At 37.9% G+C, this 72,089-nt stretch overlaps 2 protein-coding genes across 3 annotated transcripts; one reads left to right on the top strand and one right to left on the bottom strand.

Annotated features, from left to right (window-relative positions):
• Window positions 1-1,456: 1,456 nt before the first annotated feature.
• LOC107830321 (zinc protease PQQL-like) lies at window positions 1,457-15,383 on the bottom strand. Of its 2 annotated transcripts, none has more exons than XR_012704628.1 (21): window positions 15,103-15,383; window positions 11,556-11,802; window positions 11,355-11,480; window positions 10,432-10,569; window positions 9,853-9,987; window positions 9,496-9,753; window positions 9,293-9,430; window positions 9,072-9,141; window positions 8,704-8,917; window positions 7,404-7,509; window positions 6,627-6,860; window positions 5,395-5,559; window positions 5,155-5,304; window positions 4,983-5,074; window positions 4,303-4,384; window positions 4,139-4,212; window positions 3,934-4,050; window positions 3,750-3,860; window positions 3,467-3,547; window positions 2,416-2,610; window positions 1,457-1,920 (listed from the first exon to the last, which is right to left on the bottom strand). XR_012704628.1 is itself a non-coding variant. In XM_016657848.2 (21 exons), exons 1-21 carry the CDS (start codon window positions 15,312-15,314, stop codon window positions 1,843-1,845), a joined length of 3,033 nt encoding a protein of 1,010 aa, XP_016513334.1. In that variant the 5' UTR covers window positions 15,315-15,379; the 3' UTR covers window positions 1,457-1,842. The 2 variants fall into 2 exon arrangements, 1 of the variants encoding a protein (XP_016513334.1); XM_016657848.2 differs by having other exon boundaries at window positions 4,129-4,212; window positions 15,103-15,379.
• Window positions 15,384-18,102: 2,719 nt separating this feature from the next.
• LOC107830319 (uncharacterized) lies at window positions 18,103-18,690 on the top strand. The gene has a single exon (XM_016657846.1). The coding sequence runs from the start codon at window positions 18,103-18,105 to the stop codon at window positions 18,688-18,690; it is 588 nt and encodes a 195-aa protein (XP_016513332.1).
• The last annotated feature ends 53,399 nt before the right edge of the window (window positions 18,691-72,089 follow it).

Below are 72,089 nucleotides of genomic sequence, written 5' to 3' on the forward strand. Positions count from 1 at the left end.
AAGGTCGCAATTGCGACCAAAAACTTCGCACATGAGAAGATGGGCAACTCGCAAAAGCGGCAAAAATGTTCGCAAATGCGAACCCCTCGGTGTTTTTCCCAATCTCGCAAATATGAATCCCTCCTCGCAAATGTGAACAAAACCTCGCATTTGCGAGACATGCAGCACCAAACCAGATATCAGAAAACTAAAAGTTCCTCCAACCCTCCGAACGCATTCAAAACTCACCCGAGCCGACGGGGCTCCACACCAAACATCCACACAAGTCTAAAAACTTCATATGAACTCGCTCGCTCGATCAAAATACCGAAATAACATCTAGAGTCACGAATCGGACGCCAAAACGCATGACTTCAAGCATGAAGCTCAAGAACTTCTAGAAATACCTCCGCGCGTCCGATTCAATCCAAATCAACTCGGAATGACACTAAATTTTGCGTACAAGTCATAAATGACATAACAGACTTATTCCCGCTTCCGGGATCGAAATCCGACCCTGATAACACCAAAGTTTACTCCAAACCAAACTTAAAGAACTTGAAAAAACTTCAACGCGCCAACTTTCAATATTAAGCGTCGAAACGCTCCCGGGTCATCTAAAACTTGATCCGGACACACGCCCAAGTCCAAAGTCATCATACGAACCTACTGGGACCATCAAATCCCGGTTCAAAGGTCGTTTACTCAAAACATTGACTCAAGTCAAACTTGACCATTATAGGCCACTATTAAGGAACTAAGTGTTCCGATTTCAAACCGAACCCTTCCAAACCCGAACCAACCATTCCCGCAAGTCATAAAACAGTAAAGGCAAAAACATGAAGTCTTAATTAGGGGAACGGGGATCTAAAAAGCAAAACGACCGATCGGATCGTTACACAAAATTGCAAATTAATGTCTAACCAAACCCCATTTCCATTAACATCTGGCCTGTATGTCACTAACCCAGACCCTCATTTTCCTTAATATCATCCGTTTAGCCTTTGGATTATTCTTTAAGCAACAAAAATAACTATAACTCAATCTCAAATTAACTGAATATGTTAACTTGAAACATCAGTAACCATTCCAAAGAATTATGAATTTGTTATACATGCACAAACATTGTAAAGAACTTCTGTACTATTTGTATATTGTGACAAGGTTGTGCAAATTACTCCCTTTGTTTTTCTAGGTAACCAATTTTACTTATTATGAATGGTTTCATATATTTACCATTTAGTTGACGTGATAGTACAAAAATAATTTTTACCCTACTCTGTATAGTAGTTAAACTCTTGGATTATTCCCCATCAAAATTTAGCAAAAGCTTTGCTGCAGGTTGTCCTGTGGGATCCCACAAGTAAAAAATCCATTGCTACCAAAGCAACGATTGAAGGAAGAACGAAAATGGGGATCTCCAAACCAAAGAGCCGAAAAATAGCACGTAGCCCAAGGAGGAAAAATAAACTTATACTTTCTCAGTAATAAGGTAAGGATCAAACCCCAAGAAAATACTTTCTTTAGATACTTTAATTCATACATTAGTACAGGCACAATGAATCATTAATTTTCTAAGCTTATTAGTCTTGGCACAACCTAATGTTATTATACATTAGTACAAGCACAACCTTTCTAAGCTTATTAGTCTTGGCAAAACCTAATATTTGTAACACTCGCCGATAATAATGGCACATCGATCTACGGTACAAGAAGGCCAGAGCTGAGTACGATCAGATCTTTTGGCAAAGAATTCAATGACATCTCTCATGCAATCCATTTGACTGTACTATTGTTGGGTTGGATAAGTGGAGCCCTTGTTCAACAGTTCCCTCCAAGTTCTATTTTCAGCAAAGATCTCTACTACGATTTTAGTGTACTTCGGGAGTATTTCCATAAACTGAGGGACAAAACTGTTACACCAGCAATTCCAGCCAAAATCTGAAATAGTAGGAAAGACATAAAGTAGCAGTATATAAAAAGGAGAGTGAACAATGAAGTTACAAGGATGAACGCTCATGGATGTATAGAGCACACATTGAGAAGACTGTCAGGCTATACAAGGCAAGAAATCTAGGAGTCAATTTTATATTCATGCATGCTTAACAATCTCAGTGCTACTAGACATGGATTTAGATTGCACGTAACTTGAATATATTAGACAAAGACACTACAACAAGTTTATGTTTATTAATCCATACTACTGGAATATTGTGCAAGCATAGAGTACAATGCCCGGACACTGAAACAACGTACGTGGACTGTCAGTGTTACACGGGAATAGACACAAAAGATTAACGGCGCGGGGGGGAATTAGATTCTTGACTTCTTTCTTTTCGTGGCAAGGGTCATTTGAAGAGGGAAGCAAATATAAAGATCCACATCCATTAGATCATGATGCCGGAAGATGAAAGATGAGAACTACATGAGACTAACCTTTGCATCTCTTGAATAACTCTTGGATACTGACTGCATCAATGACTTCAATTTTTTTATACGTGATGCCTGAGGCATCAAAATTACTACAGTATACTGCTTTTTACAAGGAAATGGCAGAATTCTTTGCAAGGCTAGTTGGGCAGTTAATGGTGTCAAGATACTTCTCACTTTGGACCGTGCAGCATCTTGGACCTGCATAAGAGCGTTAAGCAAATTAGAAAGACGTCGTCCCATAGGATCTCTATACATAATTGAAATTACAGTTCCATGGAAGAACTATATAGCAAATGCAGTCTGACTTTGGCAGAGAAGTAAAGGGAGCTTCTACAGAAAGTATAACATTTACTTTGTTGGATGTAAAATTTCCAAACAGCTCCTTATCTTTGACTTTGACATATTCTTTTTTTTTTTTTTTTGGACAAGGTACTTTGGCATATTGCACACAAGGGTGTGGCCTAGTGATCAATGAAGTGGGTTGAGAACCATGGGGTCTCAAGTTCAAATCTCATCCCAGCGGAGGCAAAATACTAGGTGATTTCTTCTCATCTGTCCAAGTCTTGGTGGACAAAGTTACCCGGTACCTGTGCTGGTGGGAGGTATCAGGTACCCCATGGAATAAGTCGAGGTGCGCCACACGCAGGCCTGGACACCACGGTGATATAAAAAAGGTACTTTGGCATATTCGCTCTTCCCCTTTTATCACAGAAGAAGGAAAAACCAGGGAGCACAAAAATAAAACGGAGTCAAACTAGAGAATATTCATAAGCATGTTAGGTCAAACTCTTTAGATGCGTATAGCACATATACCACCAAGTGGAACCAAATTTTTTGAGGAAACCTCGATTTACAATTGTTTGTGCATATCCGGCGCACTAGTCTACAATCCCAAAAAGACTAGCGTTTTTTTTTATTTCAGATAGGCGTTAGATGACATATAATGGAATAAGTTCGACATGCATGAGGAACAAGGAACAGACTGCATTTGTTTTTAAATAAGAGGAGCAGACTGCTTTTAAAGAATTGTACAAGCACTGAACTAAAAACTAACCTCAAAGGAATTGCCAACGTCACCAGAATAGATCCGTGACTGGTAGCTACGCAATATTCTATCTAACCAATAGTAATTCTCCTGAAAGAGCAAACAGGAATCAGCAGCGGATCAAATGGATATTCAACTTATGGTTTAGGTAATAGAAGATATTCAATAAGCAGAAATTCAGAACTTTAGAACTATGAATTAGAATATGCAACATTTCATAGCTGTCTTCTCATAATGTTGGCAATCAAATGAAACTTTGAGCCTCTGAGAGGAAGATTCCAGTAAACATCACCTGTAACCCATTTTCATGTGCCCTTTGCTCGATTTCTAGTACGGCCATAACATCGTCATTTGAAGGTCCTTCCTCTTGAAGATGTAATATTTCGTCCAAAGCAAGATCAACCTTGTCAAAAATTTGTGATGTTAGGCTTTGTAACCTTTTCCTGTAACATGCGGTTCAAAATTTGCAAACATACCAGTGTCGATGAAATGTCTGGATCACAGGAGAAATTTATACTAATATCTCCACGGATATTGCCAAGTCTGGAAGGCTTATTGCCGCCAAGAAAGACGGAAACTCCAGCAGAATAAATCTAAGGCACAAAAAGTTCCAAGAATAACAACTTATCAAAATGCATTAAGAAAATCTGACAGACTACACAAGAACACACCTGTCCATACTTGAAGCGGAGAACCTGTACTATCTTTGTTTCCAGAAGCTTGCTCAAGAATCCAACAAAATGAACATCTTCCATCTGTAAATAAGGTGAGATAGTGTATAAGTCAATGTATGTGTAAAAGAAAAAGCTTAAGAAACAGTTTTCTTAAGTATCTAAAATACACACCATTTTTTCATTCTTTAACTCAACAGGGAAACATAACTGCACCGAACATTGTGCTTCCACCATTGGGCTCCGAACAACTTCTCTACAATCACATGCAACGCGTTAAATGGGGATGAGTCTTAGCACATAAAGGACATCATAGAACTTCAATAGTTTATCACATAGAAGAAAATGAACAGTAACACCAGGGGCCCTAGTCAAGTTGGAATCTTTCCTTCTTGTTTTTTTTTTGGGTGGTGGCTATGAGTTATGACAAAGTGCAACCAACTGTTTCCAGGCCAAACAGCAGTAACTTCACACGCTGCACAGGAATCGTATCCCCAGCAAGCATTCAAAGACTCCCCCATTCCCAAAAAAAAAGGAAAGAAAGGCGGTAAACAAAACAAATGAGTATAAACAATATACATGAGAGTGTGCATGTGCCTCTGTGTGTGTATAATTTGCTAGTTTCTGAAAACCAATATAATAGAAATCATATCATTAGGACTCCCTCACCAAGCCCCCAACTCAAAAATCCAAGGCATCAGGGGTAAAAAATGAACAATGAAAAAGGACAAGGTCTAACGGAAAAATCGTTGAAGCTAAGGTATCCTGCAATCAATCAGCTTCTTCAGCTTCATTAAGAGAAAGAGAATAGCTTAGTACATTATTAATTGGAGAGAAAATAACACTGAGATTACCTAGTTATTGTCGTAGGAAATTGGAAAGGCAAGCCTTTGAGGTCATCACGGCTGAAATGTAGAACTGGTTCAGGAGGTCTTGGAATTCCACCCTGCATAGTGAAGAAGAAACTAATGACAGAAATGCTAAATAGTGCTAGGGCCCAACACCATTAGAAAGTGTAGTACCTACCAAGTACTGTAACATCAACGGACATGCTATAGAAGGGTCAATATTCCCAACAATCACCACTGTAAAAGTTGAGGGGTCCTTGAAGCAACTATTGAAATATTCACAAGCTTTATATGGGTTGACTTTTCGAAGGTCACCAAATTTGATCGGCTGCAAGACAATACGCAACTATGTAACTCATGAATACACCCGGCAATCCGGCACTACAAAGTTTACTATGCAGATCGAAAGTCATCTTACCCTGAAAAAGTAGGAGTTCCCATAATTGAGCTCTCTCACTCGGTTCGCGAATGCAGTGTAAGGATCTCTCTCCTGAGCACGTATGGCTTCTTCAGCCATTTGCATCACTATTTTGACATCTTCTTCCCCTGGCTCAACGGTTGTTGTGAAAAGTTGATATACAAGCTGAGAAGTTGCAGAAGGCAAGAGGTGAACATCACATACAAGTAGCACAAACGAAATTAAGGTTAAGACCAAACAGCCACTTCACAATTTCCTAATTAAAGTAATGTTCTTTTTAAATACTATTATTTTTCACTATTTATATCTTTTATTATGTAAAAATAATATTTTGCACTAGATGGGAAAGAACTTTCCATGAAAAGTCACTAAAAGAAACTGGTTTTCAACTAAAATTTACAAAACAGTAAATGTTAGAAGTAGCTTCAATTTGAAATTCCGACTATTGCCGTTCACAGCTACTCAATAGCTGAGCGCACTTATTTTGAAAATCTGAGAGGACCACAATTCTGATAAGTAGTTCTCTAAAAATATTCTGACTTAGGAATAGCCGCTCTTACTGGAAGTAAACCACCATGGGCAGATGGCAGACGTGCTTGCTGTCTGCCATTGTTGCTTGTTTCTGCTTCAAAGTTGTTATATTCCATTAATAGCGCTCACTTGAAACAAAGTTAAAGAAACATATGGGTTCACTCCGGGATGATTTGGAGTGAGATTAACTGTCACATGATATTTATTTTATAGCTACATTTCATAAGCTCTATGTTTTAGGAGTTTTACGAAAAGTTTAGCTCTAGCAACACCCATACTCGTAATTCTATTAGTATATCCGAACTCCAATATTTAGGTGATGACAAGATCCATACTCTTATAGGACAACCCCACACAATACCATGTAATATTGGTACTTCATGGACGTAGAGAATACTAAATCAAGATACTTTTCTAACTACTCTTTGAATAGGAATCTTCATGAATCATTTGCAAAGGATTCTAAGAATCTTCATAATCTTAAAGCTCGCTCAATTCTTTATAGAATCCAACCAACTCGTCCCAATTTGGCAGTATCTATCCTTGAAACATAGCCCACATGGAGGATCTATCGTCTAGTCTTGCAATGTTTTTTGTTTTCTTATATGATATACATAACCATAGACAGACAGACATGTATGTAGAGAGAGATATAATAGATAACAAAATCAGATGCCCATGCACTTCTAGAAAAGTCTAACCTGCAATGCAGTTTCTAAGTCTGTAGGTGAACAATCACCAGAAAAAGTTCTCATATAAGCTCCAAGTTTTGTACCAACTTCAGCTCTTTTCCCAGCAAGCATATCCATGAGTATTGTTGGTCTGTAACCAAATATACCAATTTCTCCAGCGATGGTTGAGCCCATTGAACATGAAAAGTATTCACTTTCCGGTAGTTCAGACAAACCACCATATGAGAACCCTGTGAATAAAACCTATTTAAACAAGATGTTAATACGAATAACAAGTACCGCATCAACTTAGACCCAAAAAACAATGTGTTTTCTCAGAGTTACTATTCCAAGAGGTGTTTTTTTTTATAAAAAATGAATCTCTTTAAAATAAAAAGGGGAATCTCTTTAGTGAGCAATAAAAGCTAGTTTTCATAACTCATAGGAATCTTGGATAGAAAGTTTGGATTGGTAAAGAAAGCAGAAGATCATCCTAGTAACTAGAAAGAAAACAAAAACTTAATAGTCTGCTATGGCACGTTATTATTCCCTCTTTAAAGGCAGCAGCCAAAACAGTGTTTCTTATGTTTCATGAGTATCCACAAGGTATTTTATTACCAAAGTATCATCTTCAACAACAAGAATGATTATCTGCAAGCATTTATTCACTAGTCTATGACAGAAGCCCAAAGGAAAGATGATGAGGAACTGTATCTCCAAACAGAAATAAGACAGACAGACAGACCGCTGCATAGGAAATTCACAAAAAACTCTCCAGCTTAACCTCTATGCATAGGAAATTTTTACCTGGTCATCAAGGAAGTCAGTATATTTATAGCACACTCGCATTCCATTTGATAAAATCAACTCAGTAGCTCCAATAGTGGAATATTCAAGCTGCTGTACTATATGCCTGAAACAAGAAATTTGGGATCGGTTTCAGCATACATCATTACAAAAATGAGACTGAAACTGCCACATGATTGCTTTCAGAGAGCACATCCGTAAACCTGATGACCAAGTCTAAGGAAAATGTTGGAGTGACAGAAGGTGCCTATTCTAAGTCAGTGAGAGCAAATTGTCTGCTTAGAGAAAATCATCCGGGCTTCTGGTAATAGTATTATAGGTACAAAGCTAGTGCTGCTCTCTTTGCAGGTAACTATCATCATAGAGTATTTACTTTAGATGTAGGTGGAACAACAGATATTTCCTTCTTGGTATTTTACCTTTAAGAATACTTACAGTCTCAAAGACTAATTCAGGAAAGTGAATTAATCCCACTTAGTAAAAAATCTGAGAGTGAAAAGGATGCAGATAAATGAAGTAACAACCGATGATACGAACATAATCTTTTTTGCCTTGAACATACAATGGATCACTACAGTGGCTCATTGCACAATATTTCTTCTATTACTTTATTCTTCTTGTTCTTTTTTGGGGATAGGTCAGGCTCAATAGTTCTTTGACATCCTAGTCATAAATATTACTCAAAAAAATAGTTTGCAAGAAAGTCATAGCCAGTTAGAATAATTGCATGAAAAAGACACTTCTTTTACATAATTAAGACACAATTTTAACTTACTTATAAAAAAAAGCCAAAAATATTAGGGACAAAGTTCAGTTAAGATGTTTCTGTGAGCTAAACATAATTAATAGAAGTCAAATGTGTGCCTGGAAAACACAAGATTAAGACACAGGCATCACCATATGCCTCAGTAAAATATATAAGCATACAATGTGAACATTATGTCACAACTCATTGGTCATGCATTCATGCTTAACGGTCCAGCATTTGATCACTATTTGGGAAGAAGAAATGATAGGTTCTCCAAAATACACATGCTTATTTTATTTAAAGATCATAGTAGCAACTAGCGCCAGCGAAAAAGTTATCAACGGACATCTGCTAAGAATGACGTATTGCCTTGCAGATCACATTACAAGTATCAAAAGCAAAACAAAGGCATAAACACCAATGAACTGCATTTCAAATTTTTTTAACATAGTATCCACATGTTTAAACAATATATTGAGTTGCCACACGTTTTCCATCACACATGCAGTAGGTATGTAAGCGACTATGAACGTTAAATGTGATATATGTTACCCTGGATTTGATTTCGCACAGACAATTTCTTCAGGGATGCTTTCATCATCCCAAGGAGGAAGGCTTTTTTCTCTTTCAAGAGAATTGATCCTCACTACGACAGCTTTCAAATCATCCACTGCAGCAGTTGCTCGGGGCTCAATTGTTTTTATAACGCAACTACTTGAAGTCTGAAACTTCTCAGAGTATTTGGACACCTCAGATGCTGAAATATCTATTCAATCAAAAAAGATTTAGCAATATTAAGATTCCCTTCACCGGGTGAAATGACAACAAAAGTCTCTTTCGTTTCTTTTTCCCCTCCAGCATATAACAGTCTCAGAAATATAAAACTCATAAATGAAAAAGAAACACTAGCGGACACTCACGGGGTAGGAGAGTTTTCTGGAGCTGTGCCTCGTACTCAATCCCAACAACGGGTTCATTTCGAAGAAAATGCTACAAAGCAAAAACATCATTTGAGTCTCATTGTGTAACAGGTATATTCAGCTTTTACTAAATTTTATATACGCTTGAGTTTCACCCAACTGAACTTGAGCTTTGGTGTAAAGCAACTTGAGGGAAAGGGAGGAAAGTAATTTTTATGCACCTGCAAATATTCATCACGTAAGCTGGTTGATTGCATTTGATCTCGCTCCAAATATGCAGATTCAATCTCTGACATCAGCAAAGCCCGAACAACAGATATTTCACGTTCAGAAAAGCCATGAATTCTTACTCTAGCAACCTGGAACCAAGGTATCAGAAACAGCTAGAAAGCAGAATATAATTCATACGGATTTGGACACACACCTCAGTAAGCATGGATTCTAAGGCCTCGACGGTCCCCTTCTCTTTACAGGATGATGTCATAATGTAGGCCTTAACCGGACGAACTAGGATATCTGCTGCAGCCGAACAAGAATAATAAGGAGGATCTTTCTTACGAGATATTTTAAAAAATCTCTGGTTTAGAGCATGGAAAAACATGGATTCAGTGAGCAATTCTCGGTAATCTTTCACCGTCTTAAGCTCTTCCACAGGCATTTTGCAGCTAATCATCACCGCTGACTGTTACAACCCATTTCAAAAGAAATGTCTTAAAGGAAATCCAGAGCAAAAAGGCACAATGTATTGCTGAGATTGATGAAAGATCTGCAGAATACTAACCCCAGCTGCCTCGGATTCCACAAAGCATGAAAATCGCGGTTCATTGTGTGATGGAACCGAATAGTATGGTATAAGAGGAGGATCGACTGCTGAAATCTTATGTCCAAAGTGAGCTTTTATCAACTCAACAACACTCTGTCATAGATAAAGACAAGTGGCTAATATAGTTGATAGAGTCTTAACTCCAAAACTTTATGTAAAAATGAGATTTAGTTTGACTCCATCTCAATTGTGAGTCGATCCACTAAAGTCTTGGGCAGCAGTGTAAGATCAGATCACAAAGATAGCATGTATTGTTTATCCCCTTTGACTACGTCAGAAACTGAGAAATGATTTTGAATTGTTTACGATGCCGATTAACGATTAAAGAAATTCTATGATGTCGAGAAATTTAGAAATAGATCCAACACAATTTAGGTGTGTAATGATGTGATAATCCTTAAGTTATATATAAACATATATCGCGACAATTAGTTACATGATCGACATTGTCATTGATGGAAATATATCAGATTAATTGGGACAGACAGTTGGAAAGTATGCAGTATTTCAGGAAGAGGACAATAACCGTCTTTGAACCTGCGTATCAGGAAAGTCCCCAACAGCAATCACAGCCATATTCTGCAAATGGTACCACTTCCTGTAAAATTGCTTCACCGTCTGAGGAGAAACTGTTCGGATCACCCTCTCGAGTCCAATAGGCAGCCGCTCAGCATACTAATTAAGAAATCAGGAGGAAGGCATTCAGTTGAGGAAATAACTCCAACATGGTTTAAAATCAGCAACTAAAGCAATTGGCATTTAAGAAACTTCACACTGAAGCTCAGGATTCTATTATACTTTTGAACATAAAGGAAACCAATTACTACCGCTTAACAACAAATATTTCTTATTAAATCACAAAAAAGTTGTGACATTTTGTCTTTACTAGTCTAGCTTTAAATGTATAAATGGAGAGAACGAAGAAAACTTATCAAATATGCACAGTTTTATCACACAGGACCAAAAAGGGAGCTATATTGGAATGATTAAGTTTTAGGAAGTGTAAAGGTGAGTTTGGCAGTTTAAAAGTGGGTCTATTCAGCCTTGATGTTCGCTGGTTTTTATGAAATTCAACTTTTTCGTCAATGTGCAACCAAAACAACAGAGGGTAGGCTAACACAAATTAGCAGCTTCAATGTCAAGATATTAGCTCTTTCAAATATTTTATCATGTATTCATGAGTTCTTCAACTCAAGAACAATGCTTGACCCAAAACTAAATAAAAATAAAACAACTCATAGTACTATTTTCTTATTACAAATAATAATAAAATAAAATATAAAAAAATGAAAGCAGCACATACCTTTATATGAAGATCATTTCCATCTTGTTAAAAGCCAATGTAATATAAATAGCCATCTTATTGTGCCTTATGTTTCTCTTTAGTAAGTACAGTGCATTCACAGAAAAATCACTGTGGATGGGCGGACAAAAGGACAAAGAAGAACTAGGAAAGTTACCTTTGAACCTTCCATCATGAGAACCCAGTGCGCATCCTGCATCCTTCCATTGGCATTCCTGGTTCCTCTATACTCTTCCATTACAGCTCCTCTTTCCTTTTCCAAGTCATCGGGTGACACTCTGACCTATACGTGGCAAAGTAAATAAGAAAACTTGATATGATCTAAATGATAGTACAACTAGAAAGGCACTAGAAGCACCTCTGAACTGAACTCAGCCAACACCGAGATCGCTTGAGACAATAGTTCAGGTTTGTCTACAGGGACAAATAGCTCATAAACAGTTTCATCAGCAGAAGTCATTGCATTCTGGCAAGCACCAAACTCTGCCCCAATACTCTCTAGAAACTTGACAATATCATGATTTGTGTATTTCTCTGTGGCACTAAAAGCAAGATGCTCAACTATGTGAGCAACTCCACGTTCCTCCTCTTCTTCTAAAACTGAGCTGCCATGAATTAAGACCTTGAACTTAATTAGCACGTCAACTATCCCTTAAAGAGTTAGCACGTCAGCTATCGTAAAGGAAGAAGGCACTGCTTAAATAGGCAACAATGAAGCAAAGTCAATGTCAAACCACTGCCGAAAAGAAAATCAAACAAGCTAAGGAAATACTCAAGGGCAGGGAGGTGTCTTACAGAGGCAAGTGTTACTTATCAAAAATAAGAGTAAACACTTAAAGGCAAGTTTTTTGATAGCTCAGTTGAGAATGTCAGTAACTTCCATTTCATTCCTAATTTTCCTCTCACACTTTTTCTCTCAACACATACATAATCATGCTTGTAGAGTTCCCTCGCATCGTGTCCCCAGAAAATTATTTCCCTTCAAAATCTTATAGGATACCGTTCATGCTTACGCAATTCATTTTGAATATCCTGGTCTCTTTATAAGTTAAGTGAAGAAGTATTTGCAACACCAACCAATAACAGGTCTTCCTCCTTTTGAGAAAATCACAAGTGCTCCTCTTTATTTACTAGCAAACAAATGTGATTCTAGAATATTGCCGTCTCGAAATTGTTCTAGAGTCGAGCAATTTTCTTCCCAATAGAAGTTCTGTTGCTTTTCTTTTAATAAATTATGGGACCTAATTTTGATGTCCTTTTTTTTTATAAGGTAAATTGTATTAATCAAAAGGGAGAAAACTCCCGTATACAAGAAGTATACCAAAAAGTAGAGAATTTACATCAGAACATGATTCTCTACAAATGACGCCCAATCTTCTATACAAGTAGGGGCTATATGAGTGCACCAAAAAGCGATCAAAGATAAGAGGCTATTCTTAAGAGGTGAAAAAGGAGACTCAATCCCCTCAAAAGCTCTCTTATTTCTCTCCCCCCAAACTATCCACATGAGAGCTAACGGGACGAACTTCCACGCCTTTAGCTTTCTTCTTCTACAGAAACCCACCCAGCTATATAACATTTCCTTTACAGTGCTTGGCATCACCCATTGAACACCAAAAAGATTTAGGATTGCCCTCCACAAACCCGAGGACACAGGGCAATGCAACAAAAGATGATCAACTTCTTCCCTGAGCTTTTACACATGTAGCACCAACTAACAAGTGTAATTCCTCCCTTTCGCAGATTTTCAGCAGTCAAGATCACTCCCCTCGCTGCTAGCCATGCAAAAAAAGCACACCTTCGTGGGCGCCTTAGGAATTATTTTTTTTATTTTTTTAATGATGTGCATTTCTTTCTCGGTTTTTTTCCGGGGTGTCGGGATATCTAGTGCTCTGTAAGGCTTGAATCAGCAGAAACGGACAAACTTGTTAAAGTAGTATCCCTCCATTTCAATTTATAAGACACACTTTCTTTATTAGTCCATTTCAAAAAGAATGACACATTTCTATATTTGGAAACAATTTAGCTTTAAACTTTTTATTTTACCAATTTTACCCTTAATGAGAAGCTCTTATAACCATACAAATGTTATGGTCCCACCCCCACAAAGCTTTTACCTTTTAAGCATTTAAGACCACAAATTTCAAAAGTCTAATTATTTTTTTTAAACTCCATGCCGAGTCAAACTACATAAGATAAATTGAAACGGAGGGAGTAGTTACCATAGAAAGGGAAAAAAGGACCTGTGCAAGTAGTTAAGGAAAAAGTAAGTGACAAGAATGAAAAGATATGCAGTTCAACTGCCTTATTATATATTTTTTTTAATTTATATGATTTCTTTCTCATCAGTGACGAACACGATACCTCAAAGACATTATTAAAGGATAGAGATTATTCATTAAACAAGCCAATGCATCTAGGTGTATCCTAGTCATAGAGTATATCACAAATAGCACTTCAAAAATTTCACAGCACACAAATTTACTTTCAAATAATTGAACGTGATAACACAATTTTCTACCCTAATTTTCAGCCGAATCACTCTATGCTTGCACATTGCTGTCCGAAATTAGAAAAAAAAAACACAGCCTAGTGGTGGCAGCCAATACAGCATACAGAAACACCAGACTGGGTTTAACTTTTATATTTTGATAACCGAGAAATCCCCGAGGGTCAGATTGGTGTTAATATTTGCAAGACTGCACAAAGAATTGGAAGTTTGCAAATTGGAAAGGAATTTTTGGGTCAATTTTGACTATGCAACTTCTTGGTGATACTTGGTCGAGTTTTTCTTTATGTAGCATGATATGCAGGCGATTTGACAATCAGAGAGGTCTCCTGTGCAAGAGTGATACAAAATGGTTGAGTAAACAATCAAGCAAGCTGCAAAGTACTAGCATTCCTTTTTAACCATTATCTGTAGCTAATTTACCAAGAACTATAACTTCTCATATGCCATTATGGATTAGTTGCACTACCCCTTACTCGTGACATATATAGATCGAAAGCTCCTTCCGGTTTTATCTTGGTTGAAAGAGTCTCAAAGCAATAAAAGCAGTTAGCTTTATGCTCTCCTGAAATAGCAAGACTTAACAAGGTTTACTTTCTGTACACTGAATGTGCAAATGATTTTACCATTATTGTGTTACTAGATTTATAAAATGCAGTAATTAACATGCTATAACATGTTAATTACACTATACTGATACACGGATAGAAGTAGTTTGGTTGATGTATTGGAATAATCAATCCCACCATAAACTTCTGCATAAGATAACATAGTGTTTGGGTGGCTGCATACATAGTGTTTGGGTGGCCGCATAAAAAATAATAATCTCCATATAACTCTAATGCAGAGTTTGGTTGATGGTATTAAATAGTATCCATATTAAGTTATGTGGGAATCTAGGTATCATTTTATGCGGGAGCGAATGTTGAATAAGAATATGTATATTAGCAATGTAGGGGTCAAATTATTTAAAGACAAAAACGTCCTTCTAAAGTAAGTAATTCATATATAACCATCCCTTCATAATTAATTACCGCATAACAATCTCTGCATTATTAGTCACAGCATAGACAATGCCTGTGTTATAATCCCCGCGTATGTAAGTGAACCAAACGACTCCATAGTATATTATTTACAGTGTCAGTTTGCATAACTTAATCCAATCTAATATTGTTCATTGGGGTAGGGATTGCTAGCTCCGCTTAATTTCGTGTAGACAATTGTTCAATTTTCAAGTCGTACGCATCTCCCACATTCCACATTGAGTAAAACAACCAGTCAAATCATAAATCAGTTACAGCGCATCAACAGTATCCCTCTATTGTAAGAACAAGCTAAAAAAATATTAAGCAAATTAATTAACAACATAAAGGTATTTGAAAAATAGGGCACATACCCAGCTTTAACAGCGAGTGCAAGTGCAGCTCTCATTTTGGGCTTAGAATTGGATCGGACATAATAAGTTAGCCCATTTTCAAGCTTCCCGTACTCCACTCCTTGCGGCGTTTCCGATAAAGCTTCGTCCATATTCACATTTACAAGCTTCAACGAACGAAATCTGTGTTTCTTCGGTAGAATCTGTGACGATTCTGCCGGTAACAAATCCATTTTTCCTCTGCGGTCTCTTTCTGCAATTGAAGCTGTTTACTATTAACTGTTCTGGTTTTTTTCTCTTTTTCGGTGTTTATATTTTATTGTTTGGGGAAAAGTATCGTGGAGTGGATCTATGGTAATATGCTGTGGTTTGCATATATGCATTACACGTGTGCCGTAAAACTGAGCCCTGTGTTATGATTAACAGAATATTAATCTTATATCTAAGATATTATTTTGTTTTAATAAATATTAGTTATTATTTTATTTTTTAACATAGTGTAAAAAAATATAATAAAATTTATATAAAATCAAAGAATACACATTATATAGTAATTAAATTATTATATGTTACTTATTTATTTTTTATTAAATTAACAAGTATTTTGTACTATATAATAAATTATTTGTTCCTTATTTTAAAATTAAATTAGCAAGTACGTAATACTATATAATTTATTTATGTATATATTTTCCTTATTCTTATAATATTTTCGTTAAAAATATATAAATATTTAATTATTTTAATTTAAATTCAAATAAAGTAACTAATTATTAGCTAGGCTAACTAATTTTGTCTTAAAACTACTACATGTCTTTCTACCAATATTTTTAATAATTATTATTTTGTGTATATATATATATATATATATATATATATATATATATATATATATATATCCTAATAATATCTTTATATTTTGTACTTTTCATTATGAATTATTTTGTTTCTTGCTTATGTAATTGTATTATCCATTGCTTAATATTATTAAATTTTCATCTAACTTTTAGTAAATTATCAGTTTAATATAATTTAATAAATATAATTTTATATTATTTTTAAAATTTAACTTTACTTTATCTTGTATGACTTTGTCATAATTATTTCAATATATAAATTATCAATATTATTTCCGAGTATTATTTGTATACTTAATTATATCAAATACATTTAAAATGTGGATAGAATCACATTATATATATTCTCCTCTTTATACACTAATTTTGTCTTAAAACTACTACATGTCTTTCTACCAATATTTTTAATTATTATTATTTTGTGTTATATATATAATATACTTATCTTATATATAAATATCCTAATAATATCTTTAGATTTTTAAATTTTTCATTATGAAATTATAAGTTTTATTTATTAACTAAAATTTCCTACATGAGAAATTTAATTAGTATATACATTTTTATGCTATCACTTAATTTTTTTAAATTATTTATTTATTATAATTTTAGTTATGTGTATAGGTACGACTTTTCTCATCATAATTCTAATTATAAGTCTTATATTTTTCCAAAAATTTATATTTTTTTGTTTCTTATTTATCTAATTGTATTATCCATTACTTAATATTATTAAATTTTCATCTGAATTTTTAGTAAAGTACCAATTTAATATAATTTAACACATATAATTTTGTATTACTTTTGAAATTTACCTTTACTTTATCTTGTATGACTTTCTCATAATTATTTCGATATGTAAATTATCAATACAATTTTTGAGTATTATTTGTTTACTTAATTATATCAAGTACATTTAAAATGTAGATAGAATCACATTGTATCTATTCTCCTCTTTATACAATAATTTTTGTTCTACAATATTTTAATTTTTTTCATTTAGTGTTTATCTACAATAGAAATATTATTGTATTGTTCTTCTAAATGGATGATGTTGAATTAGTTCAAAGGTTAAACAAAAAAGTTTATTTATTACATGTCATAAATCTAGTGATATTAACTTTCTCCATAGAATATGTTGTCAAAATGATTGAGCATCCTTGCTTTATAGCGTCAATTACACTTGCAATGCTATGCCAATTAAAAGTGTCGAAAGCTTCTATAAACTTAGACTCGTTATGTCGTTCGACTTCAAACTTGACTACATAATTATGTTTGACGTCAGAAAAATAAATTTAGCTTTTCTATTGATTGAATTGCCCCGTAATAGTGTTATGACTTATTAGTATCTTTTACTTTAATATGTAAATGAAAGTAAATTGTCCTTGCATAATTTTGTCACAACATGATTCAAAGTTCAGTCTCACCGTCCAATTCCTACTTTGAGTTAAAAACGTGTAGATGGTCAGGATATATATATATATTCCTACTTTGAGTTAAAAATATGTACATTAAGAAAAACCGTAAAAAAAATAAAAGGGAGTACTGTACCTGAGATGCATAATTGCAGAATGATTCAGATGTTGGACCAGAATCTTCTTCACATAACCTAAACTCCGAAGTGGGGAAGAATGAGGCGATACAGTCGAAGACGAAGAAAGAGAAAGCACCAAGTGGTCTGTCGAATAATCTAGAAAATAAAAGATCATACCCTATCATACATGGGCCTATCAGACACAACACACATTTGGGCCAAACACACAAAACATAAATCAGCAGCCCAATACAAATAAAGAACTGGGCCTATTACTGCAGCCCAAATTCGGTCCATTTTCAATATAGCATATTGGATATAGCTGAAAGATACTAAAACCTTCTAGAACTTTGTTATCCAAATGCAAGTTACAACTAGAGTTATGGGCAAATACACGTGATTATGGGCAAACATATAGGAATTAGGGACTTCTAATTAAATATAGTTGTAGTTGTCCTTTCTTGTCTTTCAAATATTTGTATAAACATACACATTGTACAGAACATTAGCATATCAAGAAGAAAGAATCGTTCTAACTTTCTCCTTTTCCTACATGGTATCAGAGCAGTAGCTATCTGAAACTTTAATTTGTATTTTTTTTCCAGTTACCATTTCTCTTTCTCTTTTCAAATGGCAACAAATTTCACAGATGACTCCTCCAATGTTTCTGCAGCTCACACAGTTTCTGAACGCACTATTATGCTTATCGATTCCTCTCATCCCTATTATCTTCATCCATCTGACTCACCAGGCATGGTTCTTGTCAACTCACCTTTTGATGGAAAGGGATATGGAGGATGGCGTAGAGGCATAGTCATTGCACTCTCTTCCAAGAATAAACTTAGTTTTATCGAAGGAACTTATTCTGTACCTCATGCCTCTTCCACTAACTTCAAGCAGTGGAATCGTTGCAATGATATCGTTATATCATGGCTTTTGAACTCTTTGTCTAAGGACATAGCTGAAAGTGTCCTTTATTCTAAAACTGCAAATGACATTTGGAGAGAGTTTGAGGTCAGATTTGGACAATGCAATGGTGCTCAACTTTACCAGTTACAAAAGGAGTTGAGTGATCTAGTGCAAGGCACCTCTGATGTGGCAGGATATTATACAAAGGTAAAAAGGATTTGGGATAAGTTAGATACCTTGAATACTTGTGTGCACTGCACCTGTGAGTGTAATTATGGAGGCAAGTCCAGAACTTTCAAATCCCTTTAAGATGGTAGGCTCATCCAATTTCTCATGGGGCTTAACGATGCCTACTCTGCTGTGAGGAGTAACATTCTGATGATTACTCATCTTCCTAGTGTCAATAAAGCCTACTCTTTTCTCATTCAAGATGAGAAGCAAAGGAAAATTCATGTTGCACAACACCCAGTCAAGACTGCTTTCCTGGTACAAAATCAGCAAACCACTTTTCAGAAATATGCTACTGGAGAAGGAAAGTTCAAAACCACTCTTGAAGGAAAGAAGCATAACCTAATATGTAACTATTTCAATAAACCTGGACATTCCATTGACAAATGCTATAGAATCATTGGGTTTCCCTCAACTTTCAAGTTCACCAAATCCAAAAGGTATCAAGCATGTCCTCACAACAATGCAGCAATCATGAATGCAGAAAACACAACCCAATCAGTCAACATATTGGAGGGGCATGCAGCAGACAAAGTCAACACTCAAGAGCAGCTAAATCAGATCTACCAACTTCTTCAACATGTGAAGGTTGGCCAACAGGGTGAGCAAATTTCTGATGCAAATGCTAGTGCCAACTGTGCTGGTAAAACAATCACTGTTCCTAACCTATATTGTCTTTCATGTTTCCCTTACAAGAATTATACCTCCTGGATAATAGATTCAGGGGTTTCAGAACATATGACTTTTGAATATTCCACTTTATTCAATGTGAAATCTCTAACCAAATCTCTGTATGTTAATCTCCCAAATTCATACAAAGTTAAGGTCGGTCAGGTTGGTAATGTGCATGTTCTGCCAGATTTAACCCTACACAATGTGTTATATATTCCAGATTTCAGATTTAATCTAATTTCAGTTCACAAACTCACTCAACAACTCATATGTACCTTGATTTTCTCATCTTTTGGTACATTCTTACAGGGGCCTTCACTTAAGAGGCCAGTGATAATTGGTGAAGTTAAGGAAGGCCTATATCTACTTAATCCAGCTTCTCTAAGTTTTGGACTAGCTTATGGAAGTCCATCAGTTTTTCAGTCTTATCCAGCTTGTAATAACCTTAGGAAAGATCTTGTCTCGCATTTAGTTTCTTGTTCTGCTAGAGTCAGTTCTAATGTAAGCCTATGGCACAAAAGGTTGGGCATATGCCTCTATCTAGTATGCAAAATATATCCAGTTTTCAGTTTTCTTCTCTAACCAAGTTTAATGTTCCTTGTGATATATGTTCTCAAGCTAGGCAGACAAAATTATCATTTCATTCAAGCAATATCAACACAAGTTCAATTTTTCAACTTATTCATGTTAATACATGGGGACCCTACAAGGTACCAACTCATGATAATTATAGATACTTCTTGACCATAGTAGATGACTATAGTAGAGGAACCTGGACTTATCTTCTAAGAACAAAAAACAATGCTTTTCCAGTCTTGCAATCTTTCATAACAATGGTGGAAAGGCAGTTTGCAAGAAAAGTTAAAATCATTCGTTCAGATAATGCTTTGGAATTAGGATCAGCATCCATTTTTTTCAAAAATTTTCTCCTCTAATGGAATCCTTCATCAAACTTCTTGTGTTGCTACCCCACAATAAAATAGAGTGGTTGAACGAAAATATAAACATCTTCTAGAGACATGTAGGGCTCTATTATTTCAGTCTGCTCTCCCTACTATGTATTGGGGTGATTGTTTGTTAACTGCTACCTTTTTAATTAATAGATTTTCTTATAGAGTGCTTAATTTCAAAACACCTTTTGAAGTCCTTTTTTGGAAAACATCCATCTTATGATTCTTTGAAATATTTTGTTTGCCTATGTTATGCTTCTACTTTACCTCATCACAGATCAAAACTTCAATCTAGATCAGTCAAATGTGCATTTCTAGGATATCCCTTTGGGAAGAAAGGATACAAACTATTAGATCTTCAATCTAGAACAATTTTCATTTCTCGAAATGTAATTTTTTTATGAGGATATATTCCTTTTTTCTTCTCCTACACCTGAACCATCCATTTTCCCTAAAGAAGTTTCCACTATAACCGACCAAACACACTCTTTCCTCCAGACTAATCACCCTTCTTCTTCAGAATTCAGTCCTACTCTCCCTCCTTTAATAGTATCACCTAGAACAACTCTTACTTTATCTCATATCTCCAGGATCACTTCCTCTCCATCTCCTATTCCCCTTCAACCTACACTAAGGAGATCCACTAGGGACCACAATCCACCATCTTATCTGGCAGATTATGTGTGCAATGCTGTGTACTTGACTGCTCTAACAGATTTGTGTTTTGCAGCACCAGTCTCACCTACTAACATACCTTTCACAGACCTTTCTCCTACAAATCAATCACTTCTCACCTCTATTTCTCACATCATTGAACCTACAAGCTTCTCCCAGGCAGCTTTACATCCCGATTGGCAGGATGCAATGGCAATAGAACTTCAAGCCTTGGAGACCAACCAAACCTGGAAAATGGTTGATTTACCAAAAGGAAAGAAACCTTTACCATATAAATGGGTCTATAAGGTTAAGTATATATCTGATGGTAGTATTGAAAGGTTCAAGGCTCGACTAGTTATCCGAGGGGACGTACAAAGGGAAGGAATCGATTACAATGAGACTTTCAGTCCAGTAGTCAAAATGACCATTGTTAGATGCATTTTAGCAGTCACAGTCAAAATGAATTGGAAATTATTTCAATTAGATGTCAATAACGCCTTTCTTCATAGTGATCTACAGGAAGAGGTATACATGAGATTTCCACCAGGAATAACTTCACCCTCCATTAACCATGTTTGCAGACTAAAAAGGTCCTTATATGGACTTAAACAGGCTTCACGTCAGTGGTACGCAAGACTTACTGGTGCCCTCAACTTCAAAGGTTATTCCCATTCTCTTAACGACTATTCCTTATTTTTCAAAAAGACAGCTTCTGGAATTTCTATTGTTGTTGTTTATGTAGATGACATACTTCTAACGGGTGATGATCTTACAGAGCTTTCTAGTCTAAAAGCATTTCTCAACTCAAAATTCAAAGTTAAAGATCTTGGAGAGGCTAGTTATTTTCTCGGAATGGAAATATTACGAGAAAAACATGGACTAATTATCAGTCAGAGGAAGTTCACTTTGGACCTTCTTTCTGAATTTGGTGTCCTTGATTCACGTCCAGCTTCATCTCCTTTAGACCCTAGTTACAAGCTTCGTGCCGATGTTGGTGAGCCTCTTCATGATCCAACAATCTACAGGCGACTATTGGGCAAGCTCAATTTTTTAATCCATACTCGCCCTAACCTCTCATTCACCGTTCAGCATCTGAGCCAATATATGCAAAGTCCGCGTCGACCTCATTTTGATGCTGCATTACGATGTCTCTGATATTTGCTATCTTTGCCGGGACTTAGGCTCTTTATGAATTCAGACCCCTCTTTTCAATTGCTCGCCTTTTGTGACTGAGATTGGGGGTCCTATCCGGAGACACGCCGCTCAGTAAGTGAATTTTACATCAACCTCGAAGGATCCCCTGTTTCATGGAAATCAAAGAAACAATCTTCACTCTCTCTATCTTCTACAGAGGCCGAGTACCGATCTATGAAGAAGGTCGTTGCAGAACTCACATGGCTTGTACGCCTTCTCACAGACCTCTCAGTTCCCCCCTCTTTGCCGGTTTCTCTTCATTATGATAGCCAGGCGGCTATTCACATAGCAAAAAACTCAGTTTTCCACGAACGGACGAAGCATGTAGAAATTGATTGTCACTTCGTCCGTCAACAGTTCCTCGCCGGCTTGATATCTTTATCGTTTGTTCCTTCGACATCTCAGCTCGCAGATGTGTTTACTAAACCTCTTTTCGGACCTTTACACTGCTCAATCATTTCCAAGTTGGGTGTGCTCTCTCACCCCTCCAACTTGAGGGGGGTGTTGGACCAGAATCTTCTTCACACAACCTAAACTCTGAAGTGGGGAAGAAGGAGGCGATACAGTCGAAAACGAAGAAAGAGAAAGCACCAAGTGGTCTGTCGAATGATCTAGAAAATAAAAGATCATACCCTATCATACATGGGCCTATCAGACACAACACATATTTGGGCCAAACACACAAAACATAAATCAGCAACCCAACACAAATAAAGAACTGGGCCTATTACTGCAGCCCAAATCTGGTCCATTTTCAATATAGCATATTAGATATAGCTGAAAGATACTAAAACCTTCCAGAACTTTGTTATCCAAATGCAAGTTACAACTAGAGTTATGGGCAAATACACGTGATTATGGGCAAATATATAGGAATTAGGGACTTCTAATTAAATATAGTTACAGTTGTCCTTTCTTGTCTTTCAAATACTTATATAAAGATACACATTGTACAGAACATTAGCATATCAAGAAGAAAGAATTGTTCTAACTTTCTCCTTTTCCTACATCAAGCGCTTAGCAATTTACTGATTGGCCATCTCTGACTTCTGCACTATGACATAATAATTTAACAATGAAAAATCACAGAGAATGATTTTGGGGTGCAATTTTTCCCGGCAAATTTTTCGATGAGAGTAAAAGGGGAACTATACATTTGTTAATCTAATATGCAAGAGGAGAAATTCAGTTAGTTTTAAAACTGATCGTGAGGATGAGGAATGGAGGAAGTGGGAGTAGTTGGTGGTTTCTAAGTGAGGAATTTTCAGAAATCACTATTGTTTAGTGGCTATTAACTTCTTATAGCTACCATATACATAATTACTTTCTATAGCTATTATTCAGTTGTTACGGTAGTGTATTCATTGTATTAGTGCTGTTGTATTCATGAATAGAGCCGCAAAAAGCGCCTAAAATTAGAGTAGTCCAGTTGTACGCGCATGTATTCACATGTATTCGCGCCATGTATTCATGAATACAGTAACGACAATCGCCTTAAAAATAGGTATGTCCAGCTGTCTAATAACGAAAATAATATTAATTAGCGTAATACACTCCCAATATAACTCAACAAAATCAATTCTAACATGCATCATTGTCAACCCAATTAATTAGAATAGTTTTTTAGTTTTATATAACTGTTGTATTTAACTTTTGTATTTAGTGTATTTCAATATTTTTTTTACTGTTGCATTCATTAGATTCAATGTTTGTATTTACTGTATTCGCTATTTTATATTCAGTGTATTCAAATGTATTTGTATTAACAATATTTTAGTTATTCCAAATACATGTTATTACTGTTGTATTCAGTATATTTTATTGGTTGTACTTGTAATGACCCTGTCACGACCCCAAATTCTCTCCGTAGGATGTCGTGATGGCACCTAGTCTCTAAGACTAGGTAAGCCTATCAATGCAGAATAATAATAAATATATGAAATAAATAAACTACAATTCAAATAATTTCAACTCCCAAAACCCGGTAGAAATAAGTCACAAGCTTCTAAGAATTTATTCTCTATGTCTCTATACATCAGAGTCTAAATAAAATAAGGAAGACAACATTGTAAGATAGAAGGGGACTCCAGAGTTTGCGGACGCTGGCAGATATACCTCAAAGTCTCATCGTACAACTAGTTTACTGATGCGTGGTCTGATAAGATGTACTTGGAACTGCACAAAAAGATATGCAGAAGCGTAGTATGAGTACACCACAGCGGTACCCAGTAAGTGCCAAGCGTAACCTCGGTAGAGTAGTGACGAGGTCAGGTCAGGCCATACTGGAGAATAAATAATAGCATGGTAAAATGTTTAAACAATATTATAAAATAAAATGATAATGAAAATGAATCAAGTAGTATGTCACATTTAATTACATCAAATAAAGGCAAATAAATACCTCGTGGAAACAAAACAGAATTCTTTTCAACTTTAAGAAAATCACAACAATAATCAAAGGCAACTGCGGCCATAAATCAATATTAACAAGGGCACTCCCGAGGTACCTCCTCGTAGTCCCAAATCATAAACAAATTCACAATATCTCATTTCCTTATCTCACCGCGGGAGCCTTCACAATTTATTTTAAAGAAAATATTTTTTCCGAAATAGCATCTCGTGTTTTAGCCATCCTTATCACACCGCATGACTTCTAGTAGTTCCCCCTACTAGCCACGCATATCAAGCCACCCTTATCTCACCGCATGCGTTTCAATACCCAGACCTTATACCACCGCATGCGTATCAATATCACAATATATCACAATTTGCACCTCAGGTGCTCAAATAATTTAACTTGCCAAAATAATTCAACAACAATATTTTTCCACAATAAATAGCTCACAACTCATGTCAAAATAATTCAACAATAATATTTTTCCACAATAAAGAGTTCACGGCTCATGTCTTAATAATTCAACAATAATATTCTTCCATAATAAAGAGCTCACGGCTCATGTCAAAATAATTCAACAATAATATTTTTTCACAATAAAGAATTTACTGCTCCATCACAATGAGTAGGAAAATCTTACAAAAATATTCAGGAGTAAATAATTCAGGAAAATAAAATTTCAAAATCTTTAATACGCTGCTTCAATATCAAGTTTAAAAATGTCAAATACTTCATATTAATAATATTTAATTTAAAAAAATCAACCTTCAAATAATGCACAGAATAAAAGAAACCAAGTTCCAACTAAACAGATAAAACAATTAGTAGGAAAAGGTCAACCAAATTTAAAATATAAACATTAAATCAATAATGAAGAATATAACAAAATAAAATAATTTAATTAATGCGCAACAGTGATCTACACAAATTAAAACATAATCTTTCACATTTAGCCCCTGTACACACTCTTCACCTCGTGTACACGACTTTTCACACATTACAATTATCAATCATAGGGGAAATTTCCCACACACAAGGTTAGACAAGTCACTTACCTCTACTTGCTCTAATTTAACCAAGTATTATGCTTTTCCTCGATTTTCCGACTCCGATCGACTCGTATCTAGTCATAATTAATTCGATACAGTCAACAAAAATTCTAGTAATCAATTTTATAAGAAAATATTATATTTTTCAATAAAATCCGAAATTAGCTCAAAATTTGCCCATGGGGCCCACATCTCGGAATCCGGCGAAACTTACAAAATCCGATAACCCATTCAATTACGAGTCCACCCATATCAATTTTACCAAATTACGATAACAACTCGACCTCCAAATCTTAAGTTTTCGTTTTTGAAAGATTTTGCAAAAATCTTGATTTTTCTTCCATAAATTCACGGATTCATGATGTAAATGAGTATGGAATCATGAAATATAATCAAAATAGGATACGGAACACTTACCCCAATATTTTCCCGTGAAAATCGCCCAAGAACCGTGCTCCAAAAATTCAAAACGAAATGAAGGAAATGACTATTTTTGGTCCTTAAGTTTCTGCCCATCCGTTACTAAAAGTCCACCAGAACTTGCTTGTACCAGCCTTCCTTCAATCGATCATAACTTTATGTACAAATATCCAAATAATAAATGGTTTAACTTTCTGGAAACAAATCAAACGAATACAACATTTATGTTTTGAAATTTTCCGATTCCTTATGAATTGCGAGATATAAGCTTCCAAAGTCGGCTCCATGCATCAGAAATTTCTGGCAAAATTTATGGCAAAACTGCTCTACCAGTCTTCACTCAATCTATCATAACTTTCTGTACAAATGTCTAAATAATGAATGGTTTAACTTTCTGGAAACTAGAATCAAACGACTGCAACTTTCATGTTTAGAAAATTTTCCGGTTCCTTATGAATTGCGAGATATAAGCTTCTAAAGTTGGCTCCATGCATCAACCCTCTTTGTCCGAAATCCATTCCGTTTACCTTCCGAAATCCACCTGAGACCCTTGGGACCTTAACCAATTATTCCAACATGTCCCAAAATACAATACAAACTTAATCGAGGCTACATCAAATAATATCAAAATGACGAATCACACCTCAAATCAAAATGTATAAACTTTGAACTTTCAAATTCTATATCTTGTGCCGAAACACATCAAATCAATTCGGAATGACTTTAAATTTTGCACACGAGTCATAAATAATATAATAGACCTATTTCAATTTCCAGAATCGGATTCCAACCTCGATATCAAAAAGTCAACCACGGTCAAACTTTCCAAAAATTCAACTTTTGGCATTTCAAGCCTAATTTCACTTTGGACTTCCAAATAAAATTCTAATCATGATCCTAAGTCCAAAATCACCATGCGGAGCTGTTGGAATCATCAAAATTCTATTCCGGGATCATTTGCGCATAATTTGATATCCGGTCACTATTTGAACTTAAACTTTTAATTTTTTTATCAAAATTCCATATCTCAGGCTAGGGACCTCGGAATTTAATTCCGGGCATACATTTAAGTTCCAAATCATGATATGGACCTACCGGACCTGTCAAAACACTGATCCGAGTCCATTTGCTCAAAATGTTGACCAAAGTCAACTCAGTTGAGTTTTAACGCTCTAATTCACATTTTAATCCATTTTTTACCTGAAAACTTTCCGAAAATTTTTACGGACTACGCACACAGGTTGAGGAATGATAAATAGTGCTTTTCGAGGTCTTAGAATACAAAATTAATTATTAAATTTAAAGATGACATTTTGGGTCATTACAGACCCAAACGATCATTTTAACTTTTAGAACCTCCTTCCCTAAAATTAAACTCCCCGTATGTACTTTTAATGATTTATGACTTGCGGGGATGGTTGATTCGGGATTTAGAAGTGTTTGGGTTGAAATCGGAACACTTGGTTCCTTAAGTTAGCCTTAAAATGCCAAGTTTGACTTCGGTCAATATTTTGAGAAAACGACCCCGGAGTCGGGATTTGATGGTTCCAATAGGTTCGTATGATTATTTCGAACTTGGTCGTGTGTTCGAATAGGAGTTTTGATAACCCGGGAGCATTTTGGCGCTTAATAGTAAAAATCATCTATTTGAAGGTTTAAAGTTCTTTAAATTTGGTTTGGAGTAGGTTTTTGAGAAATTGAAGTCTGTTTAGAATTTTGAGTTTGGGAATAGTTCCGTATAGTGGTTTAAGACTTGCACGCAAAATTTCGTGTCAGTCCGGGTAGTTTAAGTACGTTTCGGCGCATTGGAAGTAAATTGAAGAACTTGAAATTTCTAAGTTGAATCAATTTGGTTTGGAGTATGATTCTTAAATTTAATGTTGTTTTACACATTCCGAGAGTTCGAGCGAGTCCATTTTATGATTTCAAACCTGTTGGTATGTTCGTGCGGGGCCCCAAGTGTTAACCAGACGAGGCTCGGACCAATTTTGAAATTTGGAGGAAGAACTGAAGCTTTCTGCTTCTTGTACGATCGCACCTTGGACAGTCGCAGGTGCGACCATCGCAGATGCGATGTTTGTGCGCAGAAGCGGAAGGAGGAGGGAATGCCTGGCATCGCAGGTGTGGAACTTTGGCGCACCTGCGCGTTGCTAGGCGCGCAGATGCGAGGCTTGGTCAGGAGAGAGGAACTTGCACCTGCGAGGCTTTTCTGTAGGTGCGAAGCCACAGGTGCGTTCCCACCTCCGCAGGTGCAAAATGCATGTTTGGCAGAAAGCTTAAAAGAACGGGAATCAACCATTTTTGCCCATTTTTCCTCCATTTTCGGGAGATTTCAGAGCTTTTGAGAAGGGAGTTTAACTCACAACTTGGAGGTAAGTTAATTCTACACACCTTGAGTTAAATACATAGGTTATGGGCAGATTAAAACTAGTAAATCTTAAAAATCAAAGGTTTAGATGAAAAACCTAGATTTTTATAAAAATGAGATTTTAACCACGAAATTGGTTATGAAATTGGGTAGAAATTATATATTTGAATTCTTGAGATTATGGGTAACGTTTTCATCCGAAAATTTCCAGAATCCGAGCACGTGGGCCCAGGGTGAATTTTAGGAATTTTACTGTTTTAGTTAGGGTAATTTAATCAATAGCATAAATTCGAATTATTGAACATGTATTAATTATTTTGTATAATATTTGGATAGCTTCGAATTTTTCGGCATCGAATTGAGAAATTAACGCGACGTGGTAATCGGAAAGTGGACTTTGGGACAAGGTAAGTCTCTTGTCTAATCTTGTGAGGGAGAAATTACCCCATAGGTAATTAAATTAATAATTGTTGCTAATTGTGGGGGCTATGTACTCATAGGTGATTAAATTAATAATTGCTGCTAATTGTGGGGGCTACGTACGCCCGAGGTGACGAGAGTCCGCGCGTAGCTACTATTAATGCTAAAGTCCGGGTAGTTTAGGACTCAAAAGCATGAATTTGTATATATTGTGAATTGTTAGATAAAAATATTAAAAGATGAAAATCTCATATGCTTAATTTTCTGTTTAAATTAATTAATTGTTAAAAGAAATTGTTCATCCTCCCGAATTTATCTTATAATAAATATACTCTCCTTCCGGAGGTACATAAGAAAATGTCCTCCTTTCTTGTGGAGCGGGCCGAACGCCTCGGCAGGATAGATGCATCTATGGATCGCGCCGCACGTCCCTTGGCAGTGTACACGATACTCTTGATCGGGTCGTACGACCTCAGCATAAATCGTACCTAATAATAATAATTGCACGATACTTTGATAGTTTATTGCAGCTTGTGAAACTAATTGATAAATTGGAAATCTTTGGAATTTAAAGAATTAATTATCTCTGCTTGTTAAGGAATTATTGTTATTCCTGCAAATGAGGCTAATTGATAAATTGGAAATTTATTGAAATTGAAGGAATTTAATTAATATATTGAGAATTGTTGTATTTGAAGGAATTTAATTATTTCTGCGGGATAAATAAAATTATTGTTAACTCTGTGAAACATGTTGATTTAGATATTCTATTTTTATTTCAATTATTTTTATTGACCCTTAGTGAGTGTCAAAGTCGGCCATCTCGTCTCTACCACTTCGAGATTAGGCTTTATACTTACTGGGTACACGTTGTTTACGTACTCATACTACACTTGCTGCACTTTTTGTGCAGGACCTGAGGCAAGTACTAGTGGAGGACCTATCATCTTACACCCACGTTATCCAGAGGCGTAGTGGTGAGCTGCCTTTCTGAGCCGTTCTGCAACTACCAGTGTCTCTTCTTGTATTTACATTCTGTCTATTTTATTTCAAACAGTATTTGGAGTTTTGTATAATCTACTAGATGCTCATACACTTGTGACACCAGGTCTTGGCACACACATTGATAGAGCTTGAAGTTTGGTTTTATTTTCTTAAATTTAAATTAATCGATATCTTTTCTATTGTCTTTAATATTGCTAGTAAAAGAATAAAATTACTTAGAAAAGTTTCTGAAAATAATTGATATATGTTTAATTTATTATTTGGCTTGCCTAGCTATAGTGTTGGGCGCCATCACGACCTATAAGTGAAATTGGGTCATGACAACATGGTATCAGAGCACTAGGTTCACGTAGGTCTCACAAGTTATGAGCAGACCTAATAGAGTCTTGCGGATCGGTACGTAGACGTCTGTACTTATCTTCGAGAGGCTATAGGGTGTTAGGAAACTACCTTTCTTCATATTCCATCATGCAATTGATGTAATACTAAATATCCTTATCTTATTCTCTCACAGATGGTGAGAACGCGCTCTAATGAGGTTCCAGACCAGGGAAGAGCTACTCCCCCAGTTGCTAGAGGCCAAGGCAGAGGCCGAGGGAGGACTCCAGCCCGTGGTAGAGGGCGAGGACATCCCAGGACTGTTCCAGTTATGCCACCAGTGGGTCCAGCAGAGAACCCCATTGTTGAGGAATAGGGTGAGGTGCCTGTGGCAGAGCTAGCTCTAGTGGATTTCACATATGCACCAGGATTTCAGGATGTCATGGTCGTATGCTGCGGTTCATGGACACTATGACTCAGGTCGGTTTATTTTCGGTAGACCAAACCATATCTCAGGCGAGCGGGGGAGCACAGACTCTGACCGCGCAGGCTCATGGATAGGAAGCTGCTGTATATCAGACCCACGGTGCACTACCCGTGGGTGGAGCCCAGCCAGTGGCAACAGCTACACCTGAGCCCAGGCCAACTGCAGCTGTTGATCTATAGAAACTATTAGACAAATGAACTAGACTACATCCTCCTATCTTTGGGGGGTGAACAACATGAGGATCCCCTGGATTTCATCGATTGGTGCAGGGATAGACTATATAACATGAGGATATTGGAGTCTCATGGGGTAGACTTTGCTACTTTTCAGCTAGAGGGCAGAGCCCGTAGATGGTGGCAGTCTTATGTTCTTGGCAGACCAACTGATTCTTCTCCCATGACTTGGGACAGGTTCACCCGTATTTTTCTGGAAAGGTATATTCCACCCTCTCAGAGGGAAGAGTTGAGGTTTCAGTTTGAGCAGCTCCAGCAGGGTCAGATGTTAGTGACCGATTATGAGGCGAGGTTTTCTGAGTTATCTCGCCATGCACTTATGATACTCCCTACTGAGGCGGAGAGAGTGCGGAGGTTTGTTGCGGGTTTACATACTGGCATTCAGGCTACTATGGCTCGAGAGGTTGAGATGGGAACTTCGTATGAGCTGGTCGTGGAGATAGCCCACAGGATTGGGGGTGTACGTCAGCGGAGCCGAGAGCAGGTTATGAGAGATAAGCGGTTCAGGTATTCTGGAGAGTTCAGAGGTGCTCCGTCTGGGGGCAGAGGTCAGTTCATGAAAGGGCAGTCCAGCAGGCCCCCATATCCAGCACCACCGCCTCCTCGAGGTGCTCCAGTGCGATCCTATCTCAGTCCTATACCGGAGAGTCTTATCGCCCACCAGCTATCCAGGGTCCTTCTAGTGGGTATTCAGTTCCCCAAGGCCAGACTCTTAGTCAGCAGCCCATCGCACAGAAGAGTTGTTACTAGTGCGGGGATCCCAGTCACATACGAAGATTCTGCCACAGGCTTCGGGGTAAACTAGTGCAACAGGGTCAGGAGCCTATGATTACTGGACCAGTTTCTCCACCAGTTGTCCGACCAGCAAGAGGTGGAGGACAGGTGGGTAGGGGCCATCCTAGAGGTGGAGGTCAGCCAGGTGGAGGCCAACCAGTTAGCGCTCCAGCTCGGTTTTATACTTTTCCTCCCAGACCAGATGCAGAGGCCTCAAATGTCGTGATTACATGTATTATTTCTATTTGCGGCAAATATGCCTCAGTATTATTTGATCCAGGATCTACGTATTCATATGTGCCGTCTCTATTTGCTCATTTCCTGGGTGTTTCTCGTGAGTCCTTAAGTATTCATGTTTATGTGTCCACTCCTGTGGGCGATTCTGTTATTGTGAACCGAATCTACCGGTCCTGTATTATTACATTATGTGGTTATGAAACTAGAGCAGATCTTCTACTGCTTGAGATGACTGACTTTGAAATTATTCTGGGCGTGGACTGGTTATCTCCATATCATGTTATTCTAGATTGTCATGCCAAGACTATTACCTTGGCTATGCAACGTTGCCTAGGCTGGAGTTCATTTAATCAGGTTATTTCTTTTATGAAGGCTCAACACATGGTTGAGAAGGGTTGTTTGGCTTATCTAGCCTATGTTCGGGATACTATTGTAGAGACTCCGGCTATTGATTCTGTGCCTGTAGTTCGGGAGTTCTCCGATGTATTTTCTTTAGATCTTCCAGGTATGCCACCTGATCGTGATATTGATTTAAGTATTGACTTGGCTCCAGATACCCAGCCTATATCTATCCCACCATACTGAAAGAATTGAAGGAGTTGAAAGAACAACTTGAGGAGTTACTATCCAAAGGGTTCGTCAGACCGAGTGTATTGCCTTGGGGTGAACCAGTATTATTTGTGAAGAAGAAGGATGGAACGATGCGAATGTGTATTGATTATCGCCAATTGAACAAAGTCACTATTAAGAACAAGTACCCATTGCCGCGTATTGATGATCTATTTGACCAGTTGCAGGGTGCTAGGGTGTTCTCTAAGATCGACTTGAGGTCGGGGTATCATCAGTTGAAGATTCGGGATTAGGATGTTCCGAAGATTGCTTTCCGGACTATATATGGTCATTATGAATTTCTGGTGATGTTCTTCGGTTTAACTAACGCCCTGACAGCATTTATGGATCTGATGAACAGGGTATTTAGGCTATATATTGATTCATTTGTCATTGTCTTCATTGATGAAATTTTGATCTGCTCGCGCAGTAAGGGGGAGCATGAGCAGCATATGAGAGTAGTGCTTCAGACGTTGCAGGAACAAAAGCTATATGCTAAGTTCTCCAAATGTGAGTTCTGGCTAGAGTCTGTAGCATTTTTGGGACATATTGTATCGGGCGAAGGTATTAAGGTTGATCCCAAAAAGATTAAGGGAGTTCAAAATTGGCATCGTCCTACTTCGGCGACTGAGATAAGGAGTTTTTTGGGTTTAGCAGGTTATAATCGTCGGTTCGTGGAAGGTTTTTCATCTATTGCAACACCTTTGACCAAATTAACCCAGAAGGGTGATCCGTTCCGATGGTCCGATGATTGTGAGATGAGCTTTCAGAAGCTCAAGACAGCATTGACTACAACACCAGTGTTAGTGTTGCCTTCTAGTTCAGGGATGTATATAGTATATTGTGACACTTCACGCGTTGGCTTGGGTTGTGTATTAATGTAGGAAGGGCGAGTTATTGCATATGCTTCATGTCAGCTGAAGCCCCATGAGAAGAATTATCCAGTACATGATTTGGAGTTAGCTGCGATTATCTTTATGGGGTGTCTTGTGAAGTTTACACTGATCATCGCAGTTTGCAGCATTTGTTTAAGCAGAGGGACCTATATTTGAGGCAACGCAGATGGATGGAGTTACTGAAAGATTATGATATTACTATCCTATATTATCCGGGCAAAGCAAATATGGTTGCAGACGCCTTGAGTAGAAAGGCAGAGAGTATGGGTAGTTTGGCCTTCATTTCAGCAGAGGAGAGGCTATTAGCTTTGGATATTCAGTCTTTGGCCAATAGACTTGCGCGACTGGATATTTCAGAGCCCAGTGGAGTTCTTGCATGTGTTATAGCTCAGTCTTCACTATTTGAACAGATCAAGGCTCGCCAGTATGATGATCCACACTTAATGGTTTTTCGAGAAACGGTACTACGGGGTGGTGCCAAGGAAGTTACTATTGGAGCGGATGGTGTTCTGCGACTCCAGGATCGTCTATGTGTTCCTAATGTGGATGGACTGAGGAAGAAGATCCTAGAGTAAGCACACCGTTCTCGGTATTTCATCCAGGTGCTACGAAGATGTATCATAACCTGAGGCAGCATTATTAGTGGCGACGAATGAAAAAGGACATTGTTGAGCATGTAGCTAGGTGTCTAAATTGTCAGCAAGTTAAATATGAGCACCAGAGGCCAGGTGGCCTACTTCAGTAGATGACTATACCAGAGTGGAAATGGGAACGCATCACTATGGACTTTGTAGTTAGGTTTCCGCGGACCTTGCAGAAGTTTGATGCAGTTTGGGTCATTGTTGATAGGTTGACCAAGTCGGCACACTTTATTCCTGTTGTGACTACGTACACTTCAGAGAGGTTAGCCCAGATATATATTCAGGAGATAGTTTGATTGCACGGTATGCCAATTTCTATCATATCAGATAGAGGCCCTCAGTTTACTTTATATTTCTGGAGAGCAGTACAGAGTGAATTGGGGACCCGTGTAGAGCTCAGCACATCCTTTCATCCGCAGACCAACGGGCAGTCAGAACGGACAATTCATATTTTGGAGGATATGCTTAGGGCATGTTTAATTTACTTTGGAGGTCAGTGGGATCGTTTCTTGCCTTTGGCCGAGTGTGCTTATAATAACAGTTACCAATCTAGCATCGAGGAGGCTCCATTTGAGGCTTTATATGGTCGGCGATATCGTTCGCCCATTGGATAGTTTGAGCCCGGTGAGGCTATGTCACGACCCAAAATTCTCACCTTCGGATCGTGATGGCGCCTAACATTTCATTTGCTAGGCAAGCCAACGTTAGAATAATATTATCCATTTTTAAGACAATTTTTAAATTTATTAATAACAGAGAACAATTGCGGAAGTAACGTCTGAAATATAGTGAATAATCCATAAAAATAACAGTGTCTAAATACCATCCCAGAATTGGTATCACAAGTGCACGAGCTTATAGAATTATACAAATAAAGGTCTGAAATAAAATAAAGATGTTTGGAAATAAACACACAGCTAAAGTAAAATAGACGGGGACTTCAGAATTGCGAACGCCGTGCAGTTATACCTCAAATCTCCTCTGAGTAGCTGAAATCCGAGCAAGTCTATGGTACACCGCTGGGACCAACTCCAACATCTGCACAAGTAGTGCAGAGTGTAGTATCAGTACAACCGACCCCATGTACTGGTAAGTGCTGAGCCTAACCTCGACGAAGTAGTGATGAGGCTAAGGCGGGTCACTTACATTACCTGTACGCAATATTAGTAACAACAACAATAATAGAAACAAATCAGGTAATTCATTTATAATAATTGAAGCTAACTCAACAGTCATAACCAATTGTCATTTCCATCAATTCTGTTATGGCGTGCAACCCGCTCCTCCAATATATTCATTTTAATCAAGTCTGTTGCGGCGTGCAACCCGATCCCCCAATATATATATATATGTATGTCGACTTTTAAATAAGTGTGTTGCGGCGTGCAACCCGATCCTCCAATATGGACTTTTAATAAGTCTGTTGTGGCGTGCAACCCGATCCTCCAATATGGACTTTTAATAAGTCTGTTGCGGCGTGTAACCCGATCCTCCAATATATTCCTTATAATCAATTCTGTTACGGCGTGAAACCCGCTCCTCCAACATATTCATTTCCAATTCTTATAGAAGAAATTTCCTCAATAAATGCAACAATTAAAATAAAATTATAAGATAACAAGCATACAATAATTATGATTTAATTATGAAACAAACAAAGGCAAATAGAAAATTATTATGAAAATCAGAGAGAAAATATGCAGTTTAATATTTAATATGCTAAATGTCAAATAACAATTAAGACACATAATTCAAATAGCATGTAATAATTAATGCAGGAATTCAAGAATTAATATTTGACAAAGAATATGAGAGAAACAATTATTATAATAATTAATTCATGATTTAAAATAATTTATGATTTTTCAAGTAAGCACGCAAACAATTAATTTGACGACGTATAGACACTCGTCACCTCGCCTATACGTCGTTCACATGCAATTCACATAACAAATAATTTAAGTGTTCCTTATCCTATATTGATTATATTTCATGATTTCATACTAATTTATATCATGAATCCGTGAATTTATGGAAGAAAAATCAGATTTTTATAAAATCTTTCAAAAACAAAAATTTAAGATTTGAAGGTCCATTTGACATCAGAATTGGATAATTTTTGTATGGTTGGACTCGTCTCGGAATGGGTGTTCGGATTTCGTAAGTTTTTTCGGGATTTGATATGTGGGTCCCACTACCGAATATTTTAAAGAATTTTGGATTTTTATCCGTAAATTCGGGTAATTTAACCAATATTGAGTTAAGAACACTTACCCCGTTGTTTCCTCTGAAAATCACACAAAAATCGCCTCAATCCGAGATCCAAATCATCAAAAACTAAAAATGGGATTAGAACTTAAACTCACTGCCCAGGCTTTTCTTCTTCACGAACGCGGTCAGTGACTCGCGTTCGCGAAGCACAAAATAATTCCAGTCCAAATTCCTCCTTCGCGAACGCGAGTCACCCTCGCGTTCACGAAGAACAAAATGCCTCTGCCTCAATGCCTTCTACGTGAACGCGTTCAACCCATTGCGAACGCGATGCTTCGTTCCCCCTCACTACGCGAACGCGTAGACCAATTGTATGGGGTCCTCAGCTATTTCCTTTCTTCTTCGCAAACGCGTAACACCTCTCGCGTTCGCGAGGCACACCCAGTCCACCCTTCATGAAAGCGTTCTCCTCTTCGCGAATGCGAAGAGCAAATATTGCCAGCCTCTCGGTTCCTTTTCGTGAACGCGAGGCGCCACTCGCGAACGCGATGAAGGAAACCAGATGGTGCATTAGAAAAATTCCAGCAGAGTTCCAAGTCCATAATCCAACCCGTTAACCATCCGAAACTCACCCGAGCCCCTCGGGACCTCAACCAAATATACCAAAAAGTCCTAAAATATCATACGAACTTAGTCAAACTCTCAATTCACCTAAAACAACGCTAAAACCCTGAATTACACCCCAATTCAAGCCTAATGAACTTTGAAATTTCTAATTTCTACAAACGACTCCGGAACCTATCAAATCACATCCGATTGACCTCAAATTTTGCACACACGTCATAAATGACATAACAGAGGTATTCAAATTTTCAAAATCAGATTCCGACCCCGATATCAAAAAGTCAACCTCCCGGTCAAACTTCTCAAAAATTTAACTTTCGGCATTTCAAGCCTAATTCCACTATGGACCTCCAATTAATTTTCTGTCCACGCTCCTAAGTTCAAAATCACCATACGGAGCTATCAGAATCATCAAAATTTAAATCCGAGGTCGTTTATACATAGGTCCTTATCCGGTCCACTTTTCTAACTTAAATTTTCAATTATTAGACTAAGTGTCTCATTTCACTCCGAATTCCTTCCGGACCCGAACCGACTAACTCGATAAGTCATAATTCAATAGCAAGGAATAAATTGAGTAGTAAATGAGGAAATGGGGTTATAATATTCAAAACGACCAGCCGGGTCGTTACATTCTCCCTCTCTTAAACAAACGTTCGTCCTCGAACGGGTTTAGAATAATACCTACAGTCTCAAATAAGTGTGGATATTTGTTCTGCATCTCCTGCTCCATCTCCCAAGTAGCTTCTCCGACTGGCTGGCCTCTCCATTGCACCATCACTGATGCTATGTTCTTTGACATCAACTTTCGTACCTGCCGGTCTAAAATAGCCACCGGCTCCAAATCATTAGTCAAATTACCGTCCAGTTGTATTGTACTGAAATACAGAATGTGAGACGGATCCCCGACATACTTTCAGAGCATGGATACATGGAACACTGGATGAACACCTGATAGACTAGGTGGCAAAGAAAGTTCATAAGCCACCTCCCCAGTTTTCTTAAGTATCTCAAAAGGCCCAATATACCGAGGGCTCAACTTGCCCTTTTTTCCGAACCTCAACACACCCTTCATGGGTGAAATCTCTGAAAGAATTTTGATATACGGATTACATGAACAAGAATTGTATAAAAATTAATTTGACATTAAACTGCTAGATTTGATAGCATATCTATTCTTTGCTAGAATTACTGGAAATAAACCATAAATATGTAGCTCGTTACTATCTTCAGTTCCTTATTTATTATTGTTACTTGTTGAGTTGTTTGTACTCATACTACACCCTGTACTTCGTGTGCAAATCCAGGTATTCCCGGACATAGCGGGTGTTGATCCTTTGACGTGGTTGATTTTCAGGAGATTTTGAGGTAGCTGCCGTGCTCCGCAGACCTTGTCTCTCCTTCTCTATCTCCTTGTTTACTGTATTTGGTTTCAGACTATTATAGACCATATGTTTCCAGACTTGTAATCATATTAGATGCTTATGTACTCAGTGACACCAGGTTTTGGGAAGTGTTCGTATCAGTATTTGTGGGATTATGTATTGTATTTAAAAATATTATATTTTCAGACTTAAGAGAATTTGTGGTTCATTGAGATTTCGGCTTGCCTAGTATTGAGATAGGCGATATCACGACGGGTTAGAATTTTGGGTCGTGACACTATATTATACGGTACTGATTTGGTGAAAAATGCCTTGGAAAAGGTAAAGTTGATTCAAGAGCGACTTCGTACAACACAGTCTAGACAGAAGAGTTACGCAGATCAAAAAGCGCGTGATTTATCATTTATGGTGGGTGAAAAAGTTCTTTTGAAAGTTTTGCCGATGAAGGGAATCATGAGATTTGGGAAAAAGGGGAAATTGAGCCCAAGGTTTATAGGCCCATTTGAGGTGTTGAGACGAGTTGGGGAGGTTGCTTATGAGCTTGCCTTGCCTCCCAATCTATCAAGAGTTCATCCGGTTTTCCATGTATCTATGCTCTGGAAGTATCATGCCGACCTATCACATGTGTTAGACTTCAGCACAGTTCAACTAGATAATAGTTTGGGCTATGAAGAAGAACCAGTTGCCATTGTTGATAAACAGGTTCGCCAATTGAGGTCCAAGAGGATTTCTGCAGTAAAAGTCCAATGGAGGGGCCAACAAGTCGAGGAAGCGACTTGGGAGACCGAGGAAAACATGCAGAGCAAATATCCACACTTATTCGGTACTCCAGGTACAATTCTAAACTCGTTCTGTCACAACCCAAAATCCATTAAAGGTCGTGATGGCGCCGAACACCGCTGTCAGGCAACCCAAAAATAAATATTTAATTAAATCATCTTTTAGTATTTCTGAAAAACATAAATTTCCTTCAATTTACTAGTAATAAAAGAACTTTAAGGAATAACATTAACATTTACCAATTTCAATACTAAATATCCCATAATCATCCCAGAACCCGGTGTCACAAGTACATGAGCATTTACTAGGGAGTAAAAATTAAAATACAGTATCTGTCCAGAATACAAATTAGACAGGAAAATATAATAACTCTGAATGAGACTCTGTTGGTTGCGGATCGTAATACAGAATGCAGCTTACCTAAATCCCGCATTTTAACCACACCTCTGCGCCTACAAGGCCGCTAGACTTATATGTACATGCACAATAACATGTGCAGCAAGTGTAGTATGAGTACGAAAATAACGTGTACCCAGTAAGTATCAAGCCTAATCTCGAAGAGGTATAGACGAGATGGTCGACTTTGACACTCACTAAGGGTCAATAATAATAAGTAACATAAAAATAGAATATCTAAATCAACATGATTCACAGAGTTAACAATAATTTTATTTAACCAGCCGAAATAATTAAATTCCTTCAATTCTAATAAATTTCCAATTTATCAATTAGCCTCATTTACAGGAATAACAATAATCTCCTCCACGAGCAGAGATAATAATTAATTCTTTTTAGTTCCAATGATTTTCAATTTATCAATTAAATTCCTTTAGATGCAACAATTCTTAATCTATTAATTTAAATTCACAAGTTGCAATTAAAATAGCAAAAATATCGAGTAATTATTATTACTAGACACGATTTCTGCCGAGGTCGTATGACCCAATTCAGAGTGTCATGTACACTGCCGAGGGACGTGCGGCACGATCCATAGATGCATCTATCCTGCCGAGGCGTTCGGCCCGCTCCACAAGAAAGGAGGACATTTTCTTATGTACCTCCGGAAGGAGAGTATATTTATTATAAGATCAATTCGAGAGGAATGAATAATTTCTTTTAACAATTAATTAATTTAAACAGAAAATTAAGCATAAGAGATTTTCATCTTTTAATATTTTTACCTAACAATTCACTATATATCAAATAATTTTAATTAAGTAAATAATACAACTTGCACAAGTAATTCATTCTTTGAGTCCTAAACTACCCGAACTTTAGCATTAATAGTAACTACGCACGGACTCTCATCACCTCGTGCATACGTAGCCCCCACAATTAGCAATAATTATTAATTAAATTACATATGGGGTAATTTCCCCCTCACAAGATTAGACAAGAGACTTACCTTGTCTCAAAGCCTATTTCTGATCACGATGTCGTGTAAAAACTTTAATTCGATGCCCAAAAATCCGAAACTATCCAAAAGTTATATAAAATAATTAATACATATTCAATAATTCAAAATGAGGCTATTAATTCAATTACCCAACCCAAAATGGTAATATTCCTAAAATTCATCCCGGGCCCACGTGCCCGAATTTCGGAAAATTTCGGAGGAAATCGTTACCCATAACCTCAAGAACTCAAATATACCAATTCCATGGCCATTTTCGTGATTAAAATCCCAAAATACCAATTTCTAGGTTTTTCTTCAAAATCCCAAATTTCTATAAATTTTCAAGTCTAAATCCATGTATAAATCTTGTATTTAACTCACAACTAGTAAAAATCACTTACCTCATGCTTGATGATGAAATCCTCTCTTCAGAAGATACAAAAATCGTCCAAGCCATGTGAAAAATGGTGAAATGAATTCAAACCCCGTTTATAAAACGTTCTGCCTAGTCCATGTCCGTTCTTTTTTGCGTTCGCGACAAATGCCTTGCGTTCGCGAAGGCCAAATGTTCCTGCCCCAGTATTTCCCCTTCGCGTTCGCGTGACCAGTGTCACGTTCGCGAAGGCCTGTCCATGCAAGGCATCGCATTCACGTTTAAGCCATCGCGTTCGAGTAGGCCAAATGGCCTTAGGCCCGTCTCCTCATTTCATCTACGCGTTTGTGATTAACCCTTCGCGTTCGCGTAGTTTCCTCAGTCAATCCCTCCGCATTCGCGAACTACACCTCACATTCGCGAAGGCCAAAACCCAGCGGCCTCAAAACTCCTCTTCGCATTCGCGACCCACTGATCGTGTTCGCGAAGCACAAGATAGAAGCCACCATTTTCCTTCTTCGCGAACGTGGGACTCCCTTCGCGTTCGCGAAGAACAAAACCAGAACTAGCAAACCAGCAATAGCTTTTCAACCAAATTCGATCTGAAACCATCCCGAAACACACTCGAGGTCTCCGGGACCCCGTCCAATTATACCAACCTGTCCCAAAACACAACATGAACTCGCTCGAGGCCTCAAATCACATCAAAACCATGAATTGTGCATCGATTCAAGCCTAATAAACTTTTGAACTTCTAACTCCCACATTTGATGCCGAAACCTATCAAATCAAGTCCGATTGACCTCAAATTTTGCACGCAATTCATAATTGATATTTCAGACCTGCTCCAACTTCTAGAATTGGATTCCGACCCCGATATCAAAAAGTCCACTTCTAGTCAAACTTCTCAAAAAACCCTTCAAATTTCTAGCTTTTGCCAAATGACTCCAAAATGACCTACGGACCTTCGAATCCACTTCCGGGCGCGCTCCCAATTCTGGAATCACCATACGGAGCTATTCCCAGACTCAGAATCCCAAATGGGTATCTATTACCTTTAAATGCACTTCAACCCAATTTATGAAATTCTTCCAAAATGTTAACTTCCACAATAGGTGTTGAAACACTCTCGGGTTATCCAAAACCCGATACGGACATACGCCCAACTTAAAGCTTCCAAATTTAGAATTTTTTTTCCAAATCAACTCCGAACTTCCCGAAATTTAATTCCGACCACACGTACAAGTCATAACACCTGAAATGAAACTACTGAATACCTCGAACCATTGAATGACACGCTAGGGATCAAAATGACTGGTTGGGTCGTTACACGTTCGAGGACGAATATTTGTTTAAGAGGTGGAGAATGTAATGATCCAAACGATAATTTCAACTTTTATAACCCCGTTCCCTAGATTAAAACTCCCCATATGTGCTTTTAGTGATTTTTGACTTGCGGGGATGGTTGGTTCGGGATTTGGAAGTGTTTGGGTTGAAATCGGAACACTTGGTTCCTTAAGTTAGCCTTAAAAGGCTAAGTTTGACTTCGGTCAACATTTTGAGAAAACGACCCCGGAGTCGGGATTTGATGGTTCCAATAGGTTCGTATGATGATTTAGGACTTGGTCGTATGTTCGAATCAGGTTTTTGATAACCCGGGAGCATTTTAGCACTTAATAGTAAAAATCAACTATTTGAAGGTTTTAAGTTCTTTAAATTTGTTTTGGAGTAGGTTTTTGAGTAATTGAAGTCCGTTTAGAATTTTGAATTTGGGAATAGTTCTGTATAGTGATTTAATACTTGCACGCAAAATTTCGTGTCATTCCGGGTAGTTTAAGTACATTTCGGCTCATTAGAAGTAAATTGAAGAACTTGAAATTTCTAAGTTGAATCAATTTGGTTTGGAGTATGATTCTTAAATTTAATGTTGTTTTACACGTTCTGAGAGTTCGAGCGAGTCCATTTTATGATTTCAAACCTGTTGGTATGTTCATGCAGAGCCCCGAGCGTTAACCAGACGAGGCTCGGACCAATTTTGAAATTTGGAGGAAGAACTGAAGCTTTCTGCTTCTGGTACGGTCGCACCTGCGCTTGGACAGTCGCAGGTGCGACCATCGGAGATGTGACGTTTGTGCACAGAAGCGGAAGGAGGAGGGAATGCCTGCCATCGCAGGTGCGGAACTTTGGCACACCTGCGAACGCGCAGGTGCGAGGCTATGCGCGCATATGCGATGCTTGGTCAGGCGAGTGGAACTTGCCCCTTCAAGGCTTTTCCGCAGGTGTGAAGCCGCAGGTGCTTTCCCACCTCCGCAGGTGCGAAAGGCATGTTTGGCAGAAAGCTTAAAAGAACGGGAATCAACCATTTTTGCCCATTTTCCCTCAATTTTCGGGCGATTTCAGAGCTTTTGAGAGGGGAGTTCAACTAGCAACTTGGAGGTAAGTTAATTCTACACACCTTGAGTTAAATACATAGGTTATGGGTAGATTACAACTAGTAAATCTTAAAAATCAAAGGTTTAAATGAAAAACCTAGATTTTTATAAAAATGAGATTTTAACCACGAAAATGGTTATGAAATTGGGTAGAAATTATATATTTGAGTTCTTGAGATTATGGGTAATGTTTTCATCCAAAAATTTCCAGAATCCAAGCACGTGGGCCCGAGGTGAATTTTAGGAATATTACTGTTTTAGTTAGGGTAATTTAATTAATACTATAAATTCAAATTATTGAACATGTATTAATTATTTTGTATAATATTTGGATAGCTTTAGATTTTTCGGCATCGAATTGAGAAATTAACGCGACATGGTAATCAGAAATTGGAGCAAGACGAGGTAAGTCTCTTGTCTAATCTTGTGAGGGGGAAATTACCCCATAGGTGATTAAATTAAATAATTGTTGCTAATTGTGGGGGCTACGTACGCACGAGGTGACGAGAGTCCGTGCGTAGCTACTATTAATGCTAAAGTCCGGGTAGTTTAGGACTCAAAAGCATGAATTACTTGTGTAAATGGTAGTCTTTACTTAATTAAATTATTTTGTGAATTGTTAGATCACAATATTAAAGGAAGGAAAAATTAATATGTTTGATTTTCTATTTAAAATTAATTAATTGTTAAAAGAAATTATTCTTCCTCCCGAATTTATCTCATAATAAATATATTCTCCTTCCGGAGGTACATAAGAAAAATATCCTCCTTTCTTGTGGAGCGGGCCGAATGCCTCGGCAGGATAGATGCATCTATGGATCGCGCCGTACGTCCTTCGGTAGTGTACACGACACTCTGGATCAGGCCGTACAACCTCAATAGAAATCATGCATAATAATAATAATTACACGATACTTTGATAGTTTATTGCAGCTTGTGAAACTAATTGATAAATTGGAAATCTTTGAAATTTAAAGAATTAATTATCTCTGCTTGTTAAGGAATTATTGTTATTCCTGTAAATGAGGCTAATTGATAAATTGGAAATTTATTGGAACTGAAGGAATTTAATTAATATATTGAGAATTGTTGCATTTGAAGGAATTTAATTATTTCTGCTGGATAAATAAAATTATTGTTAACTCTGTAAAACATGTTGATTTAGATATTCTATTTTTATTTCAATTATTATTATTAACCCTTAGTGAGTGTCAAAGTCGGTCATCTCGTCTCTACCACTTCGAGATTAGGCTTGATACTTACTAGGTACACGTTATTTACGTACTCATACTATACTTGCTGCACTTTTTGTGCAGGACCTGAGGCAAGTACTAGGGGAGGACTTATCATCTTACACCCACGTTATCCAGAGGCATAGTGGTGAGCTGCCTTTCTGAGCCGTTCTGCAGCTACCAGTGTCTCTTCTTGTATTTACATTCTGTCTATTTTATTTCAGACAATATTTGGAGTTTTGTATAATCTACTAGATGCTCATACACTTGTGACACCAGGTCTTGGCACACACATTGGTAGAACTTGGAATTTGGTTTATTTTCTTGAATTAAAATTAATCGGTATCTTTTCTTTTCTCTTTAATATTGCTAGTAAAAGAATAAAATTACTTAGGAAACTTTTTTGAAAATAATTGATATATGTTTAATTTATTTGTTGACTTGCCTAGCTATAGTGTTGGGTACCATCACGACCTATAGGTAAAATTGGGTTGTGACAGTACTCACTGTACTTATATTTGTATTCAGTGTATTTTACTGTATTTCACTGTATTTTAAAATTAAATGTATTCACAATTTATATTCTGTTCTATTTTAATGTTTGTATTCAGTGTATTTCAATGTTTATATCATGTATTCATGCATACTGTATGTACAGTATGCATGAATACAGGTGTATTCAGTTATATTAAAAAATACAGATCTTTGAAATACATAAATGCATGCAAAAAATATATTTATATATAAAAAAATAATGTGTTTGAGTGAATTTGTACATAATAAAATATATTTGTATCATTATATGCGACTAAATAGCAAAGAAGAGAAGAAAGTTCGTCGGAGACAACGTTTTTTGGCCAAGAAGAGAAGAAAGTTCGTCGGATCCGTACAACAAATTTTATGATAAGAGTTCATCACATTGCTCCTTTTACGTTCGAAAAATTCACTCTTTTCTGTTTTCTAGATGGCTTCTACTCTATTCTAATGTCTCATCGGCCATCAATACTAGGGCGTGTATCTTGAGTTGCTCGAAGAGAGAGAGATTCTTCTTTCTCGAAGCCATCAATACTAAGGCTTGCGTTTCTCGAAGAGAGAGAGAGAGAGAGAATGAAGTGCCACGACCCGAAATTCTCACCTTCGAACCGTGATGGCGCCTAACATTTCACTTGCTAGGCAAGTCAACGTTAGAATAATTTTAACCATTTTTAATAATTTATCTTAATTAAATAGTAAAGAAACCAACAGCCGGAATAATATCTGAATTTAAATTAACAAACCAGAATAATAACGATGTCTAAATACCATCCCACAACTGGAGTCAAAAGTGCACGAGCTTCTAGAATAATACAAACAAGGGTCTGAATAAAATAGAGCTATCTGAAAGAAAGTACACAGCTAAGATAAGGTAGAAGGGGACTTTAGAAGTGAGAACGCTGTGCAGATATACCTCAAGTCTCCTCTGATAGCTGAATCCGAGCAAATCTACAGTACGCCGTTGGGACCAACTTTGGTATCTGCACAAGAAGTGCAAAGTATAGTATGAGTACAACCGACCCCATGTACTCTGTAAGTCCTGAGCCTAACCTCGACGAAGTAGTGACGAGGCTAAGGCAGGTCGCTTACATTAATCTGTACGCAATAATAATAATAATAATAATAATAAAGTCTCTTACGTTAACCTATACGCAATAATAATAATAACAATAACAGGAATAGAGGTAAGACGGGTAAATTATATCAATAATTGAAGTCAATTCAGCAGTCATAATCCTTCAATTAATTTTTGTTGCGGCGTGCAACCCGCTCCAACAATATAAACTTAACATAAAATCTGTTACGGCGTGCCACCCGATCCAACAATATAATCTTTCGAATAAATTTCGTTGCGGCGTGCAACCTCTCCAATAATATAAACTTATAATAAAATTTATTGCGGCGTGCATCCTGATCCAACAATATAATTTAACAACTCTTAAATGTAAAAATACTCAAATAATACCACATTTAATAAGAAATTATTAGGCAACAAAGCATAAAATAATTATGATTTATTTAGAAAATAAGTAATGACAAGTATCAATTAATTGTAGAAATAAGGGAGAAAATAGGCAATTTAATATTTAATATGCTAAATGTCAAGTAGCAATTAAGACACATAAGTCAAATAAGCATGTAGCAATTATAGCATGAATTCAAAACATAATATTGGACAAGAATATGAGAGAAATAATTAATATAATGATTAATTCATGATTTAAATTTTTTACGATTTTCAGATAAATATGCAAACAATCAATTTGACAACGTATAGTCACTCGTCTCCTCGCCTATACGTCGTTACACATGAAATTCACGTAATAAATAATTCAAGATTCTATTCTCTCAAGTTAAGGTTAACCACGACACTTAACTTGTTTTGCAATTTTAAGTGATCACTCGACCACACCTTTTCCTTTCGAATTAGTCTCCAAACCTATCAAATTATTGGCCAACAATTCAATTGGAGTTTTAGAAATTATTCATAATTCGAAAGAGACTTAATTTAAGTCATTTTCGAAAAAGTCAACCAAAAGTCAACGTGAGGCTCACTTTTTGGAACCCGACGAAAAATTACGAAATCCGGACACCCGTTCCGATACGAGTTCAACCATACTAAAATTATCGAATTCCGACATCGGATTGTCTTTCAAATCCTAAATGTTCGTTTTTGGAAAGTTTTACAAAAATTTCAATTTATTCCATCTAAATCTGAAATAAACGATGAATATAAACATGGATTTATGATATGTAATCCCTTTCGGATGTAGAACACTTACCCAAGTCGAAGTCGTGAAAACCCCCTTTGGAATCGCCTAAATCCGAGAATCAAAACTCAAAAATGAGCAAACATGGCTAACACCCGATTTTATGTATTTTGTCGAGCATTTTCGTATCTGCAAACAAATTTCCGCATCTGCGGACTCACATTTGTGGAACAGGGCAGCCAAGCAGAGGACCATATCTGCGGACCTTCACGTCGCATAAGCGACTGCACAGAAGCGCGAAGGAAGCTGCAGAAGCGAGAAAGATCGCATCTGGGATCATGGCACCGCAGAAGCGGGCATCGAACCTGCGTCCCAAGCTTCGCACAAGCGAAGCTTCTCCCCTGGACTCAAAGTTGCAGAAGCGACACTGCCTCCGCAAAAGCGATCACGCACCTGCGACCAAATTTGCGCAGGTGCAACACACCAGAACCAGACCTGTAAATTTTTACCAAAATGGTCTGAAACACGTCAGAAACTCACCCGAGCCACTCGGGGCCTCGTCTGAATATTCCAACAAGTCTCATAACATAATACGGACTTACTCGGTCTCAAATCACGTCAAATAATGTCGAAATTACAATTCATACCTCGATTCAGACTTATGAGTTTCAAACTTTTCACTTTACAAAACCCGCGCCGAAACGTATTAAATGAATCCAGAATGATTTCACATTTGGCGCACAAGTCATAAATGACATAACGGAGCTATTCCAACTCTCAGAATATCAATCCGAGTCCGATATCGATAAAGTCAAATTCACGATCAAATTTTGGAAGTCTTTAGTCTTTAGATTTCTAGTTTCCGTTAAATGACAATAATTCGAGTTAGGGACCCCGGAATTCGATTCCGGGCATACGCCCAAGTCCCAAATCATGATACGGACCTACCGGAACTGTCAAAATACTGATCTGGGTCTGTTTACCCAAAAAGTTGACCTAAGTCAACTCAAATGAATTTTGAATCTCCATTTCACATTTTAATCAATTTTTCACATAAAAACTTTCTAGAAATATTTACGGACTATGTACGCAAGTCGAGGAATGCTGAAAGGTGCTATTCGAGGTCTTAGAACACTGAAATGAATGTTTAAAATTAAAGATGACATATTGGGTCATCACATTCTCCACCTCTAAAACAAACGTTCGTCCTCGAACGAAGTTAGAAAAATACCCTAGCTGGTGAAAAGGTGTGAATATCTACTCTGCATGTCCGACTCGGACTCCCAGGTAGCTGCCTCAATTGACTAACCTATTCATTGCACCCGAACTGAAGGATAACTCTTAGACCTCAATTGTCGGACCTGCCGGGCTAGAATAGCTATCGGCTCCTCTTCATAAGTCAAATATTTGTCCAATTGGACTGAGTTAACATCTAATACATGGGACGGATCACCATGGTATTTCTGGAGCATGGATACATGGAACACCGGATAAACTGCTGATAAACTAGGTGGTAGTGCAAGCCTGTAGGCTAGTTCACCCACCCTTTCAAGAATTTCAAAGGGTCCGATATACCTAGGGCTCAACTTTCCCTTCTTTCTGAATCTCATTACACCTTTCATAGGTGAAACCCGGAGCAATACTCTTTCTCCTACCATGAATGCAACGTCACAAACTTTACGATCGGCATAACTTTTTTTCCTAGAGTGAGTTGTGCGAAGTCGATCCTGAATAACCTTGACATTATCCAAGGTATCCTATACCAAATCGGTACCCAACAACCAAGCCTCTCTCGATTCAAACCAGCCAACTGGCGAACGACATCGCCTCCCGTATAATGCTTCATACGGAGCCATATGAATGCTCGACTAGTAGCTGTTATTATAGGCAAACTCCGCAAGTGGTAAAGAACTAATCCCAAGAACCTCCAAAGTCTATAACACAAGTGCGAAGCATATCTTCCAATATCTGAATAGGGCACTCTGACTGTCCGTCTGTTTGTGGATGAAATGTTGTACTCAACTCAACCCGCGTGCCTAACTCATGATGTATAGTCCTCCAGAAGTGAGAGGTGAACTGTGTACCCCGATCATAAATGATAGACACTGGCACACCGTGAAGGCGGACAATCGCGCAGATGTAAATCTCCGTTATCCGCTCTGATGAATAGGTAACTGCCACTGGAATGAATAATCGCTGACTTGGTCAACCTGTCCACAATGACCCATACTGCATCAAATTTCCTCTAAGTCCGCGGGAGTCCAACAACAAAATCCATAGTGATACGCTCCCACTTCCACTTAGGAATCTCTAACTTTTGAAGCAAACCACCAGGTCTCTAATGCTCGTACTTGACTTGCTGACAATTTAGACACTGAGCTACATATACAACTATATCCTTTTTCATTCTCCTCCACCAATAATGTTGTCACAAATCTTGATACATTTTGGCATCACCCGGATGAATAGAATAACGGGAACTGTGGGCCACCTCAAGAATTAATTCACGAAGCCCATCCACATTAGGCACATAAATATGACCCTGCATCCGCAGAACTCCATCTTCCCCCACATCAGCCTGCTTGGCACTACCATGTTGCACCATGTCCTTAAGGACAAGCAAATGAGGATCATCATAATGCCACTCTCTCATGCGCTCATATAAAAAAGACTGAGCGGTTGTGCAAGCTAGAACCTGACTGGGCTCTGAAATATCTAACCTCACGAACTGATTGACCAAAGTCTGAACATCTACAACTAATGGCCTCTCACCAACTGGAATATATGCAAGGCTGCTCATACTCACAGCCTTTCTACTCAAAGTATCGGCTACCACATCGGCCTTTCTGGGGTGATACAAAATGGTGATATCGTAGTCTTTCAACAACTCTAACCATCTTCTCTGCCTCAAATTGAGATCTTTTTATTTGAATAGATTCTATAGGCTACGATGATCAGTGAATACCTCACACGAGACACCGTAAAGGTAATGCCTCAAAATATTCAGCGCATGAACAATGACTGCCAATTCTAAGTCATGAACATGGTAATTCTTATCATGAACTTTCAACTACCGTGACGCGTATGCAATCACTCTGCCATCTTGCATTAATACTGCACCAAGCCCAATGCGAGATGCATCACAATACACCATATAAGATCCTGAACATGTGGGCAATACCAACACTGAGCCGTAGTCAAAGCAGTCTAGAGCTTCCGAAAGTTCAATTCACACTCGTCTGAGCATCTGAATAAACCACCATTCTGGGTCAATTTGGTTAGTGGGGATGTTATGGATGAAAACCCCTCCACGAACCGGTGATAATAACCTGCTAACTCCAGGAAACTCCGGATCTCTGTAGCTGAAGTAGGCCTAGGCCAATTCTGAAATGCCTCAATCTTCTTAGGATTCACTTTTATGCCTTCTGACGATACACCATGCCCCCAAAAGGCAACTGAGTCTAACCAAAATTCACATTTTGAAAATTTGGCATATAACTAATTATTCTTCAAAGTCTGAAGCACAATCTGAAGATGTTGCTCATGCTCATCTCGACTGCTGGAGTAAATCAAGATATCATCAATGAATACAACCATAAAAGAATCCAACTAGGGCTTGAATACCTGGTTCATCAAATCCATAAATGCGGCTGGGGCATTTGTCAGTCTAAATGACATCACTAGGAATTCATAATCCCCATACCAAGTCCGAAAAGTTGTCTTAGGGATATCAGATGCCCTAATCTTCAATAGATGGTAAGCATACCTCAAATCGATCTTTGAAAACACCTTGACACCCTGAAGCTGATCGAATAAGTCATCAATTCTAGGCAACGAATACTTGTTCTTGATAGTAGCATTGTTCAACTACCGATAATCTATACATATCCGCATTGAACCATCTTTCTTCTTTACAAATAACACTGTTGCACCCCAGGGCGAGACACTAGGTCTAATGAATCCCTGGTCAAGCAAGTCTTGTAACTACTCCTTCAATTCCTTTAGCTCCGGCGGGGCCATACGGTATGGTAGAATAGAAATGGGTTGGGTGCCCGAAGCCAAATCAATACAGAAGTCAATTTCTCTGTCGGCTGGCATCCCTAGCAAATCTGCAGGAAACACATCTGGAAACTCAAGGACCACTGGGACTGAATCCATAGAAGAAACATCCGCACTAGAATCGTGAATACGAGCCAAATATGCTAGAAACCCCTTCTCGACCATACGCCGAGCTTTTACATAAGAGATAACCTTGCTGATAGAATGGTCAGGAGTCCCTTTCTACTCTATTCGAGGTAACCCCGACATGGATAAGGTCACCGTCTTGGCATGACAATCAAATATAGTATGATAGGGTGACAACCAATCCATACCCAAGATGATATCAAAATCTACGATATCGATAAGTAAAAGATACACGCTAGTCTCAAGACTCCCGATAGTAACCACTCATGAATGATAGACATGATTTACGATAATAGAATCTCTCACTGGTATGGACATACACAGAGAAGCACTCAGAGAATCACGAGGCACAACCAAATATGAAGCAAAGTAGATGACACACAGGAATAAGTAGATCCTGGATCAAATAGAACTGAGGCATCTCTATGGAAAACTGGAACAATACATGTGATCACAGCATCGGATGACTCGGCCTCAGGCCTAGCTGTAAAAGCATAAAATCGGGGCTGGGCCTCACACTCGGAGTTGTATCTCTGGGATGGCCCCTAACTGGCTGGCCTCCACCTCTAACAACCTGACTTCTACCTCTAGCTGTCTGACCCCTACCCCTAGCTGGCTGGGCGGGTAGTGGAGCAACCGGTGCCGGTATGATGGCATGAGAATCCTGCTGAAATTTGTTGCACGACAACCTAGGGGCTAGGACAATACCTCCTAATGTGACCAATGTTCCCACACTCATAATGCACATCCTGTTGTTGTGGATATTGAAGCTGAAGCTGACCCGAACGGGCCGGACAACTGTTGTAGTGACTTTAGAGTGGTGGTGCACGGATTGGAGCTGGATATGCACTAAATGTCGGTTGTCCAGAGTAAGGCATAGTAGAACCATGACTCCCTGAAGCATTGTGAGATACCTGAAGTGCCAAATAAAATGGCATGGGAAGATGACCCCTACCATAAGTACCCCTGCCTCTAGATGAGGCGTCTATGAAATTACCGGAATGACGGGGCCTCTTATCTCCCACTGGCCCTCTCTCTTGAGCACGAACTAACTCGATCAGCCTAGCAATATTCATAGCTGTCTGGAAGGAAATATCACTCCTTGTCTCCTTGGCCATCTGAAGCATGATAGTATAAGTGACTCCATCAATGAATTTCCTCACTCTCTCTTTTTCAGTAGGAAGCAGGACGATGACATGACGTGCTAAGTCCACAAATCGAGTCTCATACTGGGTAACAGTCATACTACCATGCTGGAGAAGCTCAAACTGTCTATGGTGTTCCTCTTTTAGTGTAATAGGAATAAACTTCTCGAGAAACAGTTGTGAGAATTGCTCCCATGTAGGAATACCGCATGTACTCATCTGAACCAATCATCTGAAACATGGTTAAAATTATTAAAATTATCAAACTTTTCACTTTACAAAACTCGCGCCGAAATGTGTTAAATGAATCCGGAATGATTTCACATTTGGCGCACAAGTCATAAATGATATAACGGAGCTATTCCAACTCTTGGAATCTCAATCTGAGTCCGATATCGATAAAGTCAAATTCACGGTCAAACTTTGGAAGTCTTTAGCCTTTAGATTTCTAGTTTCCGTTGAATGGCGATAATTCGAGCTAGGGACCTCGAAATTCGATTCCGGGCATACGCCTAAGTCTCAAATCATGATACGGACCTACCGGAACTGTCAAAATACTGATTCGGTCCATTTTCTCAAAACGTTGACCAAAGTCAACTCAAATGAGTTTTGAATCTCCATTTCACATTTTAATCAATTTTTCATGTAAACACTTTCCGGAAAAATTTACGGACTGTGCACATAAGTCGAGGAACGCTCAAAGGTGCTATTCAAGGTCTCAGAACACTGAAATGAATGATTAAAATTAAAGATGACAAATTGGGTCATCACATTCTCCACCTCTAAAACAAACCTTCGTCCTCGAACGAAATTAGAAAAATACTCGAGCTGGTGAAAAGGTGTGGATATCTACTCTGCATGTCCGACTCGAACTCCCAGGTAGCTGCCTCAATCAACTGACCTATTCATTGCACCCAAACTGAAGGATAACTCTTAGGCCTCAACTGTCGGACCTGCCGGGTTAGAATAACTATCGGCTTCTCTTCATAAGTCAAATCTTTGTCCAATTGGATTGAGCTGAAATCTAATACATGGGGCGGATCACCATGGTATTTTCGGAGCATGGATACATGGAACACCAGATGAATTGCTGATAAACTAGGTTGTAGTGCAAGCATGTAGGCTACTTCATCCATCCTTTCAAGAATTTCAAAGGGTCTGATATACCTAGGGCTCAACTTGCCCTTCTTTCTGAATCTCATTACACCTTTCATAAATGAAACCCGGAGCAATACTCTTTCTCCTACCATGAATACAACGTCACAAACTTTACGATCGGCATAACTCTTTTACCTAGACTGAGCTGTGCGAAGTCGATCCTGAATAACCTTGACCTTATCCAAGGCATCCTGTACCAAATCAGTACCCAACAACCGAGCATCTCCCGATTCAAACCAACCAACTGGCGAACGACATCGCCTCCCGTATAATGCTTCATACGAAGCTATCTGAATGCTCGACTAGTAGCTGTTATTATAGGCAAAATTCGCAAGTGGGAAGAACTGATCCCAAGAACCTCTAAAGTGTATAACACAAGTGCGAATCATATCTTCTAATATCTGAATAGGGCGCTCTAACTGTCCGTCTGTCCGTGGATGAAATGTTGTACTCAACTCAACCCGTGTGCCCAACTCACACTGTACATCCCTCCAAAAGTGCTAGGTGAACTGCGTACCCTGATCAGAAATGATAGACACGGGCACACCATGAAGGCGGACAATCTTGCGGACATAAATCTCCGCTAACCGCTCTGATGAATAGGTAACTGCCACTGGAATGAAAAATTGCTGACTTGGTCAACCTGTCCACAATGACCCATACTGCATCAAATTTCCTCTAAGTTCGCGGGAGTCCAACAACAAAATCCATAGTGATACGCTCCCACCTCCACTTAGGAATCTCTAACTTTTGAAGCAAACCACTAGGTCTCTAATGCTCGTACTTGACTTGCTGACAATTTAGACACCGAGCTACATATGCAACTATATCCTTTTTCATTCTCCTCCACCAATAATGTTGTCGCAAATCTTGATACATTTTGGCATCACCCGGATGAATAGAATAACGGTAACTGTGGGCCTCTTCAAGAATTAATTCACGAAGCCCATCCACATTAGGCACACAAATACGACCCTGCATCCGCAGAACTCCATCTTCCCTCACATCAACCTGCTTGGCACTACCGTGCTGCACCGTGTCCTTAAGGACAAGTAAATGAGGATCATCATAATGCCACTCTCTCATGCACTCATATAAAAAAGGTTGAGCGGCTGTGCAAGCTAGAACCCGACTGGGTTCTGAAACATCTAACCTCACGAACATCGTCACCAACTGGAATGGTAGAATAGAAATGGGATGGGTGCCCGGAGCCAAATCAATACAGCCTTTCTACAGCTAACAGCATCTCACCAACTAGAATATAGGCAAGGCTACCCATACTTACAGCCTTCTACTCAAAGCATCGTCCACCACACTTGCTTACCGGGGTGATACAAAATGGTGACATCATAGTCTTTCAACAACTCCAACCATCTTCTCTGCCTCAAATTGAGATCTTTTTGTTTGAACAGATTCTGCAGGCTACAATGATCAGTGAATACCTCACACGAGACACCGTAAAGGTAGCGCCTCAAAATCTACAACGCATGAACAATGACTGCCAATTCTAAGTCATGAACAAGGTAATTCTTCTCATGAACTTTCAACTACTGTGACGCGTATGCAATCACTCTGCCATCTTGCATTAATACTGCACCAAGCCCTATGCGAGATGCATCACAATACACCGTATAAGATCCTGAACATATGGGCAATACCAACATTGGCGTCGTAGTCAAAGTAGTCTTGAGCTTCTGAAAGCTCAACTCACACTCGTCTGACCATCTGAATGGGGAACCCTTCTGGGTCAATTTGGTCAATGGGGATACTATGGATGAAAACCCCTCCACGAACCGACGATAATAACCTGCTAACCCCAGGAAATTCCGGATCTCTGTAGTTGAAGTAGGTCTAGGCCAATTTTGAACTGCCTCAATCTTCTTAGGATCCACTTTTATGCCTTCTGACGATACAACATTCCCCAAAAAGGCAATTGAGTCTAACCAAAAATCACATTTTGAAAATTTGACATATAACTGATTATTCTTCAAATTCTGAAGCACAATCCGAAGATGCTGCTCATGCTCCTCTAGACTGCTGGAGTAAATCAAGATATCATAAATGAATACAACCACAAAAGAATCCAAATAGGGCTTGAATACCTGGTTCATCAAATCCATAAATGATGTTGGGGCATTTGTCAGCCTAAATGACATCACTAGGAATTCATAATGCCCATACCGAGTCCGAAAAGCTGTCTTAGGGATATCAGATGCCTTAATCTTCAACTGATGATAACCAGACCTCAAATCGATCTTTGAAAACACCTTGGCACCCTGAAGCTGATCGAATAAGTCATCAATTCTAAGCAATGAATACTTGTTCTTGATAGCAGCATTGTTCAACTACCGATAATCTATACACATCCGCATTGAACCATCTTTCTTCTTTACAAATATTTTTATCCATATTATTGAACTCGTTTACTGCTGCTCTCTAAACTTTAGAAGGAAGATTCAATTATTTATTACCAGTGTGGGAGGTTTCAAAAAAAATAATAATAATACACGAATAAATAAAAAAAGCAATATAAGCACGAACCAACAACTGCTTAATAATTTGAATGTTTTGCAGGATGGCAACCGGCTTCTTGTTAGCATTGCTAGCAATGTTGACTACTATTATGGCTCAAAAAGAACTTATTGTCAACATCACCATAGTTCACAATGCCACTGCACAATACATTAAGCAACAGAGAGTAAAGAGAATCTCATGCAGACTTCTATGAGTACTAAGTATTTATTTGTTTATGAGACATCAAACAATGTGCCTCGATGGAAGCCCGACAACATATCATCTTGATAGAGGACATGGTAGCGGATTTCGCAACTGGATTATCGAATTGGTTAAGTTCAATCTTAACCAAGTTGTATTTTTATTTTTTAACAGTTTGTCATCTTCTTAAACAGTAAGAAATATATTCAAATAATACTGTTGATGTATTATGTCGTGCACTTCTCAATCCCTTACCATCCACCTGAATGTAGTATGAGAAGATAAAAGAAGTATTTGATATCCAGTATTTGATTCTAGTAATATGGCCTCATGGTGTAATTTAGTAGATATATATGTATGAGAAATGTTGACTATATTGTTGTCTCGGGGATGTACTCCCCAACACTGTGTTGAAGTATGTTAAGTTTCAATCAAGTGAAACTAAACCGATAACCACCCGATAACTGCCCTATAATGTGATGACCCAAAAGGTCATCTTATGTTTTAGAACTTGAATCTGCGCTCTTAAGTATTAAAAATCTCATTTTTACCCTTCTCGATGTGCATGTGCAGTCCGGGAAGGTTTTCAGAAAGCTTTTATGTTGAAAACTAATAAAAATAAGAATTTTTGCCTTAAAAGTTGATTTTAGTTGACTCTGGTCAATATATTTTGTAAACAGGCCTGTATCCATGCTTTGATGGTCCTGGTAGGTCCGTATCGAATTATGGGACCTAGGCATATGCCCGGAATCGAATTCAGAGGTCCCTAGCTTGAGTTATGAATTTTTGATGAAAACTAAAAGTTTGAAAATTATTTGTTTTTAAGAATTGATTGATAATTGGCATTGTTAGTATCGGGTCCGTATTTTGGTTCCGGAGCCTGGTACAAGTTAATTATGATATTTAAGACATGCATGTGAAATTTGGTGAGAAATGGAGTTGATTTGACATGATTCGGACGTCCAGTTGAAAAAATAGAAATTTTAAAGTGTTCTTGAGAATCTCATTTGATTTGGTACTAAATTCATAATTCTAGATGTTATTTTGGCGATTTGATCGCACGAGCAAGTTCGTATGATATTTTTAGACTTGTGGACATGTTTGGTTTGGAACCCTGAGGGCTCGGGTGATTTTTTGATATGCTACGGAGTGATTTGGACTTAGAAGAATAACTTGTGTGCTTCAACTGTGTTGCAGGCCTCAGACCTCGCAAATGCGAGGTCAGGGTTGGCATTTGCGATCACTGTTGAGGTCGCATTTGCGAAGTTCTCATAGCAAATTCGGAAAGAAGCTGGGCCAGCCTGTGTTCGCAATTGCGAACTTTTCTTTGCATTTGCGAAGGGAGTCTGGGAGGGGTATGGATCGTAAATGAGATCTTTTGTCCGCATTTGCGAGGTCAGTGATCGCAATTGCGACACTTTCCTCGCATTTGCGAAGGGCAGCAGGATTGTGAAGGCTTCACAATTGTGATAGCCCCTTCGCAATTGCGAGCTTCGCATTTGCGAAGCTCAGGTCACAAATGCGACGTCTGCAGCTGAACAAAATGACTTTTGGACGGGAATTTTCATTCGTTTCCCAAATTTTCAAGACCTAAAACAGAAGAGGCGATTTTCCAAAGATCATCTCTTCCCCAAATCATAGGTAAGTGATTCTAAACTGGTTTCTTTCAATCTTTCACTACATTTTACAAGATTTCAACTAAAAATCTAAGGTTTTCATGGTAAAATTAGGGGCTTTGGGTAGAAACAAGAAATTTTGAAATTTGAGGATTTAGACCCCAATTTGAGGTCGGATTCCAAAACTAATTACATATTCGGGCTCGAGGGTGAATGGGTTAAAGGATTTTGGTCCGAACCTCGAGTTTTGACCAAGCGGGCTCGGGGTCAATTTTTTGACTTTTTGGAGAAAAATTTGGGAAATTTTAATTTATGCAATATAATTGATTTCTTAAGCATTATTTGATATTATTGAGTCATTTTTGAATAGATAAGAGTGGTATGGAGGTGAATTTCAAAGGAAAAGCTGTGATTGAGAATTTAGGGGCCTTCAGAGCGAAGTAAGTGTTGTGTCTAACTTTGGCTTGAGCGAATAGGTATTGTGTGAGTATTTGCTACGTGTTTTGTTGTTGAATATAATATATAGTTGAGGTGACGAGCATCTATGCGTTGTGGTCGAGTCATAGCATGTGAGTGAAATTCCATTCTTGCAAATTTGTAGTCTTAAATCTTGTTATCCATGCTTATTGTTGTTGTTGAAATGTTGGGAGACTTGTATCCGATTCCACCAAGGTTGATAAAATTGTGAATATTGATTCGAGGTTGAGATGCTAAATTGTGAAAGTAATCATTGATGAAATATTGAATTCTTTGTGAAACTTCTCTCTATCCGTTGTTATTGATTCTATGAATTGTGAGAAAGAGTGTAAAGCACGAAGGGTGATGTCGTGTATATTATGAGAGGTTTAAATCACGAAGGGTGATGCCGTATATATTATGAGAGGTTTAAAGCACGAAGGGTGATGCCGTGTATATTATGAGAGGTTTAAAGCACGAAGGGTTATGCCGTGTATATTATGAGAGGTTTAAAGCACGATGGGTGATGTTGTGTATATTATGAGAGGTTTAATGCACGAAGGGTGATGCCGTGTCGTTCTATATATTTATTTGGTGAGGTTGAGAGTAAAAGCACGAAGGGTGATGCCGTGCAGTTTTCCTTGATGTTTTAATTGCTCAATTCGTTTAAGGATTTTCGGTTTAATTCTGTCTTTTCATTATTCTCACTCTTTATGTTGTATTCCCCCCACTGTATGTTCCCTTCCCATTATTTCTGCGTTATTTCTTTATTTACTGTTGTTGCCACTAACATGATTATACTGTTCAGGTTATATATGGGTGCCTTGTCCTAGCCTCGTCACTACTTCACCGAGGTTAGGCTCGACACTTACCAGTACATGGGGTCGGTTGTACTGATGCTGCACTCTGTACTTTCTGTGCAGACTTTGATACTGGTTCGGGTTGATCGAGATTTTGCTATTTGTCCATTGTGTGGAGACTCAAGGTAGATCTGTCGGCGTTCACAGACCTTGAAGTCCCCGCCTATCTTTTCTGTTCTATTGTTTCTTTCATTCAGACAGTTGTATTTCTTTCAGATTATTACTTGTAGTAAATTCAAGAATGCTCGTGAATTGTGACTCCAGGTCCGGGTGGTAGTAGTTAATACAACTTTATGATATTTTGCACTTATTATATTTCATCTTAGTTAATTATTGTTAATTACTGAATGAAAATAAGAAATTGGTTAAGGATTCTCTAACGTTGGCTTGCCTAGCAAGTGAAATGTTAGGCGCCATCACGGTCATGTCGGTGGGAAATTTTGGGTTTTGACAGTTGGTATCAGAGCACTAGGTTACATAGGTCTCACGAGTCATGAGCAAGCTTAGTAGAGTCTGAAGGATCGGTACGGAGACGTTTGTACTTATCTCTCAGAGGCTATGAAGTTTAGGAACAATATCACATCCTTCATTCCTTATCGTGCGACATTGATTTTGCTTGAAACCTATACCTCACATTCCTTTGTATCTACTCATGTATGACATTGCGCACTCGATATCAGTTGTTCGTCGACGGTTCGTGATGCTGCAGATGAACTACGAGGGAGCCAGAGATACTCAAATATTGCCTCAACGTGTGATTCCAACTGAAGATGCGGACGTATAAAGAGATCACCCAGTGAATAATGTGGAGGGTGCAACGTACCTTGGCATTTGGTTGATTTATACGAGTTGTGAAAGTTAATATTGTGGACTATCGGACGTGGTGAACTATGACTTCGCGCCGAGTGGGGGAGTCCACTATCAATGAATGGATTGTGAGTCATGTGTTATATCAGTTTTGGCCTGAAATATATATATGTGGTACTGAAAGGTTCCCCCAAATATTTACATGTGTTTAAAGTTATGTGTTATATCAGTTTTGGCCTGAAATGTATATATGTGGTACTGAAAGGTTCTCCCAAAATTTACATGTGTTTAAGGCCTGAGATCTTGTAGAGAATAAGGTTGGGACTTGCGGTATGTCCGCCTCCGTAATAATCTTATACTTCAGTACCAAAGGAGTTAGAGAAACAACATTAAATTTACAGAAGGTCTACTCAGCGTGGATGTCACGGTTGCGGATTTTGGGGTACTTCAGAGGAAGTACAGTGGTTGACGAGATTCTGGACTAAGATTTGTCTGTATGGAGCTCTACTTTTGTGATCGTTGTGTATAAATAGGGGTAAGGGTTACCTCTGAGAAGAATCGAAGAGTATGTTAAGAAATGGGCCAGCTCAACAGTGTTGAGTCAGCATAACAAAAGAAGAAATTGGCCTTGGGAGAGATAATTCTCCACAGGTGTCCGTGGAAAGCCTATGAAGAGGGCAGACCAGTCAATACAACACCGCCCACTTGGCTCGGTTCTCAGAAATACTTTTGAAAGAGTTTGTTTCTCGGACTCTCCGTAATGCATGGCGCATAGGGTTCGAACGATTACGTCAGGTCACCTGACGGTGTCAAAATATGCCATCAGGTTTAATAAGTTAGCCTGTCATATTCCTACTTTGCTTCCTACAGCCAGAGAGTGAGTCCACAGACTCATGAAAGGACTTAATTATGATCATAAAATTTTGTATGACTCGGGAGCTACAGACTAATACTTCATTTTCGCTAGTGGTAAAAATTGCCAAGATAAGGAGACCAAGACGTTTCGAAGTTCTGGGGGATTCAGTGGATTCTACTCTGCAAGTAAAAATCATTATGTAGGGGCTCGGGCAGTCGGCCAGCCCAGTCCGCACATCGGATTACCCGGGGTGCTCCAGTAAGTTATTTTAATGCACCACTGTCATGAGTTTCCTACAATGGTTATTCCAGTTATCTGGCACAGACTCAGTATGAGCAGCCAAACTCGCAAAAGAGGTTGTTATGAATATGGTGATACTAGGCACATCATGAGAAAATTTGTCCCAAACTTGGGAGAGGCATATTTCATCAAAGCACTCAAGCTACGTGCCCCATTGCAGTTACTACACCACCCACACGATTAGTTAAGGGTGGAGGACAGGCGGGTAGAAGGCGTCCTAGAGGTGGAGACCCAGTCGTTGTTATATTTGTTTTATGGTATGGTGGAGGTCGTTACATCAGATGGTGTCATTATAGGTACGACCTCGATTTAAAATAAAGGAATAATTTCCTTAACTTGATTCGGTTCTGAGTATAAAGATGAGTCCTCTTATTGTGCTTCACTTATGAGTGAGCTTCGTAATTCTATAAGCTACTTATGTGTTTACTTCTGTTGGGAGGTTTTATAGAGATAACTACACCTATCATTCCATGATGGACTCTAATAAGATCTGTGAGGCTAAAGGTGCCTTTGTGGTACTTATTTCGGTATGTTTTGATGTATTTCCTGATAATTAATTATAATTTGTGAATTATATGCCCTACCGGTGTGGGGTTCATTATGTGTTGTGATTTTGTTTAACGAAAGTTATTTAAAAGGAGAAAATGGAAAGTTTCGATTGGCAAGATGTGCATATTACTTGTGATTCAGAACTGAGGCCGAGGTCCTCATATTTTTAAAATAAATTGATATGTTTAAATCGGGCTATGAGCTGCGGTGGAAGTTATATAAGGACGAGATCCTTGATAAAAAAAAATCTTGTGTTTAAATTCTCCCTTGTGAAAATTACATTTGTACTATAGTACTAATAGGGAGTCATGCCTGCTAGGCTTATTTAAAAATATTTGTATGATATTCTCTGTGCATACTTTCCAAATTCGTGTTGTAATATTGAGTTGTAACCTACGAGGTAGGTGCCCGCCCCGGTGGCGTTAAATGCGACTCGTTAATTCGGGTAAATAATTATGAGGTCTTCATGCCTCCCATCTCGTTATTAGTATTGTGAAGGTTTGAAACGAGATTTTTGTTAACATGAAGTTAATTGACGATTCTGTAATTGATTATGAACAACTATTAAGACCAGATTGACCCAGAAGGGTGCCCCATTTAGATGGTCAGACGAGGATGAGTTGAGCTTTCAGAAGCTCAAGACCGCTTTGACTACAACGCTAGTGTTGGTATTACCCACAGGTTTAAGATCTTATACGGTGTATTGTGATGCATCTCACATTGGGCTTGGTGCAGTATTAATGCAAGATGGCAGAGTGATTGCATATGCTTCACGGCAGTTGAAAGATCACGAGAAGAATTATCCTGTTCATGACTTAGAACTGACAGCCATTGTTCATGCGCTGAAGATTTGGAGGCATTACCTCTACGGTGTCTCGTGTGAGGTATTTACTGATCATCGTAGCCTCCAGTACCTGTTCAAACAAAAAGATCTTAATTTGAGGCAGAGAATGTGGCTGGAGCTATTGAAAGACTATGATATCACCATATTGTATCATCCCGGGAAGGCCAATGTGGTGGCCGATGCTTTGAGTAGAAAGTCAGTCAGTATGGGTAGCCTTGCATATATTCCAGTTGATGAGAGACCGCTTGCATTGGATGTTCAGGCCTTGGTCAACCAGTTCATGAGGTTAGATGTTTCTGAGCCCAGTCGTGTTCTAGCTTGTACAGTCACTCGGTCTTCCTTGTTTGAGCGCATCAGAGATCGGCAGGATGACGATCCTCATTTACTTGTCCTTAGAGACACAGTGTGGCACGGTGGTGCCAAGCAGGTTACTGTTGGGGATGATGGAGTTTTGAGGATGTAGGGTCGTATTTGTGTACCTAATATGGATGGACTTCGTGAGTTGATCCTTGAGAAGTCCCACAGTTCCCGGTATTCTATTCATCCGGGCGCCTCCAATATGTATCAGGACTTGAGGCATCATTATTGATGGAGAATAAAGAAGGACATAGTTGCCTATGTAGCTCGGTGCCTAAATTGCCAACAGGTAAAGTATGAGCATCAGAGAACTGGTGGTTTACTTCAGAGGTTAGATATTCCTGAGTGGAAGTGGGAGTGTATCACTATGGACTTTGTTGTTGGACTCCCACGAACTCAGAGGAAGTTCGATGCAGTTTGGGTCATTGTGGACAGGCTGACTAAGTCAGCGCATTTCATTCCTGTGGCAGTTACCTATTCCTCAGAGCGGTTGGCAGAGATTTATATTCATGAGATCGTCCATCTTCACGGTGTGCCCGTGTCTATCATTTCGGATCGAGGTACACAGTTTACCTCACACTTTTGGAGGGCAGTTCAGCGTGAGTTGGGTACGCGGGTTGAGTTGAGCACAACATTTCATCCTCAGACGGACGGGCAGTCCGAGCGTACTATTCAGATCTTGGAGGATATGCTTCGCGCCTGCGTTATTGACTTTGGAGGTTCTTGGGATCAGTTTTTGCCTTTAGCGGAGTTGGCCTACAATAACAGCTACCAGTCGAGCATTCAGATGGCTCCCTATGAGGCATTATATGGTAGACGGTGTAGGTCGCCAGTTGGGTGGTTCGAGCCGGGGGAGGCTCGGTTATTGGGTACAGATTTAGTTCAGGAGGCCTTGGACAAGGTCAAGATTATACAGGATCGACTTCGTACAGCTCAGTCCAGGCAAAAGAGTTATGCTGACCGTAAAGTTCGTGATATGGCATTCATGGTTGGAGAAAGAATATTGCTTCGGGTATCGCCCATGAAGGGTGTTATGAGATTTGGGAAGAAGGGCAAGTTGAGCCCTAGGTATATCGGGCCATTTGAGATCCTCGAGAGAGTGGGGGAGGTAGATTATAGACTTGCGTTGCCTCCAAGGTTATCCTCATTTCATCCGGTATTCCATGTGTCTATGCTCCAGAAATATCATGGTGACCCGTCCTACGTGTTAGATTTCAGCTCTGTCTAGTTGAATAAGGATTTGACTTACGAGGAGGAGCCGGTGGCCATTCTAGACCGGCAGGTTTGTCAGTTGAGGTCAAAGAGTTACCCTTCAGTTCGAGTGCAGTGGAGAGGTCAGCCTATTGAGGCAACTACTTGGGAGTCCGAGTCCGATATGCGGAGTAGATATCCCCACCTTTTTACCAGCCCAGGTATTTTTATATATGTCCGTTCGAGGACGAACAGTTATTTTAGAGGTGGAGAATGTGATGACTCAAAAGGTCATCTTATATTTTAGAACTCGAATTTGCGCTCTTAAGCATTAAAAATCTCATTTTTACCCTTCTCGATGTGCGTGTGCAGTCCGGGCAGGTTTCCGAAAAGCTTTTATGTTGAAAACTAATGAAAATAAGAATGTTTGCCTTAAAAGTTGATTTTAGTTGACTTCGGTCAATATTTTTGGTAAACAGGCCCGTATCCGTGCTTTGACGGTTCGGGTAGGTCCGTATCGAATTATGGGACTTGGGCGTATGCCCGGAATGGAATTCGGAGGTCCCTAACTTGAGTTATAAATTTTTGATAAAAATTAAAAGTTTGAAAATTATTTATTTTTAAGAATTAATTGATAATTGGCATTGTTAGTATCGGGTCCGTATTTTGGTTTCGGAGCCTGGTACAGGTTCATTATGATATTTAAGACATGCATGTGAATTTTGGTGAGAAATGGAGTTGATTTGACGTTATTCAGACGTCCAGTTGAGAAAATAGAAATTTTAAAGTGTTCTTGAGAATCTCATTTGATTTGGTACTAAATTCGTAGTTTTAGATGTTATTTTGGTGATTTGATCACGCGAGCAAGTTCGTATGATATTTTTAGACTTGCGGGCATATTTGGTTTGGAGCCCCAAGGGCTCGGATGATTTTTGAATAGGCTACGGAGTGATTTGGACTTAGAAGAATAACTGGTGTGCTTCAGCTGTGTTGCAGGCCTCAGACCTCGCAAATGCGAGGTCAGGGTTCGCATTTGCGATCACTGTTGAGGTCGCATTTGCGAAGTTCTCATCGCAAATGCGAAGAGAAGCTGGGCCAGCCTATGTTCGCAATTGCGAACTTTTCTTCGCATTTGCGAAGGTAGTCTGGGATGGGTATGGATCGTAAATGAGATCTTTTGTCCGCATTTGCGAGGTCAGTGATCTCAATTGAGACACTTTCCTCGCATTTGCGAAGGGAAGCATGATTGTGAAGGCTTCGCAATTGCGATAGCCCCTTCGCAATTGCGAGCTTCGCATTTGCGAAGCTCAGGTCGCAAATGCGGCGTCTGCATCTGAACAAAATGACTTGTGGACGGGAATTTTCATTCATTTCCCAAATTTTCAAGACCTAAAACACAAGAGGCGATTTTCCAAAGACCATCTCTTCCCCAAATCATAGGTAAGTGATTCTAAACTGGTTTCTTTCAATCTTTCACTACATTTTACAAGATTTTAACTAAAAATCTAAGGTTTTCATGGTAGAATTAGGGGCTTTGGGTAGAAACAAGAAATTTCGAAATTTGAGGATTTAGACCCCAATTTGAGGTCGGATTCCAAAACTAATTACATATTCGGGCTCGGGGGTGAATGGGTAAAAGGATTTTGGTCCGAACCTCGGGTTTTGACCAAGCGGGCCCGGGATCGATTTTTTGACCTTTTGGAGGAAAATATGGGAAAATTTAATTTATGCAATATAATTGATTTCTTAAGCATTATTTGATATTATTGAGTCAATTTTGAATAGATAAGAGTGGTTTGGAGGTGAATTCCAAAGGAAAAACTGTGATTGAGAATTTAGTGGCCTTCGGAGCGAAGTAAGTGTTGTGTCTAACTTTGGCTTGAGGGAATAGGTATTGTGTGAGTATTTGCTACGTGTTTTGTTGTTGAATACGATGTATAGTTGAGGTGACGAGCATCTATGCGTTGTGGTCGAGTCATAGCATGCGAGTGAAATTCTATTCTTGCAAATTTGTAGTCTTAAATCTTGTTATCCATGCTTATTGTTGTTGTTGAAATGTTGGGAGACTTGTATCTGGTTCCACCAAGATTGATAAAATTGTGAATATTGATTCGAGGTTGAGATGCTAAATTATGAAAGTAATCATTGATGAAATATTGAATTCTTTATGAAACTTCTCTCTATCCGTTATTATTGATTCTGTGAATTGTGAGGAAGAGTGTAAAGTACGAAGGATGATGTCGTGTATATTATGAGAAGTTTAAAGCACGAAGGGTGATGCCGTGTATATTATGAGAGGTTTAAAGCACGAGGGGTGATGCCATGTATATTATGAGAGGTTTAATGCATGAAGGGTGATGCCGTGTCGTTCTATTTATTTATTTGGTGAGGTTGAGAGTAAAATCACGAAGGGTGATGTCGTGCAGTTTTCCTTGCTGTTTTAATTGCTCAATTCGTTTAAGGATTTTCGGTTTAATTCTGTCTTTTCATTATTCTCACTCTTTATGTTGTATTCCCTCACTGTATGTTCCCTTCCCATTATTTTTGCGTTATTTCTTTATAATCTGTTGTTGCCACTAGCATGATTATACTGTTCAGGTTATATGTGGGTGCCATGTCCTAGCCTCGTCACTACTTCGCCGAGGTTAGGCTCGACACTTACCAGTACATGGGGTCGATTGTACTGATGTTGCACTCTGCACTTTCTGTGCAGACTTTGATACCGGTTCGGGTTGATCGAGATTTTGCTATTGGTCCATTATCTGGAGACTCAAGGTAGATCTGTCGGCGTTCACAGACCTTGAAGTCCCCGCCTATCTTTTTTGTTCTACTATTTCTTTCATTCAGACAGTTGTATTTCTTTCAGATTATTACTTGTAGTAAATTCAAGAATGCTCGTGAATTGTGACTCTAGATCCGGGTGGTAGTAGTTAATACAGCTTTATGATATTTCGCACTTATTATATTTCATCTTAGTTAATTATTATTAATTACTGAATGGAAATAAGAAATTGGTTAAGGATTCTCTAACGTTGGCTTGCCTAGCAAGTGAAATGTTAGGCGTCATCATGGTCCCGTCGGTGAAAAATTTTGGGTCGTGACAGATAATAGCTAAACTGATACCAATCCGCTCGATATCTTATCGGGTGACTAGCGAATTAATACATTTAAAAACTGATAACTGATAAGCCAAACCGTTAAGAGTAAATAATCGCCCAATCTGCCCGATAAGCAGCCTTAGCAGCCAAGCAGAGGACCGCATCTTCGGAACTTCACGTCGCATAAGCGACAACACAGAAGCGCGAAGGAAGCCGTAAAAGCGAGAAAGATCGCATTTGGGATCATGCCACCGCAGAAGCGGGCATTACACAGTGTCCCAAGCTTCGCAGATGCGAAGCTTCTCCCTGGCCTCAAAGTCATAGAAGCGATTTCGCACCTACGACCAAAATTGTTCGGATGCGACACACCAGAACCAGACCTGCAATTTTTTACCAAAATGGTCTGAAACACGTCTGAAACTCACCCGAGCCACTCGGAGCCTCGTTCGAATATTCCAACAAGTCCCGTAACATAATACGGACTTACTCAGGGTCTCAAATCACATCAAATAATGTCAAAATTACAATTCACACCTCGATTCGGACTTATGAGTTTCAAACTTTTCACTTTACAAACCCCACGCCGAAACATGTTAAATGAATCTAGAATGATTTCAAATTTGGCGCACAAGTCATAAATGACATAACGGATCTATTTCTACTCTCAGAATCTCAATCCAAGTCAGATATCGATAAAGTCAAATCCACGGTCAAACTTTGGAAGTCTTTAGCCTTTAGATTTTTAGTTTTCGTTAAATGGCGATAATTCGAGTTAGGGACCTCCGGATTCGATTCCGGGTATACACCCAAGTCCCAAATCACGATACGTACCTACCGAAGCTGCCAAAATATTGATCCGGGTCCGTTTGCTCAAAATATTAACCGAAGTCAACTCAAATGTGTTTTGAAGCTTCGTTTCACATTTTAATCAATTTTTTACATAAAAACTTTCCGAAAAAATTTACGGACCGCGCACGCAAGTCGAAGAATACTGAAAGGTGTTATTCAAGGTCTCAGAATACAAAATAAATATTTAAAATTAAAAATGACATATTGGGTCATCACACGAAGAAAGAGAGAAAGAAGAAAAAATCTGAGAAAGAATCGAAGAGAGAGAGATTCTTCTGTCTCGCCGGCCATCAATACTAGGGCTTGAGTTGCTCTAAGAGAAAGAGAAAAGGAATAGAGAGAAAGACGAAAAAATATAAGAGAGAATCTTGTGTTAATTAAAATAAATAGAGGAAAAACAAATAGCATATTTCATACCGCAATGGTAGTATATACCATAAATACCTATTTTGCTATAAAATATAAAAGATAGCTATAAAAAATAATATTTTTAAAGTAATTTTGGTTTATAATAAATATGGTGTATACCTTTGATATAGGAGGTATACTTCCTTTCTAAGTCTTCTATAATGTTTTTGGTTCACATTCAAAAAAAGAACTAGATAAATAAAATTTAAAACTGCTAGCAGATAAAAATTTAAAATATCAGTTATTTTTTTAAAAAAATTAAAAATTCTTTTTGAATTCTGAAAAAAAAGTGTCCTTTACATTTTTTTTAAATAAATTTGAAACTCCAACAAAGTTGGAGAATTGTCCAAAACATTACACGTGTCAATTTAATGTTATGCCACTTGTCATAATAACATTTCTTTGCCTCTTCTATTATATATAAATATATAAATAGATGATTCATACCGTTTATTTGGTCAAATTCCAAAATTTATTATTTATCACCTCAAATTTTGTTTATTTAAAAAGCATTTTTATTGCTCTTCAAAAGTGTACTTTTGAATGACAATAATATGTGTTTGAATTTGATAATCAACTTAAAAAGTATTTCTATAAATATTGGAGCAATAATTTTGTGTTTGCCAAGGATTTAAAAGTTCTTCTAGAAAAAAAATTATTTTTGAAATGGTTTCCTCTACTCCTCAAAAAATATATTTTTCCAAAAAATTTGATTAAACATCTTAACTCTCTAAAATAAACACTTTTACTTCCAATAAATTTTGGACAAAAATACTAATAGCTTCAACTACTTTTGTTTAGGCGATGTTCGATTGGTATTGCTTGGGGTATGGATTTTCTTCTTTTCTTAATAAATAAAAACATGCATTAGTCATGCTTAAATTTATGTATGATTTCATGCATGATATAAGTAAAATAATAATATGAGTACTAATAATAAATAGAATAAAAAAGCTTATATATATATATATATATATATATATATATATATATATATATATATATATATATATATATTCCATTTTGAAGTTATTTTATGTTTGACCCTGTGCGTATAGTTAATACATAGTCAACAAAATAGAATTCTTTAGAATATTTAGTCTTACTAGTCTTAAAGTACGCGCGTTGCGTGTGAATCTATAATAATAGAGATAAAAATTTTAAATCAAATATATTATTTTAAACAATGTATTTTTAAAGTATAAAATAAAATTAAAAAGTATAAGCTCATAAAAATGATGAATATATTATCTGAAATTACTAATGATGAGTCAATGTTCTCTAACAAATTGCTAAAAATTATTGATTAAATAAATTAAAGTATAAATACTATCTCCTTCAAGTTTCATTCGACTTCTCAATAAAAAAAGTCAAACTATTCAATTTTCATCTTAAGTTTAAAATAAAGTTTTTATTTATAAAATTTAGATATTATAAAATTAATGTTTCTATAATTAGAAGTATTTAAAAGAAGCAATTGAAAAATCTTAGCGAAACACTATCAAATTCGTCTTTTTTTAAACTATAAAGTGCATAAAATAAGAATTAGTAAGAAATAAATAAACATTATAAAGTTTAAATTTCATTCCTCCCTCATTGTGGACGAAAGAACTTATAGGTTGATAACAAATAAATTAAAATTTCATAAAACTCAATTTAAATTAATAAAGGCAAGGTCAATTAATAATACACAAATAAATTAATGATTTAGCTTTCAAAGGGTAAGAATATCCATAATATTACAAAATTAAATAATTACAAAATATAATCGTTTGTATGATGCATTATATGAAAAATGAATCAAAACTCAAATTTGGTAGAATAATTTACAAAAATAATAGTTTTAGTTACATCAAGAAGCCGGATGCTAAATATAATAAATTGAATGATAATTAGTAGAGTATGAAGGACAAAATAAAATAATTTAACCTCTATCCAATAAATATGTATGAGAGAACTACCTCATACTTACAAAAGCCTTTCAATTTAGTTAGCGTTTAAGCTCAATAATCAATATTATAAAAACTAACTACATTAAGGGCCAACAAAGTAGTCAAGTAAGCATAATCCACATAGATTACGATGTAAAGGAAAGCGAGAGAAGTAAGTAATTCAAATAATAAACAATAACCCATGTATACTTAAAAAACTAAACAAAAACCTTATCGGAAAGAAACCATTATATACCCTAACGGGTACGTTTGGTTGAAAGTATTAGGAAAATAATTTTTTTAACAGTTGTATTGAATTTATATTTTGTTTTGTTATCACTATAGTTAATATGCATGTATCATTTGTTAGAATAATCATAGAATTATATTTTAAACCTCAATGAATATGGTATTACAATACAATGATGGATTATCTAAACTTGGATAAACTAATCCAAATGACAAAATTGTTCTTCTTTCAAAGATTTTTCTTTAAACCTTTGACTTTGAGCATTTCCATGCTGTAATTGAAAATAAAATTTTATTCAATTTAAAACCAAGTATTATTGATTTCCCCCCCTATTTTCTCAGTATTAATTGCGTATCAATAATAAAAGGGAAGTGAGTTAGCTAATATAAGTTGATTTGCTCTTTATCAATGTAGACATGAAAGTGGAGTTTATTCATATTAATTAATAATCTCTCTTCAAATTTTCACACTATTACCTAAAAGGTACGATTGACTTTGGGCTATTTTATTCTTGTTCTAGTGATTTCAACCTTATGAAATTTTGTGATAGTGATTGTAACGACCCGACCGGTCATTTTGAGTATTATAACCTAGTTTTCTCATTTACTGCTCAAGTTATGCTTTATAATTGTTTTATGACTTACCGTATTAGTTGGTTCGGGTCCGGAAGGATTTCAGAGTAAAAGGAGATACTTAGTCTCATAATTGAAAACTTAAGTTGGAAAAGTTGACCAGATATTGACTTATGTGTAAACGACCTCGGAATTTAATTCTGTTAATTTCAATAGCTCTGCATGGTAATTTTGGACTTAGGAGCGTGTCCGAAAAATTATTTGGAGGTCGGTAGTGGAATTAGACTTAAAATAGCGAAAGTCAAATTTTTGGGAAGTTTGACCGGGGGAAGACTTTTTGATATCGGGGTCAAAATCCGGTTCTGAAAATTTGAATACCTCCGTTATGTCATTTATGACTTGTGTACAAAATTTGAGGTCAATCAGACGTGATTTGATATGTTCCGGCGTCGTTTGTAGAAACTTGAAATTTCAAAGTTCATTAGGGTTGAATTGGGGTATGATTCATGGTTTTAGCGTTGTTTGAGGTGATTTGAAGGTTCGACTAAGTTCGTATGATGTTTTAGGACTTGTTGGTATATTTGGTTGAGGTCCCGGGGGCCTCGGGTGAGTTTTGGATGGTTAATGGATCAAATTCGGACTTAGAAGAAAAGGCTGAAGTTTCAGCCATCTGATGCAATCACACCTGCGGAAATTCCATCGCAGGTGCGAGCTCGCAGAAGCGAGCCTGGCAAGCGCAGATGCGGCCAGAGGGCTGTGAGGCAGTGGTCGCAGGTGCGAGGAAAATTTCGCACCTGCGATGAGCGCAGATGCGGTCCCTTGATCACAGAA

The sequence above is a fragment of the Nicotiana tabacum genome, chromosome 21 (genome assembly GCF_000715075.1).
Source record: "Nicotiana tabacum cultivar K326 chromosome 21, ASM71507v2, whole genome shotgun sequence".
Classification (NCBI taxonomy): Eukaryota; Viridiplantae; Streptophyta; class Magnoliopsida; order Solanales; family Solanaceae; genus Nicotiana; species Nicotiana tabacum.

What these genes read in the sequence shown, in the direction of transcription:
- LOC107830321 (XM_016657848.2), bottom strand. Translation starts at nt 15,314, where the DNA reads ATGGATTTGTTACCGGCAGAATCGTCACAGATTCTACCGAAGAAACAC. An exon ending in TGGAATCCGAGGCAGCTGGG is followed by an intron (nt 9,754 to 9,852) that starts GTTAGTATTCTG and finishes GGGTTGTAACAG; the next exon opens with TCAGCGGTGATGATTAGCTG. An exon ending in CTGACTTCCTTGATGACCAG is followed by an intron (nt 6,861 to 7,403) that starts GTAAAAATTTCC and finishes TTGTTTAAATAG; the next exon opens with GTTTTATTCACAGGGTTCTC.
- LOC107830319 (XM_016657846.1), top strand. Translation starts at nt 18,103, where the DNA reads ATGGCAACAAATTTCACAGATGACTCCTCCAATGTTTCTGCAGCTCAC.